Consider the following 72,089-nt stretch of genomic DNA (forward strand, 5'->3'; position numbering starts at 1 on the left):
ACTCTTCAAGTACGCCAAAAAACGACTTTGGTGACAGGTCCCCTCTCTCCATCTCGCACCGCTAGCTGCTCTGCGAATCCTAAGATCTCCAGGGCCACCTCTTCTGCTAGAATCAACGTGGTGAATGATGGATGGCCACCTCCAGTTCTCTCCCTCTTCCTCTTAATGTGGGGTCTCTTCTGCTGCAATGAGGGCAAAATGAGATATTTGAATGAGAGTGATGGCATGAGTGTAAGGAGTGTGGGTTACATCTTTAGAAGATGACTATGAGGGAGTGTGATGCCAATGCCAAAGTGCCAATGCAAAATGGACTTCTTGTGTGGTGTTGGTATGATTGCATTTTGATGAGAGTGAGGGGTGATTAGTCAGATAGGGATGTGAGTATATAGATAGAGAGAGAGGGATGGGTGGGTGTGCAAGGTATATTGGTATGAGGAATGATGTGTAGGAGTAGGCTTGGGAAGGCAGAGTGATGGAGAAGGGATGACAGGTACAGCAGGATTCACTAAGGAGGATACAAACAACCTTCCGGATATAAAAGGGGTCAGAGGGTCTAGTAAGGAAGAGGAACTGAGGGAAATCTTTATTAGTCGGGAAATTGTGTTGGGGAAATTGATGGGATTGAAGGCCGATAAATCCCCAGGGCCTGATGGCCTGCATCCTAGAGTACTTAAGGAGGTGGCCTTGGAAATAGCGGATGCATTGACAGTCATTTTCCAACATTCCATTGACTCTGGATCAGTTCCTATGGAGTGGAGGGTAGCCAATGTAACCCCACTTTTTAAAAAAGGAGGGAGAGAGAAAACAGGGAATTATAGACCGGTCAGCCTGACCTCAGTAGTGGGTAAAATGATGGAATCAATTATTAAGGATGTCATAGCAGTGCATCTGGAAAATGGTGACATGATAGGTCCAAGTCAGCATGGATTTGTGAAAGGGAAATCATGCTTGACAAATCTTCTGGAAATTTTTGAGGATGTTTCCAGTAAAGTGGACAAAGGAGAACCAGTTGATGTGGTATATTTGGACTTTCAGAAGGCTTTCGACAAGGTCCCACACAAGAGATTAATGTGCAAAGTTAAAGCACATGGGATTGGGGGTAGTGTGCTGACGTGGATTGAGAACTGGTTGTCAGACAGGAAGCAAAGAGTAGGAGTAAACGGGTACTTTTCAGAATGGCAGGCAGTGACTAGTGGAGTGCCGCAAGGTTCTGTGCTGGGGCCCCAGCTGTTTACATTGTACATTAATGATTTAGACGAGGGGATTAAATGCAGTATCTCCAAATTTGCGGATGATACTAAGTTGGGTGGCAGTGTGAGCTGCGAGGAGGATGCTATTAGGCTGCAGAGTGACTTGGATAGGTTAGGTGAGTGGGCAAATGCATGGCAGATGAAGTATAATGTGGATAAATGTGAGGTTATCCACTTTGGTGGTAAAAACAGAGAGACAGGCTATTATCTGAATGGTGACAGATTAGGAAAAGGGAAGGTGCAACGAGACCTGGGTGTCATGGTACATCAGTCATTGAAGGTTGGCATGCAGGTACAGCAGGCGGTTAAGAAAGCAAATGGCATGTTGGCCTTCATAGCGAGGGGATTTGAATACAGGGGCAGGGAGGTGTTGCTACAGTTGTACAGGGCCTTGGTGAGGCCACACCTGGAGTATTGTGTACAGTTTTGGTCTCCTAACTTGAGGAAGGACATTCTTGCTATTGAGGGAGTGCAGCGAAGGTTCACCAGACTGATTCCCGGGATGGCGGGACTGACCTATCAAGAAAGATTGGATCAATTGGGCTTGTATTCACTGGAGTTCAGAAGAATGAGAGGGGACCTCATAGAAACGTTTAAAATTCTGACGGGTTTAGACAGGTTAGATGCAGAAAGAATGTTCCCAATGTTGGGGAAGTCCAGAACCAGGGGTCACAGTCTGAGGATAAGGGGTAAGCCATTTAGGACCGAGATGAGGAGAAACTTCTTCACCCAGAGAGTGGTGAACCTGTGGAATTCTCTACCACAGAAAGTAGTTGAGGCCAATTCACTAAATATATTCAAAAGGGAGTTAGATGAAGTCCTTACTACTCGGGGGATCAAGGGTTATGGCGAGAAAGCAGGAAGGGGGTACTGAAGTTTCATGTTCAGCCATGAACTCATTGAATGGCGGTGCAGGCTCGAAGGGCTGAATGGCCTGCTCCTGCACCTATTTTCTATGTTTCTATGTTTCTATGTTTCTATGAAGTTGAGTGTGGCTTTACACTCACCTTTCCTGAACTCATGTGATCATTGAAACATTTCTAGCACTACACCCAGGTCCTGCTCAGAGCATCCCTGCTGTTCACCTACTCTGCTATCTCCAGCCAGGCTCTTTTGGTCTCTTGGGGAGGGCTCCTGCACCCAGCAGAAGAGAAGAGGACTTCCCTGCGTGCTCTGACTCCCTCAACAAGAATATGTAGAGAGCCATCGGAAAACCTGGGTGCAGAACTCTGTCTCTGTGCAGCTATGTGTGCAAGGATGAGCAAGACACAAATGCTAAAATGTACATTCCTAGATAAACCTTCAAATGCAATGTGGTCATGGCTCCTTTAAATATCCAGGCTGGAAATGAGTCTTCGATGATGTCATCAGACCTGCACCATTCAATAGGGCCGGGTAATGCGCAGGCCTGCATGAATAGGCCTCATTAAGGGGAAGTCGCTCTGACAAGCACAATGAAAAGAAGGACGGAGTTGCAACCCGCCATGCCGAGCACCTATAAGTGGTTTTGTCCTTGGTGGTTTCGAATCACACCTCTTACAACAGTTCTAGACATCGGAATTATAGTAGTGAATAGAAATACACAGTTATAGCCAGATCTTTTGGTCTCAACCATCACAATGCTTTTATTCAAGTTAAAGCACACACCTGCACCCAGTAAAACACACCCTGGTGGTGTGAAACAAACAAACACAGTACAACACACAACCCTGGCCTGTCTGAACAAGTCCCTAACGCGAAGTACCCATGACTAAAACACCTCTGCTCGGATTCAAAAGTGCACCACCAAATCTGTCCAATAGAATGTGTGCATGCCTATGATCTGTGCAGAAAACCTCTCCACTATACCCCTAAGGCTTGGTTGGGACACATGATACCCCTTCACACTATCCAGTGGTCTTAAAGATGTGTGGGCTGGGATAATTGCTCACCAATTATCCCTCTGGCTTACTCGCTGCTTCTCTTGATGAGTGAGGCTCTCTTTGCTCGTAGATGGTGTTTCTTCTCTCTGTCCCAGATGGAGTGCCCGGTCTTTGAGTGCGTTGAACAAAGCAAGCAAGCGTAGAAGAGGAGAGAGAGAGAGAGAGATGGCAGCCAAAACTGTCTCTCTTATACCTTCAAAAATTCTTCTGCTAGTCCTTCACATGAGGCAGTCCAACTGAAAGAGCAAAATAAACCCACCTCTTCGGACGGTGTCTTTGTCAACTCTCCTGTTCCTAGGGACAAGGCTCCAACAAGCCTGGGTGGCCGAAAAGCTTCCTTTGTGTCTTGAGCACCAACCAACCTTCTTGATCTTTCACTGATGGGTTCCCATTACATGACAAAGGGCCCTCCATCTTCCTGCCATTTCAGCCATTGATCCATTCTTGCCCACCTGATGTGTATTCCTGTGGGACATGTTTGGACTTGTCCCACGTCATGCTGTCTGCCCTTCTGCAGTAACAGCCAAATTAAAAGCAATATCCAAAACTTAATATCCAAAGGTTTAAGTCCAAAGGTTTATGCTTTTGCTGTCAATGTTTTCACCGACTTCTTACAGCCCGCACCCGATTGCCCAGGTAAAAAAAATTCCGGCTGAACTCTCAGTAGCTTATTACCTGAACACATTTACCTTAACTGTTTGCAAGCACCCAGGAGAGCCTGGACAAACTATCCCAAGACTACCTTGGTGCTCCTTTGAGATGTGAGTCATTGAAGCAACACACCATCCCGAATGTAAATGAGTGGCCAAAAGAGAATACTTAGGACTTTCCCCCTTATCTTGAATTTTTCCCAGAAATGTTAAGCAAAAGTAATGGAGATCTCTCTCCAGCAACTGGTCAAAGGCCTGATATAGTGAATCCTTTATCCTACACAAGGATTGCGTGCAGTTTTCTCGACTGTTTTTACAAGGTGTGACTGCAGCTCCAGCCCTGCGGACATCCTGCTGTGCACGCGCTCCGCCGCGCTGTGAGTGAAGGCCTCAGGACTGGGAATTCTCATGGACGCAGCAGGTTCAGGTAGGTGCGAGAAGTAGCTGACCGGGATTTCTGGGCCATTAGTTCATATTCGAATAAAAATAGTATCTCTGGCAGAGGTAAGGACGGAACGATGTCATCCTGAGAGAGGATATCACGTTCCAACAGGCCCTACATGTTTCCACTCCCCTGCAGCAGAGCCTGAACATCTTGAGCAATTTGAATGAGCACATACTGTTGCCCTGCTTTGGCAACGTTAGGTCCCCATTGAACTGATGGGGCCCCAGACACGATGGCAGTGGTCAGTGTCTGCGTGGCATCAAGTTGGCTCTGCATCAGGGCAGACTGCATCTGCACACCACAAAGCTGATTGATGACATGACAATATGAAAGCATATCACAGTGACAGCCTGGTGCTCAATGGCTACTGCCATGTTAGCCATAGTCCATGCCACTGTGTCTAGGACCCCATGGGCACTTGAAGCATCCAACATCCATTGGTATCTAGCATGGGCTCCATGAGCTGCTGAGTGACATGTGCAACAGTTGAGACAGAGTCCTCCATCCTCAAAGCCAGTGCATCTAGACTCTCAGGCACCCTTGCCAATGCACCCAGCAGATCGCTGTGCATCTGCAATGACTGTCTTGTGACATCCTTTAATTCAGGCTGATCATCACAGTGCTGCTGAGCATCACTCGGGTGTGCACTCACCCTCCGGGGAACTCCATTTTTACGAATCCCCATTATTATCAATGAGAATAAATCCCTAAAACAAGAAACACAACATAATAAATTTAAAAAAAACACCTCACATATTTAAAATTATTTGAAATTAAAGTTAATTTTAAATGTTTTAGAAATAAAAATATTTTGGGGAATTTTTTTTAATGTGTTTTAATAGGGTTTAAAATAAACTTACGTTAATGGACAGGGTTTTTACTATAAAAATATGTATTTAAATTAAATTTTTATGGGCTAGATTTTCCATGTTTTTTGCATGCTTAACGCCCACTTAACGTCCATTTAACTGCTGAAATGGCGTATAACGCCCATATATCGCCCATTTAGCCACAAAATGGAAACTGACGAGCATTTTTCGGAAACTTATCGCTGAGCGTTACTTTCCCCATGTGCGAAACGCCGGGAAAAAATAATACCGCCTGCCCAATTTTTTTGGGTGGATTCTTCAGAATGGATGAAGTCAACGGCCACAATATTGCCCAGCGTTAATTTCCGCACGGAATTAACGCTGAGATTCAATAATACCGCCCGCCCACTTTTTTTTGTCGTAAAGATCATATTTGCCGAAACTAACGCCCAGGAGATCGCCCAGTTTCACTTTCACCACCTCGCACACATATCACCAACAATATCGCTCGCCCAAAAAACCGCCCGGAAAAAGTGGAACTGTTCTGAACTAAAGCCAGCGGTGTGGCTGCCATTTTTAAAATCGCAGGTCGCTGCATTCAAAAGGCTGCTTCAACTTCGGGGGAGTTTGCATTGACTCTGGAGTTCTTCTCAAGTGAAGCGACCATCTCAACATATATATTTTCAGACCTTGGACTTTTGGGGGTTTACTGTAGGTGTATTTTAGTGAGGAAATTATTGCTTCTTATCAATCGCTATTATATTTTCATTGCAATGGGGACAGCCATTTCTCAGTCTGTATCGATTAATACGCAAATGCTGCAGAGTGCAGATGGCTCAATGTGTGATGCACATCCTTATGTCCTCAATTTAATATGTGCAAGAATGAGGAGGATCAGACCATACACACCCGCACGTACAGGAAAACGAGGTCTTACCTCGACGTGCCCGAGCACACCTGCCTTCGGAGACTGTCATCAATGAAATACGTGAGCTCATCAGGCCACATATGCAGCCTGCCATCAGGACATCAGTGTCGGTCAAGGTCAAGGTCACCGCGGCACTCTCTTTCTACGCGTCCGATTCCTTTCGGGCCTCCGTAGTCGAGATTTCCTCTCTGTCTCACCATGCCACCCATCGTTGTATTAGACAGGTCACACAGGTACGCACGAAGGATGGGCTTTATCAGCTTCCACATGACCACGGAGGCTCAGACTGACAGGCTGGAGCATATTAATGCATTGCTAAGTTCTCCAAGGTGCAGGGAGCAATACAGTGCACTCACATCGCCATGCGGGCACCTTCTCAGGACCCAGAGCTTTTTCGGAACAGAAAAGGATTTCATTCCTTGAAGGTCCAACTGGTTGTCGACCACAACCAGATCATAATAATGGCAGAGAATGCCAAATGTCCGGGCAGCTTCGATGTGGCTCACATCCTGCGTGAGAGCACTGTCTCTTACATGTTTAAGAGTCAGCCACGAGGACAATGCTGGATTCTTGGTGTTAACCGATATGGCCTAGCCACCTGGCTGATGACCTCCCTGCATGACACCCACACCGAGACTGAGAAGCGATACAACCAGAGCCACAGAGACACATGCAATGTGGTCTGGAAAACAATAACTGTGCTTAAGCAGCGCTTCAAATGTCTGGACCAGTCAGAAGGAGGGGAGGGTTTACTAGGTTGATTCCGGGGATGAGGGGGTTGACTTAAGAAGAAAGGTTGAGTAGCTTGGGCCTTTACTCATTGGAATTCAGAAGAGAGGCGATCTTATCGAAACTTATAAGATTATGAGGGGGCTTGACAAGGTGGGTGCAGAGAAGATGTTTCCACTGATGGAGGGGACTAGAACTAGAGGGCACGATCTTAGAATAAGGGGCTGCTCATTTAAAACAGAGATGAGGAGAAATTTCTTCTCTCACGTCGCTTCACTTCAGGGTCTGCAGATGCTTCCATGGCTGTCCGAGGGTGCTGCCCCACGAATGTGAGCACCCGCTGCTCCATGTCAGTGATGTCGCTGACAACTGGTGGTCCCCCGCCTGTTCGCCTCTGCACGGACATCATCGTCAAGAGCTTCTTCTATAAATATAGAAACATAGAAACATAAAAAATAGGTGCAGCAGTAGGCCATTCATCCCTTCGAGCCGGCACCATCATTCAATATGATTATGGCTGATTATGCAACTTTAGTACCCCATTCCTGCTTTCTCTCCTTACCCCTTGATCCCTTTAGCCATAAGGGCCACATCTAACTCCCTTTTGAATATATCTAACGAACTGGCTTCAACAACTTTCTGTGGGAGAGAATTCCACAGGTTCACAATTCTCTGAGTGAAGAAGTTTCTCCTCATCTCGGTCCTAAATGGCTTACCTCTTACCCTAAGACTGTAACCCTTGGTTCTGGACTTCCCCAAAATCGGTAACATTCTTCCTGCATCTAACCGGTTCAATCCCGTCAGAATTTTACATGTTTCTATGAGATCCCCTCTCATTCTTCTAAATTCCAGTGAATATAAGCCTAAAAGGTGACAGGACGACATAGCATGAGATCATTGCGTGATATAATTGCCAGGTACTGTCACAGAGACTGATACAACACATAATCGACAGAAGTAATCTTGATTATTATGATAATTATCATTCTTTACCTAAAGACATGCACCGTGACCGCAGGCTTTGACTACAATATTCCAGGTAACAGTGAAAGACCTCACATTTGCTGAAAGTCACTCATGACTCTTACAAATCATAAGAACATAAGAATATAAGAACATAAGAATTAGGATCAGGAGTAGGCCATCTAGCCCCTCGAGCCTGCTCCGCCATTCAATAAGATCATGGCTGATCTGGCCGTGGACTCAGCTCCACTTACCCGCCCTCTCCCCGTAACCCTTAATTCCCTTATTGGTTAAAAATCTATCCATCTGTGACGTGAATACATTCAATGAGCTAGAAAAAACTGTTTCCTTGGGCAGAGAATTCCACAGATTCACAACCCTCTGGGAGAAGAAATTCCTTCTCAACTCAATTTTAAATTGGCTCCCCCGTATTTTGAGGTTGTGCCCCCTAGTTCTAGTCTCCCCTACCAGTGGAAACAACCTCTCTGCCTCTATCTTGTATATCCCTTTCATGATTTTAAATGTTTCTATAAGATCACCCCTCATCCTTCTGAACTCCAACGAGTAAAGACCCAGTCTACTCAATCTATCATCATAAGGTAACCCCCTCATCTCCGGAATCAGCCGAGTGAATCGTTTCTGTACCCCCTCCAAAGCCAGTATATCCTTCCTTAAGTAAGGTGACCAAAACTGCATGCAGTACTCCAGGTGCTGCCTTACCAATACCCTATACAGTTGCAGCAGGACCTCCCTGCTTTTGTACTCCATCCCTCTCGCAATGAAGGCCAACATTCCATTCGCCTTCCTGATTACCTGCTGCACCTGCAAACTAACTTTTTGGGATTCATGCACAAGGACCCCCAGGTCCCTCTGCACCACAGCATGTTGTAATTTCTCCCCATTCAAATAATATTCCCTTTTACTGTTTTTTTTCCCAAGGTGGATGACCTCACACTTTCTGAAATTGTATACCATCTGCCAAAACTTAGCCCATTCGCTTAACCTATCCAAATCTCTTTGCAGCCTCTCTGTGTCCTCTACACAACCCGCTTTCTCACTAACTTTGTGTCATCTGCAAATTTTGTTACACTACACTCTGTTCCCTCTTCCAGGTCATCTATGTATATTGTAAACAGTTGTGGTCCCAGCACCGATCCCTGTGGCACACCACTAACCACCGATTTCCAACCCGAAAAGGACCCATTTATCCCGACTCTCTGCTTTCTGTTCGCCAGCCAATTCTCTATCCATGCTAATACATTTCCTCTGACTCCGCGTACCTCTATCTTCTGCAGTAACCTTTTGTGTGGCACCTTATCGAATGCCTTTTGGAAATCTAAATACACCACATCCATCGGTACACCTCTATCCACCATGCTTGTTATATCCTGAAAGAATTCCAGTAAATTAGTTAAACATGATTTCCCCTTCATGAATCTCTGCTGCGTCTGCTTGATTGCACTATTCCTATCTAGATATCCTGCTATTTCTTCCTTAATGATAGTTTCAAGCATTTTCCCCACTATAGGTGTTAAACTAACCGGCCTATAGTTACCTGCCTTTTGTCTGCCCCCTTTTTTAAACAGAGGCGTTACATTAGCTGCTTTCCAATCCGCTGGTACCTCCCCAGAGTCCAGAGAATTTTGGTAGATTATAACGAATGCATCTGCTATAACTTCCGCCATCTCTTTTAATACCCTGGGATGCATTTCATCAGGACCAGGGGACTTGTCTACCTTGAGTCCCATTAGCCTGTCCAGCACTACTCCCCTAGTGATAGTGATTGTCTCAAGGTCCTCCCTTCCCACATTCCTGTGACCAGCAATTTTTGGCATGGTTTTTGTATCTTCCACTGTGAAGACCGAAGCAAAATAATTGTTTAAGGTCTCAGCCATTTCCACATTTCCCATTATTAAATCCCCCTTCTCATCTTCTAAGGGACCAACATTTACTTTCGTCACTCTTTTCCGTTTTATATATCTGTAAAAGCTTTTACTATCTGTTTTTATGTTTTGTGCAAGTTTACTTTCGTAATCTATCTTTCCTTTCTTTATTGCTTTTTTTAGTCATTCTTTGCTGTTGTTTAAAATTTTCCCAATCCTTTAGTTTCCCACTAACCTTGGCCACCTTATACGCATTGGTCTTTGATTTGATACTCTCCTTTATTTCCTTGGTTATCCACGGCTGGTTATCCCTTCTCTTATCGCCCTTCTTTTTCACTGGAATGTATTTTTGTTGCGCAGTATAAAAGAGCTCCTTAAACGTCCTCCACTGTTCCTCAATTGTGCCACCGTTTAGTCTGTGTTCCCAGTCTACTTTAGCCAACTCTGCCCTCATCCCACTGTAGTCCCCTTTGCTTAAGCATAGTACGCTCATTTCTGACACAACTTCCTCACCTTCAATCTGTTTTACAAATTCAACCATACTGTGATCACTCATTCTGAGAGGCTCTTTTACTAAGAGATTGTTTATTTTTCCTGTCTCATTACACAGGACCAGATCTAAGATAGCTTGCTCCCTTGTAGGTTCTGTTACATACTGTTCCAAGAAACAATCCCGTATGCATTCTATGAATTCCTCCTCCAGGCTACCCCGTGCGATTTGAGTTGACCAATCGATATGTAGGTTAAAAGCCCCCATGACTACTGCCGTTCCTTTTTCACATGCCTCCATTATTCCCTTGGTTATTGTCCGCCCCAACGTGAAGTTATTATTTGGGGGCCTATAAACTATGCCCCCCAGTGACTTTTTCCCCTTACTATCTCTAATCTCCACCCACAATGATTCAACATTTTGTTCATTAGAGCCAATATCGTCTCTCACAACTGCTCTGATATCATTCTTTATTAACAGAGCTACCCCACCTCCTTTCCCTTCTTGTCTATCTTTCCGAATCGTCAGATACCCCTGTATGTTTAATTCCCAGCCTTGGCCACCCTGCAACCATGTTTCTGTAATGGCCACCAAATCATACCCATTTGTAATGATTTGTGCCGTCAACTCATTTACTTTATTTCGAATGCTGCGTGCATTTAGGTAGAGTGTTTTAATCCTAGTTTTTAAACCATGATTTTTGTTTTTTGCCTTGGGTTTCTCTGCCCTCCACTTTTACTCATCTCCTTTCTGTCTTTTGCTTTTGTCTCCTTTTTGTTTCCCTCTGTCTCCCTGCATTGGTTCCCATCCCCCTGCCATATTTGTTTAACTCCTCCCCAACAGCACTAGCAAACACTCACCCGAGGGCATTGGTTCCGGTCCTGCCCAGGTGCAGACCGTCCAGTTTGTACTGGTCCCACCTCCCCCAGAACTGGTTCCAATGCCCCAGGAATTTGAATCCCTCCCTGCTGCACCACTGCACAAGCCACGTATTCATCTGCGCTATCCTGCAATTCCTACTCTGACTAGCACGTGGCACTGGTAGCAATCCCGAGATTGCTACTTTTGAGGTCCTACTTTTTAATTTAGCTCCTAGCTCCTTAAATTCGTCTCGTAGGACCTCATCCCTTTTTTTACCTATGTCGTTGGTACCAATGTGCACCACGACAACTGGCTGTTCTCCCTCCCTTTTTAGAATGTCTTGCACCCCCTCCGAGACATCCTTGACCCTTGCACCAGGGAGGCAACATACCATCCTGGAGTCTCGGTTGCCTGAATCAAATTATATAAATACATAAGTACATGTAAATAAATGTAATCCTTACTCTTGTGGATCCCACAAGGTCGTTCCATCAATTGTGTCATTGGTTGCCCTCATGCACCTCGTTGATCGCTGATGAGACCACCTCTGCTATCTCGGACCATATCTTCTGGTAAGCCTTTGGGCTGGGCTTCCCATGCCCTCCTTGTGTCAAATCAGCCCACCGTAACTCGACCTCCTGCAGGAGGGAGGCACTTGCCTCGTCCAAGAACTTCCTCGCTCCTTTGCGCTCCTCTCCCAGCTCACTGCTCTCGCCAGCGTCAATCTTCACAGCGTGCTGTGTTGCCTCCTCCATCCATTATTGGCCAAATTCGGGCAAATATGTGGCTGGTAACAGCTAATTTTTGTTTCGCTATTTGCTCTAAAGCTCTAAACTCTTCCTCCTTCCTCCCAAAGTAGCCACACCACACCCACACATACCTTCAGTTCCTCTCAGCTCCCTCTCTGTCTGTCTCCTTTTCTGTACATGTCATGATGACCCTTGACCTCCTGAATCACAGGAATCGAGCGTTGTCATGCCGTTGCTAAGGACGGCGACACTTACGGCAGAAGATCAGAGAGATTTAACGCTACCACCCATTTCATATCGCTCATAGTAATGCCCAATTTCAAAAATGGAGATTAGGGGCTTTGAGAATGGATGAGAAACCGACGATCTGAAAACCCATTTTTTCTGCCCATGCCGGAAATAATGCCCATTTTTGAGCGATCTGCACAAAAGTGTAAAATCTAGCCCTATATGTTTTAAAACTCTTACGCTGGTAAATGTATGAAGGACATTCGCTGGGCATGAGTTGGGCAAATAGCCCAATCTCTCCTGCGCAGATGTCCTTCTTCCAGAGATGTGGAGGATCTGTCAAGAGAAATCTTGATTGATCGGAAAAGCCGGCTTTCAGCGCATGCGCATCGCTCCCCGAAATCATCATCATACGCAGTCCCTCGGAATCGAGGAAGACTTGCTTCCACTCCTGAAGTGAGTTCTTTGGTGGCTGAACAGTCCAACCAGCTTTTGCGAGGCCTCTTCGGGTCCGTGCGCACTTCGTACAAACCCAACGAGGCCAGAATTTTAGGCCCAATAAAATTAAGTTTTCAATGAATTAGTGATATTATTAACTGGCTGTCTTGCAATAGGATACCTCAAAAAATTGTTAGTCTTTAAGTGTGGGCCTTTGTACTATGCTGGCAGGCTATCAGACTTTGTTGGCTATACAACCGAGTCCCATTCTGTCCTCACCAGGGAGCTTAATTTTTTCCCTGCACGGAACTCATGCACAAGCCAATTGTATGTGAAGTTGTCGTCATTTTTTGCATTGGAATGGGCACTAGCTTGTGGCCACACTCTTGAAACTTCTCTCGTGAACTGGTCTGTGTGTGAGTGATACCTTGAAGAAAATAGGTATCACACACACACAGACCAGTTTTTGTTTGCCTGTTAAGTGTCAATTAATAATTAACTTATGGACAACGTACAAATTTGCTTGGCATCAGCTTTGTTCATGATATAGGTGCAGCATTCTGCCTTTGCTGGAGTGAGCCTTGGCTCAGTGGTAGGTTATGGGTTCGAGCCCCACTGCAGATAGCCTGGGCAAGTAGCGATGAGAGTTTCCCATCTCTGAATACTGTGTTCACATCCAACGGGGTGCTCGCGTCTGATGTGAGTTGGTGTGGTGACCCTCCCATCACATCTCACTGGTTCTCCTCGTAGGGAGTTGAGTATCAGGCCAATAACCTGTCCACATAAAAAGAGTTTTCTCTACGGAAACAACCCAGAGCATAATCTGCAGGATGCAAAAGCAGTGGAGGAAATGGGTTGCCTCATGTGCAACTCAGCATGGGAAAAAGATTCTGTTTTTACTCGAAAAGGTAGAACAAGAACGACAGAAGAGAACAACCTGGGATGTTTGCATAGACTATTATGTCCCTTTGTGGTAATGTACTAAGACTGTGTTCTTCTCACAGACTACTCTAAGTATTAGATGTGAAGGCTTTGCGACAGGCCTCAACGACCTGCTTGCAAGTCCACGAGCTGCATACTTCGATTTGCCGCGGACCCAAATTGTGTTGCCTATGTAACAGCAATAGTCTGTCCCATTCTAACTGTGGTTACCTGCCTGCTTTGATATGTGTGTTGTTACTTGCCCACAGCCACACACACTGCCAAGGGTCTGATAGTGGGTTGATCACCATTCACTTGCTCTTGTTCTACACCCATGTCACTGTTCGATGGTTTCTATTGAACTCTTCTCTTGTCCTGGCAGTGCTGACAAATGTATAGAAGCTGTTCTTTATTGCTACATGGACTACTTCAGCATCATCAGTGAAACATTCCTGAAGCACTGCAACCAAACACACTGTCTGCACAAATGGTGCTGTTCAATTAAATCTTATGGCTGAACTAAAGCACTCAATTGGCTGATACACTTTATAGCACTGTGAGCCAAGTGACGAGTTCACCAGTTCAAATTCGCAAAACATCTTCTATTTCATTGCTGGCCCCATGATGCCAGAATAATGTAATTTAACAGGGCCTGTGGCCACAATCCACTCTTCCTCGCCAATAAGCAGCCCTTCCTTAGTCATTATCTCGCCCTGTTGTTCACCCATGATTTGTGATTCCCCAGTGTTCTTTCTTCAAACTCATTAACATTCTCGACCGTCTCTACTCTTTTGTGAAAGTCCCTCAGCAGATATATCTGATATTGGCAAATTCCTTGGATACCCACTTGTAGTGATGTACCATAATTAAGTCACACCCATAACAAAGCGATGCAAGTTATTTGACATAGCTATCTATATCCATAAAAAATCATTTAGCAGTAACCCTCATGCTTTATATTGTCACCTTCTTTTCCATATCCTTCTATGTAGTTGCAAAATACCAAGTTTGCCTGCCAGCTGACTGCCTCCCAGAACTGTGGATCCTTTGTACGTGGGTTACCTTTCTGCCTGATCGAGGTCATGTCACCATTGCCTTATCCTGTTCACGATAATCTGCATGCTCTGCAGTAAAAGAGTTTTTTGATGTCTTGCATTCTCGGGGAACACTCAATATTGGTTTTGTGCCCATTAGGGTGATTAATGGATGCGATCATAGCACTATTGCAAGTGCATTCTGATTGGCTTCTCAGTTGTATATTGGTCATAATGCATCTGATTTCCAAAAAAATGCAGAGTTGTTGTACATTCCTGACAGTATACTAAAAATAGGAGGAAAACTTAATTCATTTAACACATGAACTTATCGGACTGGAAATCAACTCCTTAATGATGACACAAATTCATCTTTTCAGCAAGTATTCCTCGATAATAATCAGAAGCAAAAATTCGGTTTTATTTTGCCCCTCTGTAGCTTTGGATGGTCAATGATGGTGCCCAGGATTACCCACAGGGGAATGATTGCCTCCTGTACTTCATTAAGCATCAAACTTCTGCTATCAATGGTCACTCCAGAGTCTGTACGACATTAGTCCTTGAAAAAAGATGACATGCAGAGAGGAAGTGCAATGTAAACACAGCAAATTTGACAAGATATACAAGGGTCTCCACTTAAGAGTCCAGCATGGTCGAGCCATGAGCACCAGTCCAGACTCGGAGTGTCGGGAATCAGGTCTGTAATGATCGCAAAAGCCCACAACTGTCAAAATTCAGCATACTTGTGCCCACACCGTAAACCTTATAAAAATAAGATTGTTTTTGGTAGACAAGCACAAATTGCTTTTTTAGGGAATTGTGTAAATATTGACATGGTTAACCGTCGCTGTTTTTACGTGCACATCTTTTTTTGTTTCTCCAACAGACAATACTTTAGAGTCAAGTAAAAATTTTGGTACCATTCATATAGGGTTCGAAATTATCCCTTTCTATAAGGCCCATGACCTTATAGCGGAGGTCAAAGGTCGGTGCAGATTTGGAGGGGGCACCATTTTAGAAATTGCCCTTCCTACATTTTGCAGTGGTGCAGGGGACCGCTCCACTCTTTTCCCACCGTGGCGTGCACACGTGACCCCCTTACAAACCGACGGCAATCCCTTCCTGAAATTGCCCCGCGGGAAATTGCCCCTTTCCAAAATTGCCCCGCGACAGCTTTTGCTGTCGGTACCCTTTCTGTGGCAACTTTTGCTGTCGGTACCCTTTCTGTGGCTTGGCGGCACAGCCGCCCTTAAAGGGGAGGTGGCGCTGCTGGCGACTCCATGTTTTTTTTTTGGCCGACTGCCAGGTTGACTGACAATTATGGCCATGGGTTTGGCTGGGTCGCCATGAAATAGCCTGACATCCCCTCTTGACTGCCAGGCCGCTGGCTCAGACTAAACCCTCCCTGGTGGTCCAGTGTTTGCCATTAAATTGGCTGCAGAGTTCGCAGTGGCCCTCCCCTTTAACTGATGGGGAAGGACGTTGTGACACGCCAACATGATGACGTCATCAGCGCGGCACTGATGACTTGCAGCGTAGGGCGCTCCGCCGCACCCCTACTTCCGCCCCGCTCATGATGTCCACTCCGCTGCACCCCCACTTCCGCCCCGCTCGTGATGTCCACCCTGCCCCACCCCCACTTCCGCCCCGATGATGAGGCCACTTCCACCTCGCTTCAAAAAAAGCATGAAGTGCTATATTTCTACGGTTTGGCCGCCCCATGCATTGGGGTGGCCGGAACACTTCAAGAGTGCAATTTGGGCCCCATAAACTCTAAACTGATCTTTCTCGTTCAGATGCTAATGACCTGTTGCAAACTTCCAGCATTTTCTGCTTTTACTTCACCTTCATTGGAACATTCACCAGGCTATTCAACCCCATAAAACTGAAAGCCAGCAAGTTATTTGGCTCAATTTATAACAAATTTCATTTTGCAAAATAAAACTAAGTGCTCATAGACAGGTGTGGAATAAAATGATCAAATAAAAGGAAAATACACATTACCATTCAATGAGGTTTCCTTTATATCCCTCCAGATGAAACAGCTCAAATAATTGAGTCTTTTATCAAATGGGCACCTAATATATTCTCGTTACCTTGCATAATAAATATATTTTGGCGCTTTTTCTGAAATCCTTTCTGCACTACACTGGAGTACATTATTCCAATCCAACAGAGCGTGCTAAGTACATCATTTCCTAGCCTTTGGTTTCCAGCCAGTGTATTAAATTGCAATGGATGAACTAATTTTGTTCTCCTTATACTACTGAATGTGATAGTAAGGCAGTATATGCTAATCGAACACAACTAATATAAAGTTATAGAGTGTTTCCAAAATTAAACTCAGTCGGAGCATTCAGGACTGGATAGCCAAAGGCGATAGGAAAAAAATAAATTATTTTTATATCAGCATTTAATCCTCTGAGGTGGCAGGAGTTTTACGTAACATCACCAAATGTGCCAATGCTAGCTATTTTTATTATTTGTTTTCAAAGCTGCAGACGCTTTGTAAAATATGAACTAATAACTGATGTTCAGTTATAATCTTTATGGCAGAGTAACTGCCTGACTTTCAGAATAAAACATTAAACGACAGGATATTTGTCCCAGATGTCGCTAAGGTTCTTTTCGTTCAATCGCACAAAATGCTTGCAAAGGCAGACCAGAAACAAGGAAGGGAAATGGGCAGGGTAGATCAATGTAAGTGCAAGCTCAGGCTATTAGTTTTGGTTGAGAGAGTATGCCGATGCTACTTGGGCGTTTAGAAATAAAGGGGCTTTTTAAGCCTCGTTTCTAGAGATTTTGGGTGGCATAGAATAGCTAGATGGATTAGACATTATGATCTAAATTGCAAGCACAAAACTGGAAGACACAAGTTTAATGCCAACAAGACATGTGCAGGACTAGAAGGTAGATGGTTTCTCCTCCCTCGGTGGAGTAGATATATGGAACAAAGTCCAAACTAATGCAATTGAGACTGGAGTTGGTAAATATCTGGTTGGCAAAGGATTGATGATTTTCGGGATTGAGGCAGACAAAATAATACTCCCTGCTTACAATGGCTCCCATATTGCTGGAACAACTTCCCCAATTCACATAGTTAAAAGCTCTCATGATTTTCAGCACCTCAAACACATCCCTTCTTCACCTTCTCATGATTAGAAATAGGTGCATAGAGTACAAAAGCAAGAAGGAATGCTAAACCTATGCAAATAGTTGGTTAGGCTGAAATTAGAATATCAACCTGAATTTTGCAGTACAAAAAACAGTGCGGCTATCTGCAATCACTGTTATTAAAGTGTAAAAAATTGGACAGCAACTTTCAATGATCGTACATGCACAGTTAAATGTGGAAACCAGGAAGTTGCTGTCCGAGTTTCCCTACTCCTTCAGAGGCTCCATTATACCGGTACCTCATTGAGAGACTTGCCATTGATACAGATGGAACAATGTGAAGTTGCTGTACTGACATGATAGATATGCACTGAACTCACCAGAAAAAGTTAGGGCTTGTCCATTCCAGTGTAAATAATTTTTAATGTTGTGATTTGTCTTAATTACTGATAAACAACCTCTCTGGCACTGAAATTAGCTTTTACAAGTGTGGGGTCTCATTCCTTCAGATTTTAATTATTGTTGGAAATTTAAAATAATGTAAATACTTTTTTCTTAACCTTTTTTTTCTGATTCTTATTTTTCTCTCTTAATCCCATCTTTCTTTCCCACTCTTTATTTTGCTTTCTGCGCGTGATTTGACATTGGATTAAGTATTCTCGCTGATATTTCCTGGTTCAGACTCTGCGCGCCTCATTAAGATTTGTTCAGTCTGATTGGTTTAATGAGATTGCTTGCCCTGTTCACTCAGGTCCCAGAAACCCTGTAGAGGGCGCCATCCTGAAATGGCTTTTCAAATCGCAGCAAGTTCCTGTGCAAAGCCCCATAGAAACCTTGTGGGCAAGTGTAAGTGTAATGAACGGCTAACACTGTCCGTTCACCACGAATCGAAAAATCTTTGTTTCTGTCTGCCTTAGTTTAGGAAGGGTTTCAAGCCCATGGAGAGGTGGCTGAAGAAGTTCACGTCAAGGATTAGAGGCTTTACTTGTAAGGACAGACTAGAAAAAGTATTTCCCAAACCAAGATCTGTAGATTTTTTATTAAGAACAGCAACATGAACTTGTCCTTCTACTTTAAAAGATCTGTGCATCTGAATGCACCCCCCCCCTCCCCCACCGCCTCCCCCACCCCCCCACCCACCCCTCACATGTCTCTCTGCTTCTGTTAAAGTATTAACACATAGGGCTAGAACCTCCACAGTTTTTGCATGTATAACGCCCACTTAACGCCCATTTTACTGGTGAAATGAGGCATAACGCCCATATATCGCCCAAAAATGGAGACTAGGTGCTTTGAGAATGGACGAGACGCCAGCGATCTGAAAATCCTTTTTTACAGCCCATGCCGGAAATATCGCCCAAAACAAGTGGAGGTTCTCGCCCATAAGAAGTTGCATCTCTAAAGCCCCTGTCCTCAGGAAACTCTAAAGCACATTACAGACAATTAATTATTTTGATGTTTAATCACTGTTCTTACGTAATGACATACATGACCAGCGACACTATTTTTACTGATGTCGCTTGAGTGATAAATATTGGCCAGGTCACTGGGACAACACCCCAGTTTTGTTTTGGATAGTATCATGGGATCTTATACATTCACCTAGGCAGGCAGACATGGCCTCACTTGAAAGATGGCATCTCCAACAATGTAGCAGGGAATCTCCCTCCTATCAGCCACTGGGAAAGTTGTTGCTCGAGTTCTCCTCAATCGTCTTCTCCCTGTGACCGAGGAGCTCCTCCCGGAATCACAAAGCGGATTTCATCTCCTACGGGGCACAACAGACATAATCTTTGCAGCGTGACAGTTGCAGGAAAAATGCAGGGAGCATATACCTGGCATTTTTCGATCTTACAAAGGCCTTTGACACTGTCAACCGCGAGGGTCTATGGAGCGTCCTCCTCCATTTCGGATGCCCCCAAAAGTTTGTCAACATCCTTTGCTGCTTCACAATGACATGCAGGCCATGATCCTTACCAACGGATCCATTACAGACCCAATCCACTTCCGGACCGGGGTCAAACAGGACTGCATTATCGCTCCAACCCTTTTCTCAATCTTTCTTGCCGCCATGCTCCACCTCATGAGCACCAAACTCCCCGCTGGAGTAGAACTAAACTACAGAACCAGTGGGAAGCTGTTTAACCTACGCCGCCTCCAGGCCCAACCTCTGTCGTTGAGCTGCAGTACGCAGACGACGCCTGCGTCTGCACACATTCGGAGGCTGAACACCAGGATATAGTCAATGTATTCACTGAGGCATATGAAAGCATGGGCCTTACGCTTAACATCCGTAAGACAAAGGCCCTCCACCAGCCTGTCACTGCCGCACAGCACTGCCCCCCAGTCATCAAGATCCACGGAGCGACCCTGGACAAGGTGGACCATTTCCCATATCTCTGGAGCCTCTTATCAACAAAGGGAGACATTGATGCAGAGATTCAGCATCGCCTCCAGTGCGCCAGTGCAGCCTTTGGCCGTCTGAGGAAAAGAATGTTTGAAGACTAGGCCCTCAAATCTACCACCAAGCTCATGGTCTTTAGGGCTGTAGTCATACCCGCCCTCTTAGGAATGGACGATGTATAGAAGGCACCTCAAGTCGCTGGAGATATATCACCAACGATGTCTCTGCAAAATCCTGCAAATCCCCTGGGAGGACAGGCGGACCAACATCAGTGTCCTCGACCAGGCTAACATCTCCAGTATTGAAGCACTGACCACACTCGATCAGCTTCACTGGGCAGGCCACATAGTACGCATGCCAGATACGAGACTCCCTAAGCAAATGCTTTATGCGGAGCTCCTTCATGGTAAACGAGCCAAAGGAGGGCAGCAGAAACGTTATAAGGACACTCTCAAAGCCTCCCTGGTAAAGTGCGACATCACCACTGACACCTGGGAGATCCTGGCCGCAGACCGCCCGAGGTGGAGAAAGTCCATCCGGGAGGGCGTTGAGCTCTTCGAGTCTCAACGCAAAGAGCATGAAGAGGCCAAGCGCAGGCAGCGGAGGGAGCACGCGGCAAACCAACCCCACCGACCCCTTCCCTCGACGAATGTCTGTCCCACCTGTAACAGGGTCTGTGGCTCTCGTATCGGACTGTTTAGCCATCAAGTAACTCACTTTGGGAGTGGAAGCAAGTCCTCCTCGATTCCAGGGGACTGCCTATGATGATGAGTTCCCAAAGATATCACTCCCCAATTCTGCACATTAAATTCCCCCAAAATTGACCTATCCAATTGACTAATCTGTCTATGTTATCTGGAAGCCAATTGCAGTCCTCTTCCCAGTTAATCACACTCACCATTTGTGTGCCAGCTGCATATTTTGACATTGCATCCCTTATACCCAAGACTTGATCAATTTTATTTATTAAGAGCAATGGTGCCAACATTAACCTCTGAGGCACACCATTATTTACATCCCTCCAGTAAAAACAAACATGCAATAACCACATTTCGAAACTGATAGAGAGTTCCAAAAACAAAATATTAATGACCTGTCATGCCTCATAGCAGATGTCTAGTGACCTGCTATGTACTTTCAGAATTCTCTGTTTTTATTTAATTAACCACTTCTCTCTATTTTCTGCTCTTCAGCCAACTTCCTATCCCTTCCCACATTTACTTTCATACTTTGCACTTTAATTTGATCAACAAGTCTACCATATAAAATACCTTTTGAATATCCATATTCACAGCATCCGCTGCATTTTCTTTATCAATACATTTCATTGTTTCATAGAAACATAGAAACATAGAAAAATAGGTGCAGGAGTAGGCCATTCGGCCCTTCGAGCCTGCACCGCCATTCAATAAGATCATGCCTGATCATTCCTTCAGTACCCCTTTCCTGCTTTCTCTCCATGCCCCTTGATCCCCTTCACCCTAAGAGCCATATCTAACTCCCTCTTGAATATATCCAGTGAACTGGCATCAACAACTCTCTGCGGCAGGGAATTCCACAGGTTAACAACTCTCTGAGTGAAGAAGTTTCTCCTCATCTCGTTCCTAAATGGCCTACCCCTTATCCTAACACTATGTCCCCTGGTTCTGGACTTCCCCAACATAGGGAACATTCTTCCTACATCTAACCTGTCCAGTCTCGTCAGAATCTTATATGTTTCTATGAGATTCCTTCTCATCCTTCTAAACTCCAGTGAATAAAGGCCCAGTTGATTCAGTCTCTCCTCATATGACAGCCCAGCCATCCCTGGAATCAGTCTGGTGAACCTTCGCTGCACTCCTTCAATAGCAAGCATGTCCTTCCTCAGACTAGGAGACCAAAACTGAACACAATATTCCAGGTGAGGCCTCACTAAGGCCCTGTACAACTGCAGTAAGACCTCCCTGCTCCTATATGCAAATCCCCTAGCTATGAAGGCCAACATACCATTTGCCTTCTTCACTGCCTGCTGTACCTGCGTGCCCACTTTCAGTGACTGATGTACTATGACACTCAGGTCTCGTTGCACCTCCCCTTTTCCTAATCTGCCGCCATTCAGTTAATATTCTGCCTTCGTGTTTTTGCATCCAAAATGAATAAACTCACATTTATCCACATTATACTGCATCTGCCATGCATTTGCCCACACACCTAACCTGTTCAAGTCACCCTGCAGCCTCTTAGCATCCTCCTCACAGCTCACACCGCCACCCAGTTTAGTGTCATCTGCAAACTTGGAGATATTGCACTCGATTCCTTCATCTAAATCGTTAATATATATTGGAAAGAGCTGGGGTCCCAGCACTGAGCCCTGCGGCACTCCACTAGTCACTGCCTGCCATTCTGAACCCGTTTATCCCGACTCTCTGCTTCCTGTCTGCCAACCAGTTCCCTATCCACGTCAGTATATTAGCCCCAATACCATGTGCTTTGACTTTGCACAACAATCTCTTGTGCAGTACCTTGTCAAAAGCCTTCTGAAAGTCCAAATACACCACATCCACTGGTTCTCCCTTGTCCACTCTGCTAGATTCGTCAAGTATGATTTTCCTTTCATAAATCCATGCTGACTTGATCCGATCCTGTCACCGCTTTCTAAATGCGCTGCTATTTTGTCCTTCCCCACCACCGATGTCAAGCTAACCGGTCTATAATTACCCGTTTTCTCTCTCCCTCCTTTTTTTAAAAGTGGTGTTACATTAGCTACCCTCCAGTCCATGGGAACTGATCCAGAGTCGATAGACTGTTGGAAAATGATCACCAATGCATCCACTATTTCTAGGCCACTTCCTTGAGCACTTTGGGATGCAGTCTATCAAGCCCCAGGGATTTATCGGCCTTCAATCCCATCAATTTTCCTAACACAATTTTCCGCCTAATAAGGATATCCTTCAGTTCCTCCTTCTCACTAAACCCACTGTCCCTTAGTACCTTCTAAAGGTTATTTGTATCTTCCTTCATGAAGACAGAACCAAAGTATTGGTTCAATTGGTCTGCAATTTCTTTGTTCCCCATTATAATTTCACCTGAATCCAACTGCAAGGGACCTACATTTGTCTTTACTAATCTTTTTCTCTTCACATATTTATGGAAGCTTTTGCAGTCAGGTTTTATATTCCCTGCAAGCTTCTGCTCGTACTCTATTTTCCCTCTTTTAATTAAACCCTTAGTCCTCCTCTAATTCTAAATTTCTCCCAGTCCTCAGGTTGTTGCTTTTTCTAGCCAATTTATATGCTTCTTCCTTGACTTTAACACTATCCTTAATTTCCTTTGTTAGCCATGGTTGAGCCACCTTCCCAGTTTTAATTTTACTCCAGAATTCCTTATAGAACTCTATGAAATTTGTCGGACAGAACTTGCCTTTTGCAAATCCACGCTGTATGTCCTTGATTAACCCATTTCTTTTTCACTGAGCATTAGCTTTAGCCCATATCATGGCCTCTAGAAGACTACCCATGCCATTTTAGGATGCATATTCTATTTTTATCCATTCACCATCAAAACTTCAAACTCTGATAAGTCAAGGTTTCCTTTCCAGACAGAATTCTTGGAATTGATACAGTGTGGCCTGGATTTTCTTCCATGGGCACAATTGTAAAATAGGCCCATCTGACCAAGCTGAAATTACAGCCACATTTCCACGCAAACTAATTAACAATAATGAGTATAAAATCGCCTATGACTTAGTGTAATCAAGGAGCTTAATTGAGATGTAACTGGAGCAGATTTAATGGGTCCTTGAAAATGTTTGCAGTCTTGTTCATGTTTAAGTGTTAAAGTTTAATACGCCTTTTGGACAATTACAATAAAGTTGGTAAAGCATTTTTTTTAAAGAATTTGTATCAGTGCCTGTCTAGACAGTTAATTATTTTCTCACTGGATGCTAAAGTGAACATTTTGGACAATAAACTATTAAGATGTTAATGGAAAACAATTCCTGATTGTTGTTGAATGTAACTCGATGCATTAACCAGAAAGAACAATAGTATGGTGTCACTGCAGGTCGGTAATTGATTTTTCTCAAATTACTTTGAAAGGAAAACCTATTTAACCCTTTGTCTACCGAAGGACTATCTAAGAGAAGCATCGTTTGAAAGTGATAGACATTACTTCCTTAGTAGTGCAGCTGGCTGAGAAAAAGTGCAGCTAAGCTATCGAAAGCAGGAGGTCTCGGGTCCCATCCTTGTTCTACGCTGAATTATCCAATCCCAGCCAGAATAGCATTGGGAACATGTCAATTAGCCTCAGAGCCTCGGGAGAAGTTTGGGGAGAATCTGCCAAGGTTCTCACTCTTGATCATTGTCCAGCGATCCTTGTGCAACATGTGCACTTCCAGGTGTGTAACATTGTCTGCGGCCATTCCTGCTTCAGCCCATCTGCTGCTGAAACCTTCATACATGCCGTCGTCACCTCCAGACTTGATTACTCAAATGCTCTTCTACCCGACCTCCCAGCCTCCGCCCTCTGGTAAACTGAAACTCATCCAAAACTCAGCTGTCTCTATTCTATCACGCACCATGTCCCACTCATGCATCACCCCTGTTTTTGCTGACCGACATTGGCTCTGGACCCCAATTGCTCATATTTAAAATTCTCACCCTGGTGTTTAAATCCCTCCATGGCCTCGCCATATCCTATTTCTGTAACCTCCTTCTACCTTCTAGAAATGCCTTCTAAACTCCTCTGCATTTCCCTCTCTTCCTTTAAGACCCTTCTTAAAACCCAAATCTTCAAGAAAGCTGTTTGGTCACTTCCCCGCGAATATCTCATTCATTGATGTCAGTTGTGGTTCAGTGGGTAGCACCCTCGCTCTCTGAGTCAGCAAGCTGTGTTTGCAAGTCCCACTCCAGGGACTTGAGCACATAAATTTAGGCTGACAATCCAGTGCAGTACTGAGGGAGAGCTGCACTGTCAGAGGTGCCGTCTTTCAGTTAAGACGTTAAACCGAGGCCCTGTCTGCTCTCTCAGGTGGACATAAAAGATCTTAAGGATTATTTTGAAGATGAGCAGGGGAGTTATTTCCGATGTCCTTGCCAATATTTATCCCTCAATCACCATCACTAAAAATAAAATCTGTTTATTATCACATTGCTATTTGTGGGAGCTTGTTGTGCGCAAATTGGCTGCTGCGTTTCCCACATTACAACAGTGACTACACTTCCATAAAAAGTATTTCATTGGGTGTAAAGCGCCTTGGGATGTCCGGTGGTCATGAGAGGTGCTATATAAATGCAAGTCTTTTTTTATTGGCTCGGCATCCATTTTTTTCCTTACTTATCTCTGAGGGACCTTGGGATCTTCTACCATGTTAAAAGTATTATTAAATGTAAGTTGTATTCATCGATTCTGGTGTGGAGAGAATCGGGCTTGGGGCTCAATGTTCCCCAGTTACCTGTGCCGTTTTTTTTGGCCTAATTTAAAATATCCAATTTTCCCCAAAGTTGCTGCGCCAGCGTAACTCAGTTAGTTATGATTTTTTTCGGTTAGCATAGGGGGCATAACCTGATGTCTGCACCAGTTTTTCAGATTTATGCAAGTTTGGCCAACTTACATGTTTCCTCAGATGCATATGTGACCACTCCCAAAAAACCATCTGCGCACTTAAGAAAACCCAGCGCACATTAAAAAAATCAGTGCAGAAAGACGCCATTATTTTAAAGCAAAGTTTTGGAGAGAGTCAAGAAGACATTAAATATGTATCATGAAGCTTAATTTTTTTCAAATTTAAAATGAAGAAAATGGGAGTCTAATGCAATTCTTTAATTATGGATTTTTTTCAAAGTGCCACACCACCAGCGAACGTGTTCTCACGGGCTCGAGGGTTGGAGCGTCGGTCAGCAGAATTGCTCCCTCGCCTGGACACGGGCTCGGGGCTCGGCTTCAAAAGAAGCCCGGGGAGATGGTGGGGTTGGGGGGGGTTGGAAGCCGAACTGAAGGCATGAGAAGCCTTACACTATGCAGCAGCTTCAAAAGAAGCCCGGGATCGGGGGGGGGGGGTGGGTGGGGGGGGGAGTGGATGCCGAGCCCCTGTGTCCGGGCGAGGGAACGATTCTGCCGACCGACCCTCGAGCCCGGTGAGGAGACGTTCAGTCAGTGGTGGGGTGGTACTTTTAAAATAATCTAAGATTAAAGAATTGCATTAGACTTCATTGCCCCAAATGTCCTCATTGAATGCCTAGCTTCCCGTTCTAAGCAAGGCTATTGCACATGCGCAGACCAGGGTGTGGTCCATACTAGGGCGTCGACCTTGGGGAGAGAGAGAGGAGAGAAGTTTTAACATTGTCCTGCTGTGTTGAGCATCTTGCAAAGGTACAATTTAATTATGGGGCAATATTGACAATGCCTTACCTCATGCAAGCCTTCTGCATGATGGTGCTGCGGAGGAGACGATTGATTTAACGTCATCGCATGAGGAACCTCAGAGCATGTACGATGATGGGCAGGAGGCCTTACCCATGTGAGGTATATCGAGACAGGCGTTCATACCTACACCTGAGTGATGCAGACTGTGTGAGAAGGCTGCGTTTCCTCAAAGAAGTTGTAACTGAGATCTGTGAGTTAGTAAAAGCAGACCTGCAACCTAGAAACATCAGGAGGACTACTTTGTCAGTTGAAGTGAAGGTTACAGCTGCACTTTCATTCTATGCATCTGGAACATTCCAGGCCACAACCGAGGATGTGTGCGCAATTTCTCAACATGCAACACATATCTGCATTTGGCAGGTGACTGCTGCACCATATGCCCGGAGGAATGACTACATAAAGTTCCCCATGACCACCAAGGCACTGCGTGAAAGGACTATGGGCTTCTCCAGGATTGCTGACTTCCCAAAGGTACAGGGCTGCATTGATTGTACCCACATCGCCTTGCGAGCACCTTTGCAGGATTCCGAGATGTACAGGAACAGAAAAGGCTTCCACTCCGTTAAAGTGCAGCTCGTATGTGACGACATGCATCACATCATGTTACAGATACCGTGGGAGCACCCATGATGTGTTCATCCTACGCGAGAGCACAATATCTGCCATGCTTCAGCAGCAGCCAGAAGGGCAGAGCTGGCTGCTGGGAGTCAAAGGGTACGGCCTCACCACCTGGCTCATGACGCCCTTTCGCGTAACCCGGACGAAAGCTGACTGGGAATACAACATGTCGCACACTGCGACGCGCAACACAATAGAAAGGACCATTGGCATTTTGAAACAGCGTTTCCGATGCCTGGACCATTCCGTACTTGCAATACTCCACTGAGATTCTTGGTCAGTTCACTGTTGTCTGCTGCATGCTGCAAAACTGAGTCATTATGAGGCAGTAGCAGTTGGTAGTAGAAGACACACCTGAGATGATAGTGGCTGATGCTGAGGAGAAAGATGCAGATGATGATGAGGAGGAGGAGGACGAGGAAGCCATGCAACTACCTGAAACCAAAGCACGACATCGTGCCCCTTTAATGATTGCCCGAGTCTTGCACCAGCAGTTCATCGGTGAATGCGTTGCTGCCTGAAGGCTCGGCGGCAACTATTCCAAATGGACCATGTTTACTGTTTGGACCTGTTCCCCCTGTTCTGTAATGTTGTGTTGTGTCAATGGAACAAATAATGGAAATGATTCTATATCAGTTCAAAAAGTTGTGTTAATAATAGAAATGATTCAGTTACAATTTAAAATATATTTTATTCAAATGTTTAACAAACATTTGTTTGTACTTAACTTAACTTTAATAAACACATTCTGGTATCAAATTTCAAAGTTTTCACTTAAGATCACTTACAAACTTTAAAATCAATTACTAACTTTTAAACTTGTAAATTTACATAACTTACAAAAAACTTTTAATTTGACAACAGTTACAACAGTAACAACAATAATAATACTGACAACAACAACAACAAATAAAGGCTGCATCCATCTTTCCTTCACCTTATTCTCAGACCGCCTGCTGCGCTTGGTCTTGGTGACATCACCACCCCTGACCGTAGGCAGTGGCGCAGCATTTCTTGGTTTGGTACCAAGCTTATTCTTTCGAACATCTTGGGTAATGCACATTTCTTGATGGCAGGAAGACAGGGGGCAGCAGACGGTAATGTGGAAGGCCCGGCTTGGGCCTCTTCAGAGGCTGGTCTGGGGATTGGAGTGGGAGCGGCAGTTCATTCTGTCAATGGCTGCGGGGTCTGGGCGTGTTCCCTTATTGCAGTAGCTAACTCCAACATTCCCTCCCTCATGTGCCCTGACAGTGTCACAACATTCCCTCCCTCATGCTCGCCGACAATGTATCAGTTATCTACAAAACTCCTTCCCTCATAATCACTGACAGTGTCTCAACTACCTGCAACATTCCCTCCTTCCTGTTCACTGACAATGTATCAACTACCTGCAAAATTCCCTCCTTCCTGTTCACTGACAGTGTATCAGCTACCTACGACATTCCCTCCCTCATGTGCCCGGACAGTGTTCCCATTTCTCTTGAGAGTGTTGTTACTTCTCCCGACAGTCCCGATACCTCATCACCCATCCCACTGATGGTGTCCAGGAGTGATCGTATAAGGTCAATGCTCTCCTTCCCCTCCTCACCCTGGGTGTGGCTCGGTGCATCCCACTGGGACCTGCAGCCTTGGACTGTGAGAAACCATGGAATGTCCCAACACTCATACCACTCAGGAAAGGGCCTGGCACCTTAATGGGCGGCACCTGCACCTCCTCCAGAGTGAGTACAATGGTGGGGGCTTCATCCATCCCCTCTCCCTCCCACTCACCCCCATGCTTTTGGTCTGAAAGGTGGGATCGGAGGATGTTCTCTTCAGGCTCGTCCTCGTCTGAATCTTCTTCTGCATCGGCTTCAGCCTCGTCAGGCTTGTCCTCAAGTTCTGCAAAATATGACAGAACAGACAAATGGTTAGCAGCAGAGGTGGCTGCAAGGCGGCATGAGTAGGCTCACACAGCGCAGGCAGCAGGCTCATTTGAAGGACCACGATAGAAAAAAAAAACATAGAAACATAGAAACATAGAAAATAGGTGCAGGAGTAGGGCATTCGGTTCTTCTAGCCTGCACCGCCATTCAATGAGTTCATGGCTGAACATTCAACTTCAGCACCCCATTCCTGCTTTCTTGCCATACCCCTTGATCCCCCTAGTAGTAAGGACTACAGCTAACTCCTTTTTGAATATGTTTAGTAATGTTAACACATTGCATCAACCGAAGTGTAGCTGATGAAGACATCCCCAGGAACCGAAGCATGGCTAGCCCACGCAGTACTTAACATTTAGCATAGCCAGACTGTGGAATTTGCAGGACTTACCCTCTCCCTCGAGTGTGGGCCCAGCTTGTGCAGTGGTGGTTGCTTTTCTCCAGGCAGGACCCATCAAAGCAGCGAACCTCTCTTCTAAGGGTGTCAGTGGGTGCAGATTTGCTGGGCCTCCTCCTGTTCAAGTTAATTACCATTTGTTGTGTGCAACCTTCCTTGGCAAAGATGAAAATGTAACTTTTTAGAGAGGGTGTCTTTCTGCTGGATGGGACATATACAGCCATAAAGGGACATTTAGCTGCACCGTAACAATACTCTGCACATATTGTGGTAGAATGCTCCTCACCTTGTAAAACAGCACATCTGACTCACTGGCAGCATTGCCACCAGAGATCGGCTCTGTATATTTATGAACTCCTGTTTCCTGCACATGTCCACCACATTTTGTCACACATGCAAATTCCGGTGTCACATTTGCAGCTGATTGGGTCAAATTTCATATTCATAAAGCAACAGCAAATGATGTCTGAACAGATTGATAGTTTGTCCATCACTTTATTGGACTAAAAATAATTTCATGAAAAGCCAGTTCGTTTTTAACTGTTTCCTTTGAAGCTTGAGCAGTAATAAGCAGTTGGCAATCTGTAGGGAGTTGAATAAAAATCTATGGGCTAGAATTTCCAATCAGCCCACCAGCGCCCGATCACCACCCAAAAGACCACTAAGACCGGGGAGAATATAGCCGGCGAAAACTTCCCTCAAAAAAAAAAGCTGCCGAACAAAAAGCATGGGCCTTGCACCCTAATTCTGGGCGAAAAAGTGTAATTTAGGGTCGATTGGGCAGTTCGTAAACAAAATGGGTGAATTTTTTTTTTAAATCAACAAAAATTTACCCCGAGGCTGCGGGTTGGGCCGAGCATCAGGAAAACAATAAAAATAATTTTTCAAAAAACATCAACTAAAAAATAAGAAAATATTCCCAAGACACTTTAAAACAAAATCACCATAGCACATTTTAAAAATAATGAGTTAAAAAGTCAATTACTTGAAGAACTACTCACCGACCGCCCAGCTCCGCTGATCCTCATGGGCGTTTTTTTTAAACTTACCCACGGGCTCAGCGAAATATCGCACCAGGGTGATATCAGAACGGTGCACGCCAGCGGTACACCGAAACTGCCGATATAACTCAGGTAAGAACATTTTTGCTCACCTGATTACTGCCTCACATATTTGTTCAGGTCGATATTGAAGACCCAATGACATGATTTGAAGAAAAACAGGGCGGAGACCTGGCTAATTTTCTCCCCGAAATCATAGAATAGAACTGTAAAATGATACAGCACAGATGGAGGCCATTCAGCCCATCGTGCCAGTGCTGGCTCTTTGGTAGATCGACCCAATTCATCACACTTCCCTGCTCTTTCCCCCTAGCCCCATCAATATTTTCTCTTCAAGTGGTTATCCAATTCTCTTTGCAATATTACTATTGAAAGTGCTTCCACCACCTTTTCTGGCAGTGCATTCCAGATCACAGTGTAAAAGAAAAATCCTCATGCCCCTTCTGATTCTTTTGCCAAACACCTTAAATCTGTGTCCGCTGGTTACCGACCCTGCTGCCACTGGAAACGGTTTCTGCTTAGTTACTCGATCAAAACACTTCATGATTTTAAACACCTCTAACAAATCTGCTCTTAACCTACTCTGCTCTAAGGAGAACAAGCCCAGCTTCTCCAATCGCTCCACATAACTGAAGTCCCTCATTCCTGGTACTATTCTAGTAAATCTTTTCTGCACCCTCTCCAAGGCCGTAACATCCTTTCTAAAATAAGGTGCCCAGAATTGAACATGATACTCGAGTTGAGATCTAACCAGTGTTTTATGCAGGTTTAGCATAACTTCCTTGCCTTTGTACTCCATTCCTCTATTAATAAAGCCAAAGATCCCACATACTTTATTAACAGCATTCTCAACTTGTCCTGCCAAATTCAAAGACTGGTGTACATATGCCCCCAGGGCTCTCTGTTCCTGCACCCCCTTTAAAATTGTACCATTTGACTTATTGTGCATCTCCTCATTCTTCCTGCCAAAATGCATCACTTCATAATTCTCTGCGTTAAATTTCATCTGCCACGCGTCTGCCCATTTTGCCAGTCTATCTAAGTCCTCTTGAAATAAATTAGAAATATGGGGCCCAAGTTTCGGCCTCAGTTGCTCCTGATTTTTTGGAGCAACTGGTGTAGAACGGAGTATCTTAGAAATTCAAATTCTTGGCATTTAGTTTGCTCCAGTTCTAGTCAGTTAGAACAGTTTCACTTTGGAACAGAATTTTTTTTTCAAAAGGGGGCGTGTCCAGCCACTCACGCCTGTTTTCAAAGTTTCGGCAGTGAAAACTTACTCCAAACTAACTTAGAATGGAGTAAGTGAAGATTTTTGTATGCTCGAAAAAACCTTGTCTACACTTTAGAAAATCAGGCGTAGGTTAAAAATCAGGCATAGGGAATGGGGGGGGGGATGGTTTTAAGGGAAGTTTACAAACAGTAAACACTTCAGCTTTACAAATAAAGAGCCATCATCAATAATAAATAATAAAACATCAATAAATCAACCAATAAATCAATCCAAAAAAATTAATAAGAAATAAAAAATTTTTTAAATCAATAAATAAAACATTTTCTACTAACCGACTGCAGCACCGGGAGCCCTCCAACAGCGTGCTGGGATGCCCCCCCAGTGTGTCTCTGTCAGTGTCTCTATCTCTCTGTCTGTCTGTATGTCTGTGTGTGTTTCTCACTCTCTATATGTCAGTGTCTGTGTTTCTGACAGCGAAGGGAGGGGGAGGAGGGGGTAGAGGGAGGTGGTGGGTCAGGGGGAGTGGAGGGAGGGAGGCAGAGGGGGAGGGAGGGAAGGGGGAGAGAAGGGGGAGGGATGGGAGGGAAGGGGGAGAAGGGGGAGGGAAGGGGGAGAAGGGAGGGAGAACGGGAGGAGAAGGAGAAGGGGAAGGGGAAAGGGGGAAGGGGAAGGGGGAGGGGAAGGGGTGAGGAGAAGGGGTGGAGGAGAAGGGGAAGGGGGGAGGAGAAGGGGAAAGGGGAAGAGAAGGGGAAAGGGGGGAGGAGAAGGGAAAGGGGGGAGGAGAAGGGGAAAGGGGGAGGAGAAGTGGAAGGGGAAAGAGGGGGGGAGGAAAAGAGAAGGGGGAAAGGAGGGGGGGAAAGGAGGGGGGAAGGAGAAGGGGGTGGGAAAAGGAGAAGGGGGGAAAGGAGAGGGGGGGAAGGAGAGTGGGGGGGGGAAGGAGAAGGGGGAGGGAGGCTGAACGAGCCGGTCCCGGCCGGGCCCAAGACTTCGGGCAGGGCCCGTCCCCAGCACCAGATTTACAGGTAGGTGGCGTTGGGTGGGGTCGTGTCAGTGGGGGGGAGGAGGGAGGGAGGGAGAGGGAGGTCAGGTCGGATGGGGTGGGGGGGGGCGGTTCGGGTCCGGTCCGGGGGCGGGGGGAAGCGGGAGTCGAGTCGGGTCGGGAGGAAGCAGGAGCTGGCCGTGGGAGGCAGCCTTATGCACGCAGCCCCAGTGAGGCCATTCGGCCAGGGCTAGGGGCTGTGTGCTTCCGGCCCCTCCCACACAGTTTTGGGCGGCTGGAGCTACTGCACATGCGCGCCCAATGTAGCGCGCATGTGCAGAGGTCCCGGCATTGTTTTCAGCGCAGGGACCTGGCTCCGCCCCCTACAGCTCGTGCTGCACTGCGCCGAGGGCCAGAGGACCTGCAGGGAGCCGGAGAATCTGTAAGTTTTTTTTTGGCGCACTTTGTGGCGCGAAAAACGGGCGTCCAGGTCGGGACTGTGCCGTTCTAGGCGCGGCCCGAAACTTGGGCCCATAGAAACATAGAAATCTGCAGCGCAGAAGGAGGCCATTTCAGCTCATTGTGTCCGACCTGGCTGACAAAGAGCCACATGGCCCTCGGTCATCAGCCCTGAAGATTACATGTAAAGCTATGAAAAATGAACAATGGCGGAAAGGTAAAGAGCATCTGGTCCAACCAGTCCGCCCACACAACTGTGACACCCCATGCTCCGCAACATTCTACACTCCACCCCAACCGGAACCAAGCGATCTCCTGGGAGAGGCAAAAATACAGATAAAAACCCAGGACAATTGGGGGAAGAAATTTGGGAAAATTTCTCTCCGACCCATTGAGGTGATCAAAACTAGTCCAGGAGAGTGCCTGGCCATACTCGATTCCCTGCAGTACTTACCATTGTATCTGCGCCAGCCAACAAGATAGTTATCCAGTCTAATCCAACTTACCAGGAAATTAACGCAATAGTAAGGAAGGACATTATCTTGCATGATGTGGAATCGGTATGGATGGAGCTACGGAATACCAAAGGGCAGAAAACACTAGTGGGAGTTGTGTACAGACCACCAAATAGTCGTAGTGAGGTTGGAGACAGCATCAAACAAGAAATTAGGGAAGCTTGCAATAAAGGTACAGCAGTAATCATGGGCGACTTTAATCTACGTATAGATTGGGCTTACCAAACTGGTAGCAATACGGTGGATGAGGATTTCCTGGAGTGTATTAGGGATGGTTTTCTGGACCAGTATGTCGAGGAACCAGCTATAGGACTGGCCATCCTAGACTGGGTGTGTGTAATGAGAAAGGACTAATTAGCAATCTTGTTGTGCGAGGCCCCTTGGGGAAGAGCGACCATAATATCGTAGAATTCTTTATTAAGATGGAGAGTGACACAGTTAATTCAGAGACTAGGGTCCTGAACTTAAGGAAAGCTAACTTCGACGGCATGAGGCGTGAATTGGCTAGAATAGACTGGCAAATGATACATAAAGGGTTGATGGTGGATAGGCAATGGCAAACATTTAAAGATCACATGGCTGAACTTCAACAATTGTACATCCCTGTCTGGAGTAAAAATAAAACGGACTCAACCATGGCTAACAAGGGAAATTAAGGATAGTGTTAAATCCAAGGAAGAGGCATATAAATTGGCCAGAAAAAAACAGTAAACCTGAGGACTGGGAGGAATTTAGAAGTCAGCAGAGGAGGACAAAGGATTTAATTAGGAGGGGGAAATAGAGTATGAGAGGAAGCTTGCCGGGAACATAAAAACTGACTGCAAAAGCTTCTATAGCTATGTGAAGAGAAAAAGATTAGTGAAGACAAATGTAGGTCCCTTGCAGTCAGAATCAGGTGAATTTATAATGGGGAACAAAGAAATGGCAGACCAGTTGAACAAATACTTTGGTTCTGTCTTCACGAAGGAAGACACAAATAACCTTCCGGAAGTACTAGGGGACCGATGGTCTAGTGAGAAGGAGGAACTGAAGGAAATCCTTATTAGGCAGGAAATTATGTTAGGGAAATTGATGGGATTGAAGGCCGATAAATTCAATCAGCTTAGTCAAAGACGATCTTCCCTTAACAAATCTGTGCTGTCTGTTCCTAATTAATTCTTGCCTTTTTAAATGTAGATTTATCCTGTCTTTCAGGATTTTTTCCAACAATTTTCCCATCACTGAGATTGGTCTGACAGGCCTGTAATTACTCGGCCTATCCCTTTCTCCCTACTTAGACAAAGGTACCACACTAGCAGCCCTCCAGTCCTCTTTGGATTTGGGCATGGTGCCGGAAGACTGGTATACATCAATGATCTAGATTTGAATATTGTTCAACAGCCTGAAATGCATTTCATCCGGGCCTGGGGATTTATCTACTTTCACAGCTGCTTAACCTCATAATATCTCCTCTGTCACTATGTTTAATTCAGCCAGAATTTCACAGTCCTCCTCGCTAGCAGTATTTGCATTACCCCTTTCCTTTCTGAAAACAGATGCAAAGTATTCATTAAGAACAATACCAATATCTTCTGCCTCCACATAGAGATTACCCTCATGGGGCACAAATTTCCCCAAGAGTTGTTCCATATTTTTTGGAGCAACTAGATTTTTTTTGGAGTAACTTAAAAATTGCAATTCTCCCCATTTAATTTGCTCCAGTGTAAGTGAGTTAGTTAGGTTTTTTTTGTTAGATTTGTTTTTTTTTCAAAAGGGGGCGTTGCCTGCCACTTACACCTGTTTTGGTCACTTAAGCAATTTTAGCCAGCTAAAAGTTACTCCAAACTAACTTAAGCCAGTGTATGAGGCCACTTGTGTCTGCTCAGAAAAACCTTGCAGTGAATTAAGAAATCAATGCAGGTAGCCAGAGGCGGTGGGGGTGGGGGGGGGGGGGGGAGTGAGAGCACTAAACACCTTCTCAACAACATTCATTAAGCATAAAAACTATCAATAATAATTTTAAAATAAATAAATAAATAATACAAAAATAAAACTTAAGTCCTACCTTCATACTGGGCCAGGGAAGTCAGCGGGCCGGGAGGCCACTCGGCCAGGGATAGGGGTGGGAGAATTCACCAGCAGGCAGGCAGGCAGGAGAACTCACAGATAGAGTTAAGGGTGAAGGTGGATGGCGCTCACGTGGAGCATTGGTAACTGTGAGCTGTGGAATATGAAGTAGTGAGTGCAACAGGCTGGCTCTCCGCAGTGATCGACAGTCTGCCCCAGCACCGGCCCAGGCACCAGCGGGTGTAAGTGCAAATGGCAGGCGGACGGGTGTCAACAGTGGCTCTGGGCAAAGCTCAGGCGATCCCACCCATTCCCAACGTAGCCGACCAAAAGCTTCTCTGCCGCATTCGCGCACACATCAAGACCGAGACTGGCAAGTTGGGCTGCCCTGCCCAGGGACCCAGTGAGCAGCGCTACATTATTTGCAGAGAATGTGGAAATCAATGGCTTCTGAGCCAATTACTTACGTTGCTTACAAGAAAAGGGCCAGTCAGCTTCAAAACAAGTAGGAAAGGAATCCTGGGCTAGAAGTCCTACCTTCATCTGACGACTCAGCCAGGGATAGAATTGGCAACTGTGAGCATCGGGTCCCTCTCAGGCTGCAGGACGTGCTGGGGCCGAGGAGCTACTGCACATGCGCGCACACTCTAGCGCGCGCACACTCTAGCGCGCATGTGCAGAGTTCCCGGCACTGTTTTCAGCGGCAGGACTTGGCTCCGCCCCCCCCCCCCCCACTGGATGTGTTGCGCCACACCGAGGCCGAAGACATCCTGAGGAGTGCGAAGAATTGGAAGGCAACTTTTCGGCGCCCTTTTTAGTTTAGAAGGTTGCCGCACCTCACAGGGGGAGAAACTTGGACCTATCGTCTCTAATAGGCCCTACCCTTTCTTTAGTTATCCTCTTGCTCGTAATGGGCCCAAATTTCCCCAGCCGTCTAGAGCGGCATAGTTAGGGGTGGCACACCGACTTTGTGAGCCAAAAAAAGCGCCGAAAATTTACCTTCCACTTGGCCACTCCCTCGTTGTCCGGTTCCAGTGGCGTGGTGCTGCAGAGCCTGCGGGGGGGCGGAGATTCGGCCGCACTTGCTCAGCGCAGCCGGCAGGGGGGCGGAACTTGGACTCAGCATCTCGCGGAGTACCGGCAGGGAGATGCATGTCCATTTGAGTGTGCGCGCATGCGCAATCCGCGTTTCAGCGTGCGCGCATGCGCAGTGGAGCAGTAAGCTTGGCAATCGGCCAATTAAAAGGAGAGCATCTTCAGTGCCTCAGTATCATTGGCAATGGACCATATATAAAGGTAAGGTGTGAATAGCGATTTTTGGGTGGCTGAGGGAGTGGAAAGAAGTGCTGGATATGCGGAAGAAAGGTGAGAACTATGATTTTTGAACATTACCTGAGTGTAAGTCCAATACACAAATGATGCAAGAGCATGCAACACGAACAAAGAAGTTCGTCCATGAGGTAGTGCGGAAACTAGTCACTGTCATTGAGGAGAAATGGCTGGAGCTAGATGTCAGTGAGAGTGGTCCCACAAAAGTTTCACCCAAGGAAATGAGAAGATGGAACCTAGTTGCAGATAAATACTCCGCAGGGGTGAATACCGCAAGATCTGGAAGCCAGCGCAAAAAGAAATGGCAGGATGTTGGTCAAGTAGTGAGTGTAAGTAATATCTTCATATTTAAATGGAATTGCAATTGAAAATGTGACTAGCTGTATATGTCCTACCCATCAGAAGCGCACCATGTGTGAAAAGTTATATTTCATCTTTGCAGAAGAAATTGGCCCTCAACAAAAGGGAAAAACTTAGAACAGGAGGAGGGCCGCCAAATCTGCACTAACTATCACCCCTAGAATAGAAGGTTGCTGCCTTGCTGAGTCACACAAGCAGAAAAAGAATCAGCTCTGCACAAGCTGGACCTACACGCGAGGGTGATGGTGAGTCATTAAAATGAATCATAAGAATTAAGAATTAGGAACAGGAGTAGGCCATTTAGCCCCTCGAGCCTGCTCCGCCTGCGAATCATCGCCCTCAAGCCAACCTGCTGACAGGCCTGCTACGCATCAGACTATTCATGCCACCCATCCTGCCTCCTACTGTGCTGCTAACCATTTGACTGTTCTGTTGTATTTTGCCGAAGAAGAAGACACTCCTCGACATCCTGAAGATCCACCAGAAGATCCAGATGCGTGCGCTCCAGACCAAGATGGGTGGGGGGAGGAGGGGTCCATGGAAATGTGTTCACAGGAGAATGCTGATCGCGATATGGACCAGTCAATAGTACAGGGCATCACACTGCTAGAAACCTCCATGAGCTCCTCGGCGACATTCCATGGTTTCACACCTTCCGAGGTTGCTGCTCCCAGTGGTGGTGGTGAAATGCATATTGGAACACCCAGTGCCCCACCGTCCTAGCCTATGCCTCGCACTGGAGGGGTGCTATTGTGTCTGTAAGAACTCTAGTGATGACTCCGCGAGGTAAGGTATTGCACTTGAACTGTTGTGACCTTAGTCCATTTATTGCAGCTCCTGAATGAGGGTACAGTAAGTTGAGCGCCCTTTTATGCTTGGTTATCTGCAGTATGCAGGTGACCCCTTGGTTTCCACCAGTTGCACCCTCTGGTGGTACAGGCATAGTGTATACAGTGTGAAGATACATTCAGTGGTCTTATGTAATTGTACATTGAGTGTACAGGGTATATACATACACAGCATCACTCCCCGCTATGTCTTGTACCACTGGCCTTTGCACCGTGTGCTCTGGCCCCCGACTTGAGTGTCGAAAGCCCTTGCACTTTGTCTGTGCTTGGTAATGACTCTTCTCTGTCGACTCCCAAGTCCTTATTGCTACGACATTGGGAAATGGTCAGCAGTGGATGGTTGGAGGTTGCAGTGCGGTTTGAGTGGGTTCTGGGTGTGATCCATGTATGTCCCTGGCTACATATATCCATTTCCCCCCCCCCCCCCCGCATACATAAACCATGTGTGTGGCTCGACATTTGCATTTGCATACATGTGCAGAGAATAAAAAATCGGATTAGTTACATCACTGTTTGGGTTTAGCAGAAGTGGAACAAATACATATTACAGGTAATGTACATACATGGTATTACAGTCTTTCCCCTGGGGTGTAGGTGCAGGTGGATGAGGACGCTAGTTCCAGAGTAACCGGACTGTGTCCAGGTTGTCTGATGGCGGCGCTGCGCCCCCTGCCAGCTGGGTGGGCTCGGATCGCTCCCCTGGCTGAGACTCAGGGCCTTTGCCGTTGCCTAGTGGTAATCAGAGCCACAGGAATGTGTGGCCTCCATGTCCTCCTTTGAAGGCTGCAGGGTCTCCCTGCTGCCCTTCAGCGGTGGTGGGTGCCTGGGCATCCCAGGTCCTGTCGGGAGGGCTGGAGGGTGCTCGCCTCTTGCTCCCAGTACTGGCCCTGGTAGGCAGAGAGGTAGGGCGATCTAGGGGAGGGTTTAAGTCGTGGTGCCTGTGCCATCCGCTGATCGATCGCTGGCCCTGCAGTGGGTATGCTCCCACTGTCTGTGTCCACACTCCCTGGGGCATTACATTGGTCCCGGAGGTGCAGGCTACATGATCGGGTAGCCCACTGGACCCGGATGCTTCCCACGGGAGGTTGCCCTTGGTTTTGTCGGCAAACATGTAGAAACCGGCATCACATATTATTCCATCATTTACATTCATGATACATTGGCTCCGACCGCAATCACCCGACTCGACATTGTTAGTTGTCTTTACCACTTCATATTTGTCAATTACATTTTCGCATTTGTCAAATACATCTTTTCCCTGTATACTACTGGCATCGCTGTACAATGTTACATTTAGGTACTTGCATTCGTCAATTTCATCTTTTCCACGTATCCTACTGGCATCGCTTTTCAAAGGTACATTTAGATACTTGCATTTGTTAATTACATCTTTTACATTAGTATCACCGGCATCGCTGTAAAAGAGTGGAACTGTCCCTTTAATTGTGTTGGGTTACTGGTCTCCTTTAAGAGGGCCTTGCAATCTTTACCCCAATCCGGTTCTCTGCTCGGCATCACGTGTTGCTCCCTCAACGCTGCTCCTTGTGGTCTGGTCGTGGCTATCTTGATTTCAGGCGCTTCACCTCATGGTGTAGGCTGATCTTCTTCCTTCGGAGTCCTGCCACTTGAGCCCGAAAGGTGAGGTCTGGTTGGATCACCTCGCCATTGGGTGGTGCGGTCTGTGTCGTCACCGCGCAGTTGAGTTGGACGGTAGGATCTTCAGGTGCTGTGATGGATCCAAATTTGGGGCCGCATAGGACGTGGATCGCCGGGGCCTGGAAGCTTTCCCAGCTGCGACAGATTTGGATTTGTTTTATCCATCTTCTTCCTAGCAGCATTGGACCATCACCAGCAACGATCCATAAAGGTAGCTTGTGCATCGCGCCGCAATAGAGCATCTGGACCTCCACACTGCCAACGACTGGGATGGTGTCGTTTGTGTAAGTGAGCAGCTTCACCTGGATCAGGAGCATTTTAGGTCGTCGGGCGGGATTGTCCCAGAGTTTCTCGAAGGCCGCCTGGTTCATCAGCGATTGGCTCGCCCCTGTGTCGACCTCCATCGAGACTGGAACACCATTGATTTCGACTTCGATTTTCAATGGAGAACCCTTGGTGTGTAAGGGGTTTTCAGGGAGTGTGGGGGTGTCTCTCTCTGGGCTTCTGCCCTCATAGCTTATGCCTGATCTGTGAGGTACCCTGAGTGCTGCAAGAGCACCCCTGGAGAGACTGTGTCCACAGCTTATGAAGGGGGTTTTGAGACTCCTGCGACCCCACAGCTTATGCCTAGCCTGTGAGGCACCTGTGAGTGTCAAACACTCCTAACCTCTTCTTCCCTAGCCTGTGACACACAGTTGAGCGTTTTCGAGGCGCTCCTAGCTTCCCTTACACTGTTCTGACATAAGACTCACGATCAGGAGATGTAATACAACAGAACTGAGACAAGGTGATTCCTAGAGGAACTTAGGCTTCCAATTTATTTGACAAGGTGTATCTCAACAAACAACAATACACCAACAAAACAATCCCCCTAAATCCCATTAAACGGACACAATGAAAATCTTTACACAAGTTTAGCAGTACAATACCCAACCTCCCACCTTTCCTGGCCTAACTGAGTTGGGAGTTCCGGGGACCAGAGGTTATACTCACTACTGTGCCTTCTGCAGTCTGTGGTTTGTTTCTTCTATCTTCGGTGTCTTCGGACACTGGTTTTCCTTCAGTGTCGAGAGCTTGCTGGTTGTTGGATCACGAGGGCAGGGAACCACACACACTACGTCAGAAACCCCTTTTTATAGACAGATTATCCAGTCCGCCTTGCCTGCTGAAATCGATTCGTCCCATTGGTGGGCTTTGTGATTTTGAAAAATGCAGCAGTTTTAGATGATTGTGGGTTTTTTCCACTGATGTTAACCTACTCAAAGTTTGAGTGGGTGTTGATTGCGTTGGCTTCCTGTAGCCTTTGTGTAGGCCTGTGGTTTGTTTTGGGTTCCCTAGTTTTCAAAAGGTCTGCATAATTTCCTTCCATAGTGTAAACATGGGGAAGACAATAGCCTGATAATGGCTATGGGTCAGTCCCACAGTTTTCGAGCAAGTGCTCTCCCATTGGCTTGAAAGCCCCATGCTTCGGGCTGACTCTGTCCCACCATTTGCCCTCCGATGTCCTCTCCCGTCCAATCACTGCTCTGCCAAGATCAAACCGTATCGGTTTCAATTCACAGCACAGACTGATCCCACAGCCCTTTTCCTTCTGGTAAAATGAGGGGGTTTTCGTCCTCCCCTACATAATCCCCCATCTGACACAGTCAGACACCACTCGAGTGTGTCAAAGTTCAGGGTGGTGAGAAAACCCTAGGTCTCCCAAATTGCCCAACTTTCCCCAGTTTAACTCTAAACTGATCTCGTCGATATATATCGTAATTCCTTTTAACACGGTACAAAACACAGAATCCAACAGGTTATAATATACGACAGCAATATACATATATGTACTTAAGGTTACAGCAGCAATTGTACATTGAGTCTCATTTCAGTCTTAACCGTAAAACAAAGAAACCTGCCCTGCAAACTCCCCAGGGGCCATGTATGAAAACGCAGTCATCCCTGGGAATAATAAAACCGCCTAAGTGTTGCGGTCAAGCTTTGTTTACACACCTTGAGTGTTTAGCAACGGCTCTCCTGTCTGTGTAGTAGCCTGAGGAACTGCTTTCTTTTCTTTTTCTCCTGAGCTTACAGCTTGTAACTAGCAGATAAGCTACAATCAGGAGTTGGCCGATTACTAAGGCATGCGATCCCTCCCGGATCCATGCAGGTATGTCTGCCCGTATTCCCAAATCCCACCATGCTGGGGGTTTAATCTGGGCAATTTCCCCTGCTAGAATTTCAGTTTTCTGCTCCATGGTGTAAAAATATTTTTGAGACAAATCCACTGCCTGGAGGAGGGCTGTAAGTTTCTCATGTAGTGGGGCAATGGGATAGCCAAACTGGGCGACATATTGTTGTAGGTGGCTGAGGTTGTTTTGTACCGTGAGGTGAATCGTGGAAGGTTCAGGGATGGGTGTGATTCTGGTGTGTGCCACTTGAACCTCTGCCCTGGGTTTAAAGCAAAAGCTGCTGTATGGTATTGGACACCACCTTCCCGGTCCGTGTTCATACCATTGGGCACTTGTGGTGACACAATATGTCCCACCGCCTACATATGCTACCTGTGGAGGCATGTGGTTAGGGGCCATTACCTCCATTGTGCAATTGATGGGCTCTGCCCCAGCAGTGCTGAACCCGCATTGTGGCCTTGCAAAAGCGTTCAAGTGCTGGGGGCACAGGATTACCTGTGCTCCCTTGCTCCGACAACCCGAGAGGTCTGTACCTGTCACAGTGTGCTCCCACATTGTGACATAAGGTGGGACCTCTTGGAATCGAACATGCACCCCTCCACGAATGACTCCCACATTCTCCACTCGGTACAGGGGTGCTGGTCGTGGGGACGCCCCCATCACGGGCATCCTGACCACCACACCCATGATGGTATGGTTTGACTTTCCACAGTCCACCGGTACCGGGTAGGCTTCCGACGCTACACGAAGTTGGCAAGGACTCAAAACATTATCAGAAGGGTGCAGTGCTGCTAAGTGCTGGTTGCTGATCCAGGAAGGGACCTGTCCCTGTCTCAGATCCTCGAGGTTACTCCGTCCCTCTCCCAGCAACCAGGCCCCATAGAGCACGCACACCTCATTTTGGGCGGCTTGATCGGAGGCGTTTCTATCCTCCCGAATCAAGGCGTTTACAGCTCTGGCCTGTGCCTCCAATTGAGAGATAATCTCCTTTAAGTGAACTGTCATTGCCACCTCTTCGTGGAGCGCGAATCCCACTACGGTATTCTCGTCCCCCAGGATTTTGCGCAGCTGATTCTTTCACCTATTTATCTGGAGGGCCAGCTGCATGTTATCCAAACTGTTTATGGCAGACGCCCCGGTGTTAAACCCCGTAAAAATGTCATTTAAAGTGCCACGCCTCTGCCTGCCCGGTTCAGCCCTATCCCACTGTTTATACAAATCTGTCACTTTGACATCCCCAAAGTCCAGTTCATAGAACTTCCGGAACATCTCCCGCAGCAGAGCCTGGTATAACAGCTCAGTTTCCCGGGGACACCACGTAGGTAGGCGGACTTCTGTCAGATTTAGCACCACTGATGCCACCGCGTAGTGTACCCCCTGATAAAGTAGTTTCTCGGTAGGGACCAACACTAAACCATTCCCTGGCCCCCTGATTGTTGTCGGGCATGCGTGTGGGACGGTGGGCTTGGCCGTGGATGGGGGGTTTCTTTCCCGAACTACAAGTTCGGTAGCGTTTACTGGTACCCGGGGATTGGGGGTCACACACGCCTCCCCGCTGCGATCCCATACCACCCCATCCCTGACATCCTGCCACCACCTATAGAAAGCAATGGAGACCCCCTCTGAACACACGCGAGTGGATCCCCACATACACAAATAAATTCCTTGGTCGTACGCCCACCATTTCTCCCAGCACACCGTTACCCCGCCAAATGACCCCATGATGGTTCGGTAGGTATCATTATCCAGACGTTCCCAGTCCACGTCCCTCTTGAGCTTTCTGAGCCACCACCACCGTCCCAGAGGTATGTCCCCTTGGTAAGTTTGGCATATCTTCCTGCCTTCTGTCACTCTCACTCCCACAGTGATCTCCGGGCAGGGGATGGAGGCCTCTCCATAGGTAAAGTCCTTATGTTTGGAGTACTTGGTGGAGTTCGATCCCAACCACCCAGGCCATCTCCCCTCGTGGGAGTAGGTGACCCGGCCATCCGCCGCCGGAGTCCCTTCTCCTGTGGTCACTGTCGGCGCTCTGTCCCCGGAGCATCTGAAAACCAGGGAGTCCTCGGTGTCCCCTCGGTGCCCGGTGCAGATCCTTAGCGATACCAGCATCACTAATGTCCAGTAGGGAGGTGTTGACATCTGAAAGGCAAGAAGAACATGGCTTTGCCTTGAGAGACCTCTCCAGGCTCGGCCCACTTAACATGTTCCGAACATAAAATGCTGTATCTAACCGTCACTGCCTTACCTAAACACATATGCACACAACACAAAGTAACAAAACAGGAAGGGAAAATATATACACCGCCACCCGTCCGCGGGTGGCCAGGCTACCTCCTGTCACTGTACAGGCGTCGTCGACCACTCGGCTGACCGTACCCTGGGGACCAGGATGCCCTCCGCTGAGGGGCTCGTATAGTCCTCCTTAATGAGTCTTGTGCTGCCCTCCAAGGCCGTCCCGAGCCCCGGATAATTGGTGGGAGACCCTTGCTAGCGCAACAGAGCACCCTCCCTGTTGTCTTTCGCCTTCTCGGTCTGGGGCGGGAAGCTAAGTAAACAGGGGACCACGGCGCCCTGGGCTGTGGCACTCTGTTACTCCTCCTTACTGTCGTTATGGGCTGCAATGCTATCTCCTCCACCTCTTGGGCTAGCCCCAGCTGATCCACCATGGGAGGTTCATCTTCCCCTTGGACCTTGCTAATGGTAGAGCCTTTCTCCCTACTTCTGTTAGTGGGCTGGGAACCTCTACCCAGTGGTGGGATAGCCTTATTGGAGCAGTGAACCATCCCCAGCTGTAGAGCTTCAGGGCCCGCTGCCTCCTCCGGAGCCTCCAAATCCACCGGGGCCTGTTCTTCCCCCAGTGCCTGATTCCCTTCCCTTGCTCGTCCCCTCTGTTTTTTACCTCTTTTGGGGTCAAACAATTTACACTGATTAATGTGATACCACTTCACCCGGCGAGGCAATTGAACCGCATAGACCATAGGGCTAGCCTTGTCGACTATGCTGTATGGTCCCATATACAGTGGTTCAAATACCCCGACCCGGGCGAAGCTTCTCACCATCACCTGGTCGCCCACCTCCCAATCATGGTGACTGTGGGGTTCCAGCAGCAGCCTATTGGCACGGTGCTGTTTACCCATGTTGTTGGCCGCCTGCCAGTGAATCTGTTGAAGCTGTTCAAACAGATTCCTGACGAAGCGGTCCCGGTTCACCTCTCGAAGCTGCCCTGCGGTGAGAACCGGCGCCAACACATGCACTGGGGTTCTCATGATCCGGCCCGTCATCAGCTCATGGGGTGAGTACCCTGTGCTCTTTGACTGACTGGCCCGGATTCCCATGAGGACCAACGGTAAGACCTCCACCCACTTGTTTGGTGAGTCTCCCGTCTCCTTGCGCAGCCTTTCCTTTAGGGTCCGGTTCAGGCGTTCTACGGGGCCTGAGGACTGAGGGTTGTAGGCGACATGCCATTTGGCTCTTATCCCAGCACCTTTAGGGTGGCCTGCATCACCTGGCCGGTGAAGTGGCTTCCCCGGTCGGACTTTACGATTTGAGGTAGACCCCACCGAGAGAACACCTCCCTCACCAGGATTTTTGCAGTCCCCACCGCGGTAGCTGTTCGGCAAGGGAAGGCTTCCACCCACTTGGAAAACACATCCACCAGGACAAGGCAGTATTTATAACCTCCCTGGGCAGCCGGTAGGGGTCCGATGTAGTCGATCTGGATCGACTGCCATGGTCCCTCTACCCGCCTGATGTGTCCCATAGACACCTTCCTTTTCTGAGGGGCTGGGTTGTTTGCAGCACAAACCAGACAGCCCGCACAGAAGTTGCGGACGTCTTCCCGGAGGCCTGGCCACCACCCTGCCTTTTCTACCCGTTGCCAGGTAGATTCCGGCCCAGGGTGTCCCGCACCTGGACCCTCATGGGCCAGCTGAAGGAATTCCCTCCGGTGTTGTGGCGGCACTACCCATTTGTCCCCTTTAAACAACATGCCTTCCTGCACAGCAATATCTGCAGCACTGTATGGGCCCTCCGCCTTTTCCCCCTTTTTGATAGCAGCCAAGGCAGCCTTCAGGATCGGATCCTGCATCTGGACTACTTTAAGGTCCGGGGCCGCAGCCGCCCCTACGCTCCCTTGTGTCCCTGGCTTGCTTCTTGCTGCTGCTATCCTGCCTGCCTCGTATGGGTCCCATGAGCGACATGTACTAGCACCTTCCCTTGCCAGCAGGTCTGCCTGCTGGTTACCTTCCCCCCGTGGCTCAGTTTTGGAGTGGGCCTTTACCTTATGGATATATAAGTGGGTTTCTCCCACTGCAGCCACGATCTTTTCTAGCAGGGGTTTGGTCACAAGGGGCTTCCCATCCGCAGAGGTGTACCCCCGGCGTGACCAAATCGCCAGATACTCTGTACACGAATTGCAAGTGAACATGCTGTCCGAGCAAATCGTGTATGGGGTAGGGAATTCCTCGGTGTGTGTGACCACATACATCATCGCTGAGAGTTCCGCCTGCTGGGCACTCAGGGTGCATGGGAGTTTAAGAGCCAAGGCAATCCCTGCCTTGGGATCCCAAACTCCGCAGCCTGTGAGTCTTGTACCCGCGGACACTGAACTGGAGCCATCAACGTAGATCTCGTGGCCTGTGGGGTGTATCCCTGCCCGAAATCCAAAGTTGATGTCCCATACTCCCTCCACAGAGCATCGATGCGGCTGCCCTGGATAGATTAAATTTGCTGCGAGTCTGGGCTCGCAGAGGCCCTTGACCTTTAAAGTCATTTGGGAGAGGAGGAGGGTCCAGCGAGTGATTCTAGCACTCCTCACTGTCCTGTCCTTAATCCTCCCGTCCAACAGCATCTGCGTCGGGGTATGATGGGTGAGGAGTGTAATGGGGGATATTCCGGTAAAGATCTGAGCTCTCTTTACTGCCCAGTAGGTGACAAGCAAGTGCCTCTCACAATTGGAGTATCCCTTTTCTACCTCCGTGAGGACCCTGGAGGAGTACACCACTGGTCTCAGCTGATCGTTTCGCTCCTGGAGCAACACTGCACTTAAGCTGTCGCCACTGGCTGCCACCTCCAGGAAGAATTACCCCCCAGCATCAATTGCCCCATGGGCTGGTGCTACCTGCAGGTCTCTCTTAAGACGGACAAATGCTGCCTCACAGCCCTCGTCCCATTCCCACTCGACCCCCTTATGTAGGAGTCTGATCAGAGGGATGGCAGTGGCTGCATAGTCCTCGATGAAGTCCCTACAGTAGCCAGTGATTCCCAGGAAAGACCTTACCCCCGACACATCCCTAGGGACACGGAGTTCCTGCACTGCCTTTCTTCTAGCCTCATCAATGGCCCTTTCTCCTGCCCTTATCGTCAGGCCCAGGAATTTTACCTCTCCTAGACCTATCTGGGCTTTCTTAGGGTTAACTTTAAAACCCCCTTCCTTCAGTAAGACCAGCAGTTCGGCCAGCAGTGGACCGTGTTCCTCACTGCTGTTTGTGAACAACAACAGGTCATCCACATACTGGACCAGCTGGTGGGGTTGGCTGAAGCCTTTTAAGCAGTTCGCCATGCATTGGTGAAAGATGCTGGGACTATTATGAAAGCCCTGTGGGAGGCAGCTCCATGTATACTGCTGTTCCCGGAAGGTGAAGGCAAACTTGTACTGGTTTTCCCTCCGTACAGGGATAGACCAGAACCCATTGGATACGTCCAACACTGTGAACGTGGTTGCGGATGCAGGGATTTCCCCTATCAGATCCGCAACCGCCGCTACTGTGGGAGCACAAGCCGGGATGTTTTTATTGAGCACCCTATAATCCACCGTAGCCCTCCAAAAATTGTCCGGTTTCCTAACCGGCCAAAGCGGGGAGTTGACATGGGTGGCTATGGGTCTCAAAACCCTGCTCGACAAGCGAGCTTAAAGCTGTCTCCAAGTCTGCTTCTGCCTCTCGGGGAAAGCCATACTGCTTTTGCGGGTGGGACATGGGATCCCCATCTATTCTAACCTCCACTCCTGTGACTGTCCCACAATCGTGTTTATGGGTGGCAAATGCTGCAAGATTTGCTTGCACATAGGCCCGGTACTCGGCCGGGGTGTTACAGAACCTCCAGGTCATAACCCACTTTTGGCTTCATTGTACACAGAATCCCTTTTCCCTGTTTTTTATCAATAACCATGACTTCTCCCTCTGCTCCCATGCCCACTGTGCCCCATAGACATTGATTCCTCAAGTCTACTACGATCTGGCGAGCGATGATGAAATCAGCCCCCAAGATCCCTTTTCCCACCTGCTCCCAGTTCATCAGGACGCACTTCCATTGTGTTTGGAGTGCTCCAAAACGAACTGCGAGCGGGACTGAGAAAAACCCAGCCTTCTCATTTCCTGTGAACCCAACTCGTTGATACGGCACCCCATTTGATAGAGGTGAGGTTGCGGGGTCCTCCGAATGGACTATCGTGCTGGAAGCACCAGTGTCCAAAAGGTAAGTACCCAATACACCCTCAACCTCCATCTTGACCCAGGGTCGTCCCCAGGGGTCGTATTCTAGTGGGCACAGGTATGCAGGCTGGGTCTGGGCTAGTCACGGCCTCTGTACTGGCAGGGTTGCTGGTGCTTCCCTGCCTGTTGCCGTGGCTACCTTCCCAGTCCCCTCCAGCGCTGTCCTCACTGCAGCTACTATCTCATCAAGGGATGGTGAGGAGCTCCCTCCACTTCCCCCACTCTGGGCGGCTCCTGAAGAAGTCCCCCCATATCTCTTTACTGGGCTCCTGCAATCCCTTTTAAAATGCCCAGCTTTCCCGCACCCGTAGCACACTCTCTCCTTATCAATCGAGCGGCCACCCTCCTGGTGCCATTCCCTTTTGGGAATCGAGTTGGGTTTTACTTCATTTACCCGACCTTTGGAGGTTTTCTCCTCCTCCCCTCCTCCATTCCATTGGACCAGTGCCAGTTGCCTGACCACTGCTTCCTCGGTGAGGTTGGGGTCCCGGGAATCGAACCACAGTTCTGCCCTGGCCTTGAGCCGGGGCAAGCAGTTTGCCACCAGCATCCTCAGCCAGCGGCCAGTCTGTACCGTGGAAAGATTCGCCCGGTCGAGGAGCTCCCCACAGGCTGCGTGGTATACCACCCACATCCTGTCCGCAAACGCCTGCAGGGTTTCCCCTGCGAGCTGCCTTGTCCTTTCGACCCATTCGAAAGGACTACCGTCGTCGAAGCCCATAGCCTCAAGGACGGCCCTCTGGACCTCAGTAAATGTACGCTGTCCCCTCCGGCATTCTGCCGGTAGGGCCTGGTACAATTTGCTGTCCAGAGAGAAGAACAGCAGCTTGGCTGTCTCTTCCTCGTCGCACCCATTAATTTCCACTGCCTGCATCACCTCCATGAAGTAGATAGATGGGTCCCCACTGCGAGTGAGTTTGGCCAAATGAGCCACCATGGCCCTGAGTGATTGAACTCCATGGGGAATAATAAAGTCGCTCTCCAGTGCTCCCCTACCTTGGCCACCTGCCTGTGGAGGACCATACTTGCGCTGCCTGACCGGGCACATCCGCCCTTGTTCAGGATCTTTCTGCGCTGGTCCCTCTACCTCTGGCTGTCCCACCATACCCGGTGCAGCAGACAGTGCCTGGTCGCCTGATCCAGTCCTTAACTGACCCTCGGCTGGAGCCTCACATCCCTGCTGCCGAGTGAGACACATTGGTCCTGTCGCCAGCCCTGGGTATGCTATTACCTGCGTGCCCCGCTCCTTCTGGTACCCCACCGGACAAACCACCGGTGCCTCAGGAGGTGGTCGAGCGTCTCTTGCCTTTGGATTCTCCTCTACCCCCCAATACTCTCCTTTGTCCCCTGTGGACCCTCTGGGTCCTATCAGGGAGACCATCCCCTTTGCCTGGGATAGAGCATGGGTGAGAGTTTTAATCCTCTCCTGGCAGGGACCGTGATCTGCAAACTCACTGCTACTGGCCACTTTATAGGCTGCCTGTACATCTTTTTAATTTATTCTCTAGTTCCCAAATTTTCTGGGTGTACCGAGAGTTCTGTTCCCGGAGGGACCCCTCACTAACCTTGGCCTCAGTGACCTGACACTGAAGATAGTCCCGGCTATTTCGGAAGGTCTCCTCCAACTGCCTCTTCCTTTGCTGCTCCTCAGCTAATTCGGCCAGCAGGTTGTCCCCAACCGCAGCCCAGATAGCAGAGAGCTCCTCTGATTCCAAGACCTTCACCCGCTGGTGGAGCTTTCGGACTTGGCGGGTGAGGCAGATAAGCCAGATGGCCTTTTCCACCCTCTGGTTGTGGTCCTTCCCTGCTGTCCACTGAGCAGCAGCATCCACTGGGCGCTCTGCCCGAGTGAGGACTTGCACCCAAGGTTTGGTGAGGTTCACCTTGCCAAAAATGTATGAGGAAATTCTCTCCTCCATTTTAGTTTCCTCTCTTATCACCTCATCTGTTATATTAACATCTCCTGTTTGCTTATGTCCTGCCGCAATCACCATATTCTGTAAGGGGTTTTCAGGGAATGTTGTTGTGCCTTGGATGTCTCTCTCTGGGCTTCTGCCCTCACAGCTTATGCCTGGCCTGTGAGGTACCCTGAGTGCTGCAAGAGCACCCCTGGAGAGACTGTGTCCACAGCTTATGAAGGGGGTTTTGAGACTCCTGCGTCCCCACAGCTTATGCCTAGCCTGTGAGGCACCTGTGAGTGTCAAACACTCCTAACCCCTTCTTCCCTAGCCTGTGACACACAGTTGAGCATTTTCGAGGCGCTCCTAGCTTCCCTTACACTGTTCTAATATAAGACTCACGATCAGGAGATATAATACAATAGAACTGAGACAAGGTGATTCCTAGAGGAACTTAGGCTTCCAATTTATTTGACAAGGTGTATCTCAACAAACAACAATATACCAACAAAACAATCCCCCTAAATCCCACTAAAAGGACACAACGAAAATCTTTACACAGGTTGAGCAGTACAATGCCCAACCTCCCACCTTTCCTGGCCTAACTGAGTTTGGAGTTCCGGGGACCAGAGGTTATACTCACTACTGTGCCTTCTGCAAGTCTGGTGGTTTGTTTCTTCTATCTTCGGTGTCTTCGGACACTGGTTTTCCTTCAGTGCCGAGAGGCTTGCTGGTTGTTGGATCACGAGGGCAGAGAACCACACACACTACGTCAGAAACCCCTTTTTATAGACAGATTATCCAGTTCGCCTTGCCTGCTGAAATCGATTCTTCCCATTGGTGGGCTTTGTGATTTTGAAAAATGCAGCAGTTTTAGATTATTGTGGGTTTTTTCCACTGATGTTAACCTACTCAAAGTTTGAGTGTGTTGATTGCGTTGGCCTCCTGTAGCCATTGTGTAGGCCCGTGGTTTGTTTTGGGTTCCCTAGTTTTCAAAAGGTCTGCATAATTTCCTTCCATAGTGTAAACATAGGGAAGACAATAGCCCGATAATGGCTATGGGTCAGTCCCACAGTTTTCGAGCAAATGCTCTCCCATTGGCTTGAAAGCCCCATGCTTCGGGCTGACTCTGTCCCACCATTGGCCCTCCGGTGTCCTCTCCCGTCCAATCACTGCTCTGCCAAGATCAAACTGTATCGGTTTCAATTCACAGCAAAGACTGATCCCACAGCCCTTTTCCTTCTGGTAAAATGAGGGGGTTTTCGTCCTCCCCTACAGGTGGAGCAGGTAAACACTCTGTATATCTCTTCCTAGGGCTGAGCTGCCTCCTGAACTCTCTCTTCATCTTCATCAGTGCTGGAGCCCAGGTAATCGGCCAACTCTTCAGCGACTCGGTAAGTAAAATTTCTTTTGCATATTCGCTGGAGATGGCTTTTGGTATTACAGCCTTTGCAAGTATAGTCTCTGTATCGGCACTGGTGAGCCCTGTGATTTCCTCCACAGCGCCAGCATGGGGCTGGTTGGTTGGCCCCATGTGGTGGACTCAGGGTTGCGTTCTCGGGGTAGCAGTCTTACCTCTAAAAGGCACCAGTCGGTTCACGGTACTTGCCGGGTTAGAGTCCTGGGGGTGAGTCACCATCCTCTTGGAATCACAGGCCGAGGCCATGAATGCCTGGCTGATGTTGATTGCCTTCTGCAGGGTGACCGTGGTGTCCGCAGAGGGCAGCCTGTGGAGGAGGCCCTCGTGGCCAATTCCAGTAACAAAGATGTATCTCGGTGCTTCGGTGAGGTGGTTACCAAAGTCACACGGTGCAGCCAATCGTCTCAGGTCTACAGCATATTTTGTGATTTCTTGGCCTTCGGGCCGCCAGTGGGTGTAGAACCGGTGTCTGGCTGTGAGGATGCTCTCTTTCGGCTTGAGCTGTTCCTGTATCATCGTTACGTTTTGGTTGTCAACTTCTCTGGGGCTAGCAAGTCTCTGACAAGGCCATAAACTGTTGGCCCACAACTGCTGAGCAGGATAGCTCTGCGCTTATCAGCCAGCGAGGTCTGTGTATCTCCAGCCAGGTCGTTCACAATGAAGTAGTGTTCGAGCCTTTCCACAGAGGCATGCCAATCTTCCCCATCAGTGAATTGTTGAAAGTTGCCAAGGTTAGTCATTTTTCGCATGGAAATTCATAATCTCATCGCCAGTTATTGTGTCTGTAAGCACTCTAGGAATAACTCCACGAGGTAAGGTATTGCACTTGAACAATTGTGACCTTAGTCCATTTATTGCAGCTTCTGAATGAGGGTATAGTAAGGTGAGCTCCCTTTTATACTTGGTTAGCTGCAGTGTGCAGGTGACCCCTAGGTCTCCACCAGTTGCACCCTCTAGTGGTACAGGTATAGTGTATACAGTGTGAAGATACATTCAGTGGCCTTATGTAACTGTACATTGAGTGTACAGGGTATATACATACACAACAGGTGCCACTAGGCCGACCCATGGCGAGGGGAAGGAGAAGCCGACCAGTCTCTCCTGAGATGCAGCCTTCAGCAGATGTTAATCAGGTTCTGTCATTGGGGGAGGAGACCAATGCCCTTACAAGATCACTCGTGGCAACTGTCAGTGGGGTGCGTGATGAGATAGTGACACTGTCGGGAGAAATATCAGCACTGAGACACGAACTGAGGGCAGGCATTTCAGAGGGTGTGCAAACAATGGCAGATGCAATGTGAGAGCTAGCTTCTGCAATAAGGGCACAAAGGCCGGATACCCAATGACACTCACACTTCAATCCACTCACCAGCCACCGGTGAGACCCAAGCCAAGCCCCCAATACCCACCTCACCACCATCACCGACCCTATGAGGAAGTGCACTTTCCCTGAGATGTGTGTGAGGGATGGGTGCAACCTTTCTTTGCTGTTGTTGTTGTTGTTGCTGTTGTTGTTGTCGTTGAAGTGTATTGTAAAATATCCAATAAAAGATATTTTGCATTAAGACTGAATCATGTTCCATTAGGACCACTCAACATTTAGGGACAACTGTAAAAAGTAAAAATCCCTCACCCCCTACAGTCATGCATGCCTGCCACCCCTAGCCCTGGCGGGAGGGCTAGCCGGTGCGTTCTGCCATCGGCAAGGTGGGAATACTCTATTTTCAGTAGCTGATTTATCTTTCATTTATTTTTGATGATATTGTGCAGCTGTTGTGCTGAAGATGTTGTGATGGTTTGCTGATGTTGTGAAGGTGTTTACTGCTTTAGAATCCTCTAACTCACCTCCCCCCCACCCCCCCAACACCCCCTACCTCTGGCTACCTGCGCTGATTTCTTCAATGTAGGTAAGGTTTTTCTGTGCCTACAAAAGTGGCCACATACACTGGCCTAAGTTAGTTTGGAGTAACTTTTAGTTGGCCAAATTTGCTTCTATGGCCAAAAGAGGCATAAGTGGCTTGTCACACCCCTTTTTGGAGATAAAAAACAAAACTAGAAAAAAACCTAACGAACTGACTTACACTGGAGCAAGTTAAATGGGGAAATTTGCGATTTTTAAGTTACTACAAAAAAGCTACTTACTCCCCCAAAAAATGGGGCACCTCCTGGGGAAATTTGAGCCCAATATATTTATAGAACATCTTTGAGTTTTCCTTAATTTTACTTGTCTAGAATTTTTCATGCTCTCTCTTAGCATTCCTATCCTACTCATTTTTTAAGTACATTTCTGAGTTTTGTATCATCTTTGAAACGATGCCCTGTATACCTTGGTTCAGGTTATTAATATATATCAAAAACAGCAGTGATCCTAATGCTGACCCTGGGTAACACCACTGTACACTGTATACATCCTTCCAGTCTGCAAAACAACCATTCACCACTATCGCCAGAAATAAATACTTACTTTTTGGAAACAAAATGACTGCCACTTGTGCCGACACAATTATGGTGACTTCGCTTCAAAAATAATTCTCTGCCTGTGGAGTGCTTCACTATTTGTGAGGATGTATTAAGGCGGTATATAAATGCTAAGCATTTCATTGCTGCATTTGGGAGTCAACCAATTATGCTTTATGAACCAGTGAAAAGCTTTGCACTTTAGTGGAAATAAATAACAAGTAACGGAACTCAAAAGTCTGCCTAATAACTTTGCAGGGATGATAATTCCATGTTATATTATTTTTAATCTCCCCCCCCGCCCTTGAAGCTTTAACTTTATATTTTCAAATGTTAACCTCTCTGTGGTATCGAAGCACCCATCCAGCAGAGCTTTCCTCATCAATGCCTCAACTGGGGTGGTGGTTGTCGTTCTCACCAATTGAGTACACCCAGCATGTGAAAATAACAAGAAAACAGTTGCTTCTGATTGCTTCAATTCAAGGTTTCAATTTGTCTTAAGTATCTTTTCCCGAAATGCTTTTTTTTATTGTTTCGATACAGCAGTTGTCTTTCAATATATAATGGGGATGGGGGGGAAGGGGAAATCATGATCGTTCCAGTTCATTTTTAACATAGAACTCTTATGACGATGTACTGGATGACCTTTTGAAGCAATCCGCTCTGTATTGTTGCTATATTATAATAATTCAGGGTATTTTAGTTCATCTGTCAGTCTCCAGGGAGGACTTGTAACCTTGGTTCGGTGAAAGAAAAGCAATATAACAGAAAATAAAATGGGTTTTCTCTATCCATCAATAGACTATTGTTCTAGCCCCTTAAAGATCTACTCAAAGAAAGTAATGGAAAGACAGTAAAAACAAATATTTTACGTGGCCATAAGCTTTTCCCAATGATTATCGTCAGGAAAAATGAAGAGACACCAATTTAAGGTTTTCTGCTTGATAACATATACAGCTAACCCCTGACCTCTCGTCTTCCTCAAGTGATTTTCAGTCATTCACAATATAAAGTTCAGCTGTCTTTGAGCAGAATGCATTGGTTACGTGGTGCTGTGCAAAATAAATGATGGCTCAGGAATGTGGATGTGATTCTGCAAGCCAGCATTTAAAAACAAAATCTGACAACTAATCTCCTTCACTGAAAACCATGCAATTTGCATACTCATCTCTCCACCTCGTACTGAGGGAGTGCCAGAGGTGCCATCTATTGGATAAGAAGTTCTCAGGTGCACGTAAAAGATCCCATGGCACTATTTTGAAGAGGAGCATGGGAGTTCCCCTGTTGTGCTGGCCAATATTTAACCCTCAACCAACATCACTAAAACAGATTATCTGGTCATTATCACATTGCTATCTGTGGGACATTACTGAGCACAAATTGGCTGTCCAGTTTCCCTGCATTCAAACATTGACTTTGCTTCGAAGTACTTAATTGGTTGCAAGATGCTTTGCAAGATCTTGAGGTCGGGAACGGTGCTATATAACTGAAAGTTAGTTGTTTCTTTATCTTCTGCATCTATTTTGAACAGACTAGAAAATCCTGGGGGCCGAAATTGCCCGTTTTTGCGCCCCATTAGAACTTTTGGGAGGTGCTAATGCGGCGCCATGGCCTTTTCGCCCAGGGGCGGGCGGTGGTAGTGCCTCGGGCGAAATCCCCCCCCCCCGGAGGTTTTGCAGGGCGATGTGCCAGTAGCGCCGACCCGCTTTGCACCCTGCTGGGGAAATTGCCCCACGGCCCGCGAATCGAAGCCGGGGCACTGCTTAAAGGGGAGGCCGTGTGCGCCCCAGACCGCCATTTCATTTTGTCGGACGACTCTTCAGGCAACCCAGCAATGGCAGCCCTCGCCTTTTGGGTACCGGGCTGTTGGCCCAGTCGAGCGCGTCTCTGTTGGCACAGTGGCGATGACGAAAGGGCCTGCAGAGTGCGCAGTGGCCTCCCTTTTAACTCAAGCTTCCGTGTAGCGCCGGCCTCTTCAGCACGGCGCTTCGATCAGCACGGAGCTGCCGTCGCGGGAGCACCCCTCTCCCCTGTCCCTCACACAGTGCTCCACCTCGTTTCAGGGGCACAAAGCCCAATTCCTCACCAGGGACGGGTTTTCCAGGCCGGGCGATAAAAGCCCTGGACCCAGAAGGTTACCGCCCCCCAATCGAGACGCGGGCCAATTTCGGCCCCCTGATTTTAACCAGCTGAATTAGCCGATTTTGTGGACACACTAAACAGTTGGGGTGCTACAATAGGTTTGTGTCATGTATGCAGACCATGTATACTAACTGTATAGTCACATAAGGTGCGCCACCAGAGGGCAATGCAGTGGGAGACTTGAGGGTCACCTGCATAGGTGTGCAGAGTCCAGTATAAAAGGCTGCCCACCATGCTTGTGCCTCACTCTGGAGTTACAATAAATGGGACTAAGGTCACAACAGCTCAAGTGCAATATTAGACTTCGTGGGGTCATACATAAGAGTATTAAAGACATAACAGTTTGGGTACCCATGCATGAGGAAAGGGACAATCAATCAGGATTCACCCAATGTGAGTGCAATCCAGTCACTCCTGCTGCAAGGTTCATGTGTGTGGGTGTCAGGTGAGCACACAAATCGGGGCAAATCTTGTTGTGTATGGAGAAATAGTCAGACTGAACACTGTGAGCTCAAAGTAAAGTGTGACCAAGTCTTTTATTGCAGGTCTCCAGAATGCCTCTCCAACCTGAGAAGCCTCCTTAAATACCTGTTCTCCCAAGGGATTATGGGATCCCTTGGGACTCCAGGGGATGAGCCCTCTGGTGGCGGTGCAGAGTAATTACAAGTCCACATATATAACAACACTCCCCCCGAAAAAAGTCAATAGTGTAACTATTGACAATGTGAGTCGATCTGGGACCCTTCTTGCCCTGGTTGATCGTCTCGGTGTGAAAGCTGGTGTTGTGGAATCATTTGTTGGGCCCTCGCTGGGCTGCTGTGCAGCTGGCCTTGCTGGGCTGCCTGGTGCATTGGGCCCTTCAGGGCTGCTGTGGATGATGGGTTTTGCTTTGTGGTCAACCGTGGTGCCGGTTGCCACTGGTGTGTAAATTGGGGGATCAAAAATGGTAAGGTCCAAGATGGGTTGCTCAGGATAGTCCGTGAATCTGAGTTTGCTTTGGTCCAAGTGTTTCCGGTGAATGAGTCCATTTGAAAGTTTGACCCGAAACACCCTGCTCTTTGGCCACAAAGGTGTCAGGAAGCCACTTGGAACCTTGTCCATAATTCAATACAAATACAGGATCATTGATTTCAATTTCGCGTGACTCATTTGCGTTATCATGATATGCACTTTGTTGAAGCCGCCTGCTCTCTACCTGTTCATGTAGATCAGGGTGAACTAACGAGAGCCTTGTCTGAAGTGCTCTTTTCATGAGCAGTTCAGCAGGTGGGACCCCAGTGAGTGAGTGGGGTCTCGTGCGGTAGCTAAGCAGGACTCGGAATAGACGAGTCTGCAGTGAGCCTTCAGTTACCCTCTTCAAGCCTTGCTTGATGGTTTGTACTGCTCTCTCTGCCTGACCATTAGATGTTGGTTTAATCAGGGCAGATGTGACATATTTGATCCCGTTACTGGTCATGAATTCTTTGAACTCAGCACTGGTAAAACATGGTCCGTTGTCGCTCACCAGGATATCGGGTAAGCTGTGAGTGGCGAACATGGCCCGCAGGCTTTCAGTAGTGGCAGCGGATGTGCTAGCCGACATTATCTCACACTCAATCCACTTGGAGTATGCGTCTACAACCACAAGGAACATTTTACCCAAGAACGGGCCTGCATAGCCAATGTGTACCTGAGACCACGGTTTGGAGGGCCAAGACCATAAACTTAGCGGCGCCTCCCTGGGTGCATTGCTTAACTGCGAGCATGTATTACATCTGTGAACGCAGGACTCTAAGTCCGCATCGATATCGGGCCACCACAAGTGGGATCTGGCTATCACTTTCATCATTACGATGCCTGGGTGAGTACTGTGGAGGTCATTGATGAAGGTTTCTCTGCCCATCTTGGGGACCACTACTTGATTGCCCCACAGAAGGCAGTCTGCCTGGAAAGATATTTCATCTTTGCACCGCTGGAACAGCTTTATCTCTTCCTGCATTTCCACTGGGACACTGGACCAGCTCCCATGAAGCACACAGCTTTTGATTAGAGATAATAAGAACATAAGAACATAAGAATTAGGAACAGGAGTCGGCCATCTAGCCTCTCGAGCCTGCTCCGACATTCAACAACATCATGGCTGATCTGGCCGTGGACTCAGCTCCACTTACCTGCCCGTTCCCCATAACCCTTAATTCCCTTATTGGTTAAAAATGTATCTATTGTGATTTGAATACATTCAATGAGCTAGCCGCAACTGCTTCCTTGGGCAGAGAATTCCACAGATTCACAACCCTCTGGGACAAGAAATTCCTTCTCAACTCGGTTTTAAATTGGTTCCCCCGTATTTTGAGGCTGTGCCACCTAGTTCTAGTCTCCCCAACCAGTGCAAACAACCTCTCTGCCTCTATCTTATCTATCCCTTTCATTATTTTAAATGTTTTTATAAGATCACCCCTCATCCTTCTGAACTCCAACGAGTAAAGACCCAGTCTACTCAATCTATCATCATAAGGTAACCCCCTCATTTCCGGAATCAGCCGAGTGAATCGTCTCTGTACCCGCTCCAAAGCTAGTATATCCTTCCTTAAGTAAAGTGACCAAAACTGCATGCAGTACTCCAGGTGCGGCCTCACTAATACAGTTGCAGCAGGACCTCCCTGCTTTTGTACTCCATCCCTCTCGCAATGAAGGCCAACATTCCATTCGCCTTCCTGATTATCTGCTGCACCTGCAAACTAACTTTTTGGGATTCATGCACAAGGCCCCCCAGGTCCCTTTGGACCGCAGCATGTTGTAATTTCTCCCCATTCAAATAATATTCCCTTTTACTGTTTTTTTTCCCAAGGTGGATGACCTCACATTTTCCGACATTGTATTCCATCTGCCAAACCTGAGTCCATTCGCTTAACCTATCTAAATCTCTTTGCAGCCTCTCTGTGTCCTCTACACAACCCACTTTCCCAATAATCTTTGTGTCATCTGCAAATTTTGTTACACTACACTCTGTCCCCTCTTCCAGCACATCTATGTATATTGTAAACAGTTATGTTCCCAGCACCGATCCCTGTGGCACACCACTAACCACCGATTTACAACCCGAAAACATAGAAACATAGAAACATAGAAAATAGGTGCAGGAGTAGGCCATTCAGCCCGTCTAGCCTGCACCGCCATTCATGGCTGAACATGTAACTTCAGTACCCCATTCCTGCTTTCTCGCCATACCCCTTGATCCCCCTAGTAGAAAGGACTTCATCTAACTCCTTTTTGAATATATTTAGTGAATTGGCCTCAACAACTTTCTGTGGTAGAGAATTCCACAGGTTCACCACTCTCTGGGTGAAGAAGTTTCTCCTCATCACGGTCCTAAATGGCTTACCCCTTATCCTTAGTCTGTGACCCCTGGTTCTGGACTTCCCCAGAAAAGGACCCATTTATCCCGACTCTCTGCTTTCTGTTAGCCAGCCAATTCTCTATCCATGCTAATACATTTCCTCTGACTCCGCGTACCTTTATCTTCTGCAGTAACCTTTTGTGTGGCACCTTATCGAATGCCTTTTGGAAATCTAAATACACCACATCCATCGGTACACTTCTATCCACCATGCTCATTATATCCTCAAAGAATTCCAGTAAAGAAGTTAACTATGATTTCCCCTTCATGAATCCATGTTGCGTCTACTTGATTACACTATTCCTATCTAGATGCCCCGCTATTTCTTCCTTAATGATAGCTTCAAGCATTTTCCCCACTACAGATGTTAGACTAACCAGCCTATAGTTACCTGCCTTTTGTCTGCCCCCTTTTTTTAAACAGAGGCGTTACATTAGCTGCTTTCCAGTCCGATGGTACCTCCCCAGAATCCGGAGAATTTTGGCAGATTATAACGAATGCATCTGCTATAACTTCTGCCATCTCTTTTAATACCCTGGGATGCATTTCATCAGGACCAGGGGACTTGTCTACTTGTCCCATTAGCCTGTCCAGCACTACCCCACCAGTGACAGTGATTATCTCAAGGTCCTCCCTTCCCATGACCAGCAATTTGTGGCATGGTTTTTGTGTCTTCCACTGTGAAGACCGAAGCAAAATAATTGTTTCAGATCTCAGCCATTTCCACATTTCCCATTATTAAATCCCCCTTCTCATCTTCTAAGGGACCAACATTTATTTTAGTCACTCTGTTCCGTTTTATATAAAAGCTTTTACTATCTATTTTTATGTTTTGCGCAAGTTTACTTTCGTAATCTATCTTTCCTTTCTTTATTGCTTTCTTAGTCATTCTTTGCTGTCGTTTAAAAGTTTCCCAATCTTCTAGTTTCCCACTAGCCTTGGCCACCTTATATGCATTGGTTTTTAATTTGATACTCTCCTTTATTTCCTTGGTTATCCACGGCTGGTTATCCCTTCTCTTACCGCCCTTCTTTTTCACTGGAATATATTTTTGTTGAGCACTATGAAAGAGCTCCTTAAAAGTCCTCCACTGTTCCTCAGTTGTGCCACCGTTTAGTCTGTGTTTCCAGTCTACTTTCTCCAACTCTGCCCTCATCCCACTCTAGTCCCCTTTGTTTAAGCATAGTACGCTCATTTGAGACACTACTTCCTCACCTTCAATCTGTATTACAAATTCAACCATACTGTGATCACTCATTCCGAGAGGATCTTTTACTAGGAGATCGTTTATTATTCCTGTCTCATTACACAGGACCAGATCTAAGATAGCTTGCTCCCTTGTAGGTTCTGTAACATACTGTTCTAAGAAACAATCCCGTATGCATTCTCTGAATTCCTACTCCAGGCTACCCCGTGCGATTTGATTTGACCAATCGATATGTAGGTTAAAATCCCCCATGATTACTGCCGTTCCTTTTTCACATGCCTCCATTATTCCCTTGATTATTGTCTGCCCCACCATGAAGTTATTTTTTGGGGCCTATAAACTACGCCCACCAGTGACTTTTTTCCCTTACTATCTCTAATCTCCACCCACAATGATTCAACATTTTGTTCATTAGAGCCAATATCATCTCTCACAACTGCCCTGATATCATCCTTTATTAACAGAGCTACCCCACCTCCTTTCCCTTCTTGTCTATCTTTCTGAATTGTCAGATACCCCTGTGTGTTTAGTTTCCAGTCTTGGCCACCATGCAACCACGTTTCGGTAATGGCCACCAAATCATACCCATTTGTAATGATTTGTGCCGCCAACTCATTTACATTATTTCGAATGCTGCGTGTATTTAGGTAGAGTGTTTTGATACTAGTTTTTAAACCATGATTTTTAGTTTTGACCCCTCCTGCAGCCCCTTTATATTCATACATATTGTCCCTTCCTATCACCTTGTGTTTACACTTACCCCGGTGCTACTATGCTCTGTTGCCTCCTGCCTTTTGCATTCTTTCTTGGAGTCATGTTCATCTGAGCTCTCACCCACTCTAACTAGCTCAGAGCCCTCTCCTGGGTTCCAAATACTCCTCGCATTGAGGCACCGAGCTTTCAGGCTTGCCTTTTTATTACACGTTCACCCTTTAGAATTTTGCTGTACAGTGGCCCTTTTTGTTTTTTGCCTTGGATTTCTCTGCCCTCCACTTTTACTCATCTCCTTTCTGTCTTTTGCTTTTGTCTCCATTTTGTTTCCCTCTGTCTCCCTGCATTGGTTCCCACCCCCCTGCCAAATTAATTTAACTCCTCCCCAACAGCACTAGCAAACACTCCCCCTAGGACATTGGTTCCGGTCCTGCCTAGGTGCAGACCATCCGGTTTGTACTGGTCCCACCTCCCCCAGAACCGGTTCCAATGCCCCAGGAATTTGAATCCCTCCCTGCTGCACCACTGCTCAAGCCACGTATTCATCTGAGCTATCCTGCGATTCCTACTCTGACTAGCTCATGGCACTTGTAGCAATCCCGAGATTACTACGTTTGAAGTCCTACTTTTTAATTTAGTTCCTAGCTCCTTAAATTTGTCTCGTAGGAACTCATCCCTTTTTTCATCTATATCATTGGTACCAATGTGCACCACGACAACTGGCTGTTCACCCTCCCTTTTCAGAATGTCCTGCACCCGCTCCGAGACATCCTTGACCCTTGCACCAGGGAGGCAACATACCATCCTGGAGTCTCGGTTGCGGCCGCAGAAACGCCTATCTATTCCCCTTACAATTGAATCCCTTATCACTATCGCTCTCCCACTCTTGTTCCTGCCCTCCTGTGCAGCAGAGCCAGCCATGGTGCCATGAACTTGGCTGCTGCTGCCCTCCCCTGATGAGTCATCCCCCTCAACAGTACTCAAAGCGTTGTATCTGTTTTGCAGGGGGATGACCGCAGGGGACCCCTGCACTACCTTCCTTGCACTGCTATTCCTGCTGGTCTTCCATTCCCTATCTGGCTGTGGACCCTTCACCTGCGCTAAGACCAACTCACTACATGTGCTACTCACGTCATTCTCAGCATTGTGGATGCTCCAGAGTGAATCCACCCTCAGTTCGAATTCCGCAACGCGGTCCGTCAGGAGCTGGAGGCGGATACACTTCCCGCACACGAAGTCGTCAGGGACACCGGAAGTGTCCCTGAGTTCCCACGTGGTACAGGAGGAGCATATCACGTGACCGAGCTCTCCTGCCATGACTTAACCCTTAGATACACTTAATTTTGCGACAACAATGTTAACAGGAGTCCTGGCTTGTCTAGGTTTTGATCTGCCGGGCAGTGACGGGTGATTGCTCACTCTCAAATGCTTCCATAACCATGGCTAGAGCTGCGGACTGCACTATTTCCACCCCCATGGTGGGCAATGGCAGCCTACTGAGAACATCAGTGCAGTTTTCTGTGCCTGGCCTGTGGCGGATGGTGTAGTTGTGTGCGGACAACATGAGCGCCCATCTCTGGATGCGGGCCGATGCGTTGGTATTTATCCCTTTACTCTCGGAAAACAGGGATATAAGTGGCTTTTGGTCAGTTTCCAATTCAAATTTTAGTCCAAACAGGTATTGATGCATTTCCTTTACCCCATAGACACACGCTAACGCTTCTTTTTCAATCATGCTGTAGGCTCTCTCAGCATTAGACAGACTCCTGGATGCATAAGCAACCGGTTGCAGTCTCCCAAAATCATTAGCTTGTTGAAATACACAACCGACGCCATATGGCGATACATCACATGCTAGTACCAAATGCTTACATGGATCATGCAACACAAGCAATTTGTTTGAGCATAATGATTTTCTCGCTTTTACAAAGGCATTTTCTTGGCTTTTGTCCCAAACCCCCATTCGTCTCCTTTTCGTAGTAAGACATACAGTGGTTCTAACAGTGTGCTGAGAGCTGGTAAGAAGTTACCAAAGTAGTTCAAGAGTCCCAGAAATGACCGCAGCTCCGTCACGTTTTATGGCCTTGGTGCGTGCTTGATTGCCTCTGTCTTCGCGTTAGTGGGCCTGATGCCATCTGCCGCAATCCTCTTTCCCAAGAACTCCACTTCAGGCACCAGGAAAACGCACTCCAAGTGTTTTAACCTGATCCCCATGCAGTTGAGTCGACTAAGAACCTCATCCTGGTTCTGCAGGTGCTCGACTGTGTTCTGATCTGTGACTAAGATGTCGTCTTGGAGGACCACGGTGTGCGGGACCAACTTCAGTAAACTTTCCATGTTTCTCTGGAATATCGTTGCCACTGATCGGATTCCAAATGGGCATCTGTAATAAACAAAAAGACCTTTGTGCGTGTTGATGCAGGTGAGGGCCTTCGATGATTCTTCCAGTTCCTGCATCATGTAGGCTGAAGTCAGATCCAGCCTACAGCATGATTGAAAAAGAAGCGTCAGCGTGTGTCCATCGGGTAAAAAAAATGCATCAATACTTGTTTGGGCTAAAATTCCAATTGGAAACTGACCACAAGCCACCTATATCCCTGTTTTCCGAGAGAAAAGGAATAAATACCAACGCATTGGCCCGCATCCAGAGATGGGCGCTCACGTTGTCCGCATACAATTATGCTATCTGGCATAGGCCAGGCACAGAAAACTGCACTGATGCTCTCAGAAGGCTGTCATTGCCCACCACGAGGGTGGAAATGGCACAGCCCGCAGATCTAGCCATGGTTATGGAAGCATTTGAGAGTGAGCAATCACCCGTCACTGCTCAGCAGATCAAAACCTGGACAAGCCAGGACCCCTTATTATCTCTAGTCAAAAGCTGTGTGCTTCACGGGAGCTGTTCCAGTGTCCCAGTGGAAATGCAGGAAGAGATAAAGCCATTCCAATTCCAGCGTATCTTTCAAAGCCAGCTCTTGTCGAGCAGCGTGGGACCATCGCCCGGTACCACCCAGAGTGGTAGCTTGTGCACAGCTCCTTCGTAGGAGACCTTTACGGTAGCACTGCCGATTACAGGAATCACTTCTTTAGTGTAAGTTCTTAGTTTCGTGCGAACTGGAGTTAAGGCTGACCTTGAGGCCTTGTTGCACCACAATCTTTCGAAAATCTTTCTACCCACGATGGACTGGTTCGCGCCCATGTCCAGCTCCATTGACACCGGGAGTCCATTTAGTTCAACATTCAGCATTATCGGGGGACAATCCGTGGTGAATGTGTGCATCCCATGTACCTCTGCCTCCTCTATCTGAGGCTCTGGTTCGTCATGATCCTCCATGAATCTGTCCTCCTCTGTAACATGGTGGTTTGCAGGTTTAACAGGCTTAGCAGCTCGCCTGCGCACTCGTTGGAGGTGTCTCATTGTCCCACAGCCCTTGCAAATGTATTCTTTGAATCGGCATGAATGGAAACCATGATCACCCCCGCAGCGCAAACAAGGTGTTAATGTCCTTGCATTCATCACCCTTGATGGTGGCCTCTGAGTCATCTGCGGACATGCAACTGCAGGTATGTGTGACCTGCCATGTACATTACGATTCGAAAACAACATCACTTGTTCACAGTATTTGTAGCAGCACTTGTGTGCTGAGAGATTTGCTTCATATTGTCACTGGTGGCAATGAACGCCTGGGCTATCACTATGGCCTGACTCAAGGTTGGGGTCTCTACAGTCAAAAGTTTGCGCAGTATGGTTTTGTGGCCAATGCCAAGTACGAAAAAGTCTCTGAGCATGTGCTCCAAAGGTCCTTCAAATTCGCAATGTCCTGCAAGGCGTCTTAGCTCGGCGACATAACTCGCCACTTCCTGACCTTCAGATCTGTTGCAGGTGTAGAACCGGTACCTTGCCTTCAGAACTCTTTCCTTCTGGTTCAAATGCTCTCGGACCAGTGTGCACAAATCGTCGTACGATTTCTCCGTGGGTTTCGCTGGAGTGAGCAGATTCTTCATGAGGCCATACGTTGGTGCCCCACAGACAGTGAGGAGGATCGCCCTTCATTTGGCAGCGCTCTCTTCCCCATCTAGCTCGTTGGCCACGAAGTATTGGTTGAGTCGCTCCACAAAAGCTTCCCAATCATCTCCCGCTGAGAATTTCCACAGGATGCCCACTGTTCTCTGCATCTTTGGGTTCTCTATCTGTATCTTGTTGCCAGTTGTTGTGTATGGAGACAGAGTCAGACTGAACACTGTGAGCTCAAAGTAAAGTGTGACCTTAGTCTTTTATTGCAGGTCTCCAGGATGCCTCTCCAACCAGTGAAGCCTCCTTAAATACCAGTGCTCCCAAGGGATTATGGGATGAGCCCTCTGGTAGCTGTACAAAGTAAATACAAGTCCACATATATAACAACTCTGACTTCCTCTCTGGTCAAACAGCCCACTGAAATGTGCAGCAGGTCATTTTTCAAGTGGATATTGGTTGGGAGCCTTTCTGGCAGTACATTATCAGAGAGCCACAAGCCAAGGTTCCCTGCTGCAATCTCATTTTCGGAAAATAATCTCCACTCGCGAATTAAGAAAAGGTCACTGGGAAGAAGTACCAAAGGTCGCAAGGTGCCCTGTAAAAGCAAACTCCAACACAGTTCAGCGACTTTAGGAGACCAGAAAGATGTTCAGTCAGCTGTTCCATTGCAGGATTTCAGACGACAATTCAATAAAATGCTAATAGGGCTGAAAATCTGTTTCTTGGCAACATCACCAATAATTCTTCATGTATGAGAGTGTCAGGAGGATACTGATTAAAGGTGAAAATCCTGGATTGATTTTTTCCCCTCCCTACTGCACAAGTGCTGAGACCAAAGATGTAGGACGGAATTTCCTCCAGACTTGAATCCAGATAATAGCTTAATCTGGTCTCAATTAATCAAATAGCGCATAAGATCGCGGAAATTTGTGAATAAGTGAGTTACGCCTGTAAGAACAATATGCCCAAGTAGCTGAGATCTTTTAAATCTGTCCATTGAACCCTTCACACAAATTAGTCCCCGCCCACGCTCCCAAGACTGAAACGAGTTGCCTCCAATTGTGCTTGTGAGGAGAAAATTTCATTACATTGCGCCCAGATTCTCAGCCACATGGGCACCCGTGGTCACAGTGCACTGCAAATCAGCTGACCAGCAGCGAATTAAAGCTGCAAAAATGTTTTTTTAATTATTCGTTCCTGGGATGTGGGCGTTGCTAGCAAGGCCGGCATTTATTGCCCTTCTCTAATTTCCCGTGAAGGTGGTGGTGAGCCGCCATTTCAGAGGGCAGTTAATAGTCAACCACATTTTAGGTCTGGAGTCACATATTGGCCAGACTGGATAAGGACAACAGATTTCCTTCCCGAAAGGACATTAGTGAACCAGTTGGGTTTTTACAACAATCTGGTAGTTTCATGGTCACCATTACTGATGCTAGCTTTTAAATTCCAGATTTTATTTAATTAACTGAATTTAAATTCGCCCAGCTGCTGTGGTGGGCTTTGAATTCCTGTCTCCGGGTAATTAATCCAGTCCTCTGGATTACTAATCCAGTAACATAACCACTATGCTACCCCCTTTAAAAAGACTTGAACTATGGCTCAGTTTCTGGATATTCCTCTGCAGGGAGAGAAAAGTTAAAAATATGCCAGGCTCTGTGATTGAAATTAATTACTGTAACCGTTGCCAGGAGAAATAAGTGTTGCTCACCTTGTCGCCTCCAGTGTTACTCTGAAGGGTAAATTTTTCCCTCACTTTTTATACCATCCCACAGGAACATCCGAGTCCCCACTGGCTCTGCACCTGTCACTATCGCCAGATTTCGCTGCTTGTTTGCACTGATTCATGGGAGATTTTAGGTTTGGACTTATCTTAAGCAGTTTGCACGGAAACTCGGGAGCAATTCAGCTAGTCAAACACAATTTCACGACTGCGCCCATGGAAGAAACTCCAGGCTGCAACCTTCCACCTTTGCACTCCGTGAATATCAGAAATTCGGGCATATGGTACATGTGACTCCCCAACTGACCCAATGAATAGATTGTGCCCAAATTTCAAAAATACAACTCTTGTAGTCGAGGCTTCCACTTGGAAGCACAACATTGGGAAAAATCTCCTTCAGCTGTAGTGCAATTCCGATTGAAATGCGGCAATTCAGCACACATTGGCATGTCTAGGTCTGAATGGCTCAATCCTACAGCAAACTGTCCATCCATCAACTGAGCCATTGGGGCAGCTCATTATTCACATGGGGGAATTATATTGAATCTGAAATCCCATAGGGCTCAGCAATCTCCGCACTGTGGAACAGAAATAGGTGTCTGACTCATTAAAACAAAAACACACTGGAGATGTACAGCAGCAACTGACAAAAAAAAAACATGGGTTAGAACTTTGGGTGTATTTTTGTTCAAAAGCTGATGGGAATAGGTTTGCAATTCCAGCATTTTCTGTTTCCATTTCTGAATTTAAGTGTTTAGATGTTGGGATAGAAAAATACAGAAATGGACCCAAGAAATTATTTGACAGAATGGGCTCAAATTTCCCCAAAGCTGTTTTTTGGCGCATTTTTCTGGGGCCCAACTGCGCCAAAAAAAAAAATCCAACTTTCCCTGTTTGAATTGTTGATTTTGGCGCTCCATAGCCTGTCCTTTACTTTTCGGGGTAGGGCATAAGATCTGCGCCAAAAAGATCGGGTTGCCAGAGTAACGAGGGACACCCTGCGGGCTGAGGCTGGAAAGTGAAACATATAACACATTCTGGCCAGCTCACAGCAACCTGTACAAGCACCTTGCACACTGCAGCAGCATTCCATCATTAAATTATTAAAGTATTTCGGCCAAAAATATATCGTCATACCCCCCCACCCCGCCCCCTCCTGCTGCCGCTCCTAACACTGGCCGAAAGACCTCCCAGTGACAGTGCCGGGTGCTGCTCCTAATCCTGGTCGAAAGGCTTCCCTCCCCTCCCGAGCCAGTGCCGATTGCCGCTGCTAGCCCTGGCTGAAGGGCCTCCTCTCCCGATGCCAGTTTCCGCGACTAGCCCTGGTCAGAAGGGCCTCCCCCTCCTGGTGCCGGTTGCCGCTCCTAACCATGGCCGAAGGCCTCCCCTCCCCCTCCCCTCTCCCCTCTCTCCTCTCCTCTCCTCTCTGCTGCTGCTGTCCCGACCGTGGAACTGCACCTGCTGTGCTGATTCTTTTACCTGTGCCGATTTTGTTAACTGCCCAGAAAGTTTTTCCAGAGTGGTCACATACTCCGTCCTAAGAAAAATTGGAGTAAATCGGAGCTGGCCAAACTTGTTTAAATGGCCAGAATTGGCGCAGGTGGCAGGTTACGCCCCCAATGAGGTAAATAAATCATAGCCTAAAAAAAATCCTACCGAAGTGAATTATGCTAGCCCAGAAACTTTGGGGAAACTTAGAGATTTTAATTTCCTGCAAAAAAAAACGGTGCAGTCCAAAAAAACGGCGCAGATAATTGGGGAAAATTGAGCCCAAATATGAGTGATATTTGAACTGGTTAGTTTATATATCAATAAACTATGGGGGAGAAATTGGGATAACTTTCACCTCCCATTGTGTCCCCGGGCACAAATAACATTGTGACCAGGAGCGGCACCGTTAACAACCCCCACTCATAACATCAGCATTGTGTGCCCAACACCGAAATTGGGTTTTGCCCCCTGAAGCTGCACCGGGCTGATATGTCCTTACTATACAGTATAAATGCATACGAGGCCCATACTTGAAAGAAGGTCACTCTGTGACCAGTTACCTTTATTACCTCGACCTCAAGTGATGGAGGTGGGTGGAGCTTCCCCTTTTATACCTCAAAGTCCAGGTTAGGAGTGCCTCCCACAAGTTCGCCCCTTGTGGTCAATGTTCTCAAGGTGTACAACTTAGGTCAGCTTATACATGGGTTACAATGATAGTTGAATACATGACATTACCTCTCCCCTCCAAAGTCTTATTGGGATCACAGGTTTAGTCTCTCTGGTAGTTTATGCTCCCTTGTAGAGCGCCTGAGTTGGGGCTCCGGTTGTTGGGCACTGGCCTGAGTGTCTGCTGTCTGCGGTGCCTCAGGCCTGTCCGGACTATCCACAGTGACTGGGCTCTCCTCCACTTGGTTCCGGTGTTCGGTCACCTGTGGTGGAGTAAACTCTACATCGTGTTCTTCCTCTGCTTCTTCTATGGGGTTGCTGGACCTCCTTTTAGTTTGATCCATGCGTTTGCAGCAGATTTGTCCATTGGTAAGTTTAACTACAAAAACCCTATTCCCCTCTTTGGCAATCACAGTGCCTGCAAGCCATTTGGGCCCTGCAGCAAAAACGGGGTCATTAACATCAATACATCGTGCCCTCGCAGTCCTGTCATGATAGTCATATTGTGACTGACGCCTGCTCTCAACAATTTCTCTTATAGTAGAGTGTATAAGGGATAACCTGGTTTTGTGCATCCTTTTCATTAGCAGCTCTGCGGGTGGAACCCCTGTGAGCGAGTGTGGTCGGGATCTATTGGCCGACAGGTGACGTGATAAGCAGCTTTGTAGGGAATCCCCTTGGATTCTGAGCATCCCCTGTTTGATTATCTGCACTGCTCGTTCCGCCTGGCCGTTTGAGGCCGGATTGAACGGTGCCATTCTGATATGGTTGATTCCATTGGCTGCCATGAAGTCCTGGAATTCAGTGCTTGTGAAGTACAGGCCATTGTCGCTGACCAACACATCCGGTAGACCATGGGCGGCGAACATTGCCCGTAGACTTTCTACCATGGCAGAGGATGTGCATGAATTTAAAGTGGCACACTCAATCCATTTGGAGTCGACGTCTACTGCAACCAAAAATATTTTTCCCATGAAAGGACCTGTGTAGTCCACATGGATGCGTGACCATGGCTTGGCGGACCATGACCAGGGCTAAGGGGGGCTTCCCTGGCTGCGTTGCCCAGCTGAGCACACGTGTTGCACCTGCGAACACAAAGTTCCAGGTCTGCATCTATCCCTGGCCACCAAACTTGTGACCTGGCAATTGCCTTCATCATGACAATGCCCGTGTGCTCATTGTGAAGTACTCTGATAAACACCTCTCTGCCCATCTGGGGCATGACTATTCGGCTTCCCTACAGTAGGCAATCGGTCTGAATCGAGAGTTCATCCTTGCGCCTATGAAAAGGTTTAAATTCCTCAGGGCATGCCCAGTACGTGGCTGCCCAGTCCCCATTCAGGACACATTTCTTAACTAAAGACAGTAGCAGGTCTTTATTTGTCCAGACTTTAATCTGACGGGCTGTCACAGGTGAGCCTTCACTTTCGAAAGCTTCAACAGCCATGACCATCTCAGCATCATGCTCAGTTGTTCCTTCAGTGGTGGCTAGTGGGAGCCTTCTGAGTGCATCGGCGCAGTTTTCAGGCCTGGTCTGTGCCGAAGTGTGTAGTCATAGGCGGCTAACGTAAGTGCCCACCTCTGTATGCGGGTCGATGCATTCGCATTTATGGCCTTGTTGTTGGCCAAAAGGGACGTTAGGGATTTGTGATCTGTCTCCAACTCAAATTTCCTGCCAACAGGTACTGGTGCACCTTTTTTCTGCATAGCGCTTCCTTTTCTACCATTCCGTAGCCCCTTTCTGCCTGGACCAGACTTCTGGAGGCATAAGCTACTGGCTGTAACTGACCATTGGCATTCACATGCTGCAACACACACCTGACCCCATAGCATGACGCATCGCACGTTAAAACAAGTTTCTTACACGGGTCATATAACGTTAACAGTTTGTTGGAGCATAACAAATTGCATGCTCTTATCAAAAGCCCTTTCCTGGCTGTCTCCCCAGACCCATTCGTGACCTTTGCGTAGGAGCACGTGTTGCGGCTCTAACAGCGTGCTCAATTTGGGAAGAAAGTTCCCAAAATAGTTCAAGAGCCCCAGGAACGAACACAGCTCCGTCGTGTTACGGGGTCTGGGTGCTCTCTGGATCACTTCTGTTTTGGATGCAGTAGGGCTGATCCCATCTGCTGCTACCCTCATCCCCAGGAATTCTACCTCTGAAGCTAAGAAGACACACTTCGCCTTTTTCAGTCGCAGTCCTACCTGGTCCAGTCTGCATAGCATCTCCTCCAGGTTGTGGAGGTGTTCTTCAGTATCGCGACCTGTGATGAGGATGTCGTCTTGAAAAACCACCGTCCTTGGAATCGACTTGAGGAGGCTTTCCATATTTCGCTGAAAGATCGCGGCAGCCGAACGAACATCTGTTATACTCAAACAACCCCTTGTGTGTCGTGAGGGTGGTCAGCTTCTTCGACTCACTCGCCAGCTTCTGGGTCATGTAAACTGAAGTCAGGTCCAATTTGGAAGAATGTTTGCCACCGGATAGCGTCGCAAAGATGTCCTCCACTCTCGGTACGGGTACTGGTCTTGGAGAGACACTAGATTGATGGTGGCCTTGTAATCGCCACATATCCTGACCGACCCATCCGCCTTGAGCACCGGCACGATCGGGCTCGCCCAGTCACTGAATTCGACTGGCGAGATGATGCCTTCCCTCAGCAGGCGATCCAATTCGCAG

The sequence above is a fragment of the Pristiophorus japonicus genome, chromosome 20, assembly GCF_044704955.1.
Source record: "Pristiophorus japonicus isolate sPriJap1 chromosome 20, sPriJap1.hap1, whole genome shotgun sequence".
NCBI lineage: Eukaryota > Metazoa > Chordata > Chondrichthyes > Pristiophoridae > Pristiophorus > Pristiophorus japonicus.